The sequence below is a fragment of the Pseudoliparis swirei genome, chromosome 6, assembly GCF_029220125.1.
Source record: "Pseudoliparis swirei isolate HS2019 ecotype Mariana Trench chromosome 6, NWPU_hadal_v1, whole genome shotgun sequence".
In the NCBI taxonomy this organism is placed as follows: domain Eukaryota; kingdom Metazoa; phylum Chordata; class Actinopteri; order Perciformes; family Liparidae; genus Pseudoliparis; species Pseudoliparis swirei.
Window position 1 is genome coordinate 3,234,274 of NC_079393.1, and position 55,999 is coordinate 3,290,272.

Consider the following 55,999-nt stretch of genomic DNA (forward strand, 5'->3'; position numbering starts at 1 on the left):
CTTTGTCGTCATAGTGTGTGTCTGTGGTTGTGCGTCTCTGTGGTCGTTGTGTGTCTCTGTGGTCGTAGTGCATCTCTGTGGTCGTTGTGTGTCTTTGTCGTCGTAGTGTGTGTCTGTGGTTGTGCGTCTCTGTGGTCGTTGTGTGTCTCTGTGGTCGTAGTGCATCTCTGTGGTCGTTGTGTGTCTTTGTCGTCGTAGTGTGTGTCTGTGGTTGTGCGTCTCTGTGGTCGTTGTGTGTCTCTGTGGTCGTAGTGCGTCTCTGTGGTCGTAGTGCGTCTCTGTGGTCGTTGTGTGTCTTTGTCGTCGTAGTGTGTGTCTGTGGTTGTGTGTCTCTGTGGTCGTAGTGCGTCTCTGTGGTCGTAGTGCGTCTCTGTGGTCGTTGTGTGTCTTTGTCGTCGTAGTGTGTCTCTGTGGTCGTTGTGTGTCTCTGTGGTCGTTGTGTGTCTCTGTGGTCTTTGTCGTCGTAGTGTGTGTCTGTGGTTGTGTGTCTCTGTGGTCGTAGTGCGTCTCTGTGGTCGTAGTGCGTCTCTGTGGTCGTAGTGCGTCTCTGTGGTCGTAGTGCGTCTCTGTGGTCGTTGTGCGTCTCTGTGGTCGTTGTGTGTCTCTGTGGTCGTAGTGCGTCTCTGTGGTCGTTGTGTGTCTTTGTCGTCATAGTGTGTGTCTGTGGTTGTGCGTCTCTGTGATCGTAGTGCGTCTCTGTGGTCGTAGTGCGTCTCTGTGGTCGTTGTGTGTCTTTGTCGTCGTAGTGTGTGTCTGTGGTTGTGTGTCTCTGTGGTTCGTTTGTGTCTTTTCAGATCTTTTCTTTGAGGTTGTTTTGCATCTTTTAGTTGTTGTGCTTTTGTGTATTTGAAGTTGTATCTCATTCTCGTCACTTTGTGTCTACCTGAAGCTCTTTTGCATCACTTCATGCATCTTTGTTGCTTTGCATCTCTGGTGGTTTCACGTCTTGTAGTTGTTTTGTGTCTTTGAGTGTCGGCAGCAGCCAGAGGACCCGGGTCCCGTGGCTCATCATCCAAGAGGTCCGTCCCCTGGTTCCTAAACCGAGACTCTAATCGTTTCTTTTCTTTTCATGTGTGCGTCTGTCAGGCGTCCGGGTAGAACTCGGTGTTGACGTCCACGCTGTGCAGGACAGACTTCTGGTCACCCGACATCCGGTTCAGCACCTCGGCGGACCGCGAGTAACCGCTGCCAGACTTCTCCTCAAACCAGCTGTCCAGCGCTCGCTTACCGTCAAAGTTGGCCATGGGGGGTCCGTTCACCGCCACGGTCAGCAGGTCGTTCATCTGCTCCAGACTCAGCCGCGAGCGATTGTTCCGACACATCTTCTGCAGAGACCCCCGGCCCTTATCGCAGCAGGCCGTGGAGCTGGGCAGGACCCGGACCACCTGCATGATCCGGTTCAGCAAAGGGAAGCGCTGCTTGTACCTGCAGATGTGACCCATGACCTCTTTGAACCGGTTCATAGTGAAGTAGTCCGCCTTCAGATCCTTCCATTCCACCACCAGGCTGCCCCTGGCCTCCGTCCTGGCGTGGGAGCCCTCCTGACCCCCACAGAGTATGGAGTCCAGATGTTTGAATATCACCTGGATTTCCTCCTCCCCGTAGGCTTGTAGGTCCTCCCGGTTTTCGGGCCAGGTCGACAGGTCCAGGACCTTGCAGGCTTTGGCAAACGAGCGGCTCTGCAGGTCCAGCCTCTGAGACAGGATGCCCTGGCTCCGGTTGCAGATCTTTTCCCTGATGGACTGAAACTTAGACTCTGCAACTCGCAGGTTCTTCAGAGCAACGCCGTTAAAACTTTCACGGAAATTCTCCTCAAATTCCTGCAGGTACTCTCCGGGGCAGTCCACCAACTGACCGATCTCCAAAATGGCCTCCTCGATCTTGGCTTCCACCTGTGACACCAGCAGGTACTCTCCCTGGAAGGTGAAGGCTAATCGTGAGAGAACAGCGATGATGTCCAGTAGGAAGTAGATGAGCTTCACAGACTGATAGTCCATGAGGAACTGGAGGAGGGTGAGAGCGATGGCTGCCGCGTCAGCCCTCTGCGTCTGGCTGCTGATCTCCTTCAGATGGGCGACTACCTCCAGGTAATCTTTGATGAGCGCGTTGAGGACGTTTGGTTCTCCTATGATCCATCGAATGGCCCTAATGTCTCCGAGGAACTCCGTCTCCTCCGACAGGGTCGGAGCAGTGGATCGCAGCTCAGCCATCATGCGGGGGGAGTAGCGGTAGAAACTTAGGAGCTGCTTGAGGTTGTTTTCCAGATCCTCCAGGCAGGAGAGCTCCTTCCCACTGATGGCATCCAGCACCTCCAGATGGGGCCGATGGATCATGATAGGGAGGCAGAGGATCCAAGGAAAGGTATTTTGGACAGCTACGTACAGGCTGGCTCTCATTCCCGAGGAGATGTTGGTGCCATCTACCCCCAGACCGACCACCAGCAAGTCCTGGAACCTGAGGCCGAGGACACCAAAGGCTCGATCCATGGCCTGGAGATATCCGTCCACACTGGCCACGCTCAGTCTCTGCAAGGACAGGAACTCTGTGTTCGGGGAGCCCTCGTGGGTGGTGAACTGAACGTAGACGGCGACCATGTCTGAGAAAAGGTCGTCATTTTGGGCGTCCATTATGACACTCAGGAAGGGAGACAGGCGCATCTTCTCAGCCAGGTCGTCTTTCAAAGCCCGGGCGATGTGGTGGAGGAGGATCTGACAGTCCCCGTCATTCATGTACTGATCCACCACTTTGAGCTCGCACCGCTTCAGAAGCTCCGCCAGAGGCCGGAGGTCAGAGAAGGGCCGGCCCTCCAGGGCCAAGTGGTACGCCGCGTTGAACAGCAGCGTCATGTTCTTGCACATCTCTTCCGTCTTTTCCGGATGCATGCGCAGCTTATAGAGCTGCAGACACTTCTTGTGCAGGTTGCTCTGGCTGTGGAGCTTGATGGTGTGGATCTTAAACTGCTTGGAGCCGATGATAAAGGCGGAGGTTCGGGATGACTGGACGGTGTACTGGCGGCAGACATGGCACCACATCTCATTGAGAGTCGCCGAGTAGCGAAGGAACCAGAACTTTTTCAGCCACTCCTGCTTGAAGCGACGAATCCGTCGGCCTCCGCCGGTGGAAAGCTTCAACGATTCTTCTGGAGAAATCACAAGATCGGCAGCAATGGACTCATCGGCCGAATCCACGTCGGGGTCGTCTTCATCCAGAACCACCGGAGTGGGCGTCAAGGGCTCCATCACTGCAGGGAAAAACACATTCAGCGACCGGCTTTACGTACACACCATACGGCGCAAAGGACCCTCAAACCGCTCCGGATCGTCGTGTTGATCCTCGAGTAAAATACGACAGGAAACCACTTTGTGTTGACGAGGTTTACGGAATCAAATTAAAAGGTCCTGAACTTTGGGTCCAATCATCATTTTTAAGAACTTACCTTGAACATCCTCAACGGGGCCTTGCTCAGGATGGGGCGGGGCCTGATCTCTTTGGGTCAGGGTCCGTCCAGACATTGGTGGACCGGCAGCGCCCCCCTTTTCTCCTCTGAAACGGGACAGCTCCGCCTCCAGCTCCTGGATCCTCCTCTTCAGATTGATACAGTTGGGGCAGAAGGAGGTGGAGGGTTTCCCGCCGCTCTGGCCCTCCTCTTTCTCCTCCACCTTCAGGTTTGGTACGTTAAAGTCGGACGAGTTCAACCCGAGCGCCGCTGCTTTGCACTCGCCGTGGAGGGAAGACTGCGACCTGGACTTGCCGGAGTCCTCTAGCGAAGCCTCCAAGACGTCTTTGAAGATGAGGTCGATCTTCTTCCTCTTGGCAGCAGGTTGGCCGTCCGACTCTTCGCTGGATTGTTTGCCAGCGGTGGCTTTGCCCTTCAGATCAGACTGCAGGCAGGGAGATATAAAGTCCTCCTTGAAGAGCGTCAGCTTCCTGGTATCTGGAACAAAACAGGTTCTGAGCTGCAACTCAAGACAAGAGGCGACCGGACCGACCAACAAGAGCAACCAGACGGCCAACGCTGTCAGATACGTAGTTACACCTCTAACTAGTGACTAGAACATGTCTCCATCTCACCTGTACCCATCTCATCTGTCTCCATCTCCCCGCTTCACCCGTACCCGGCTCACCTGAGTCCAGGTTGCGGTCTATGCGGTCCTGAGAGACGTGGTGGAGGCGCTGGATGTAGTCGTCGCTGTACCAAACCCTGAGCTTCTCTCCGGCCTCCAGCGCCCGGCTCACTCTGAAGAAGATGTTTCTACCGCGTTGAAAAGCCGTCAGGTTCCTGTCACTCTCCTCCGATGAGGTCCGGACGAACCTGTTGGGGTCAGGGTTTGGGTCAAAAGGGTCCGGGGTAACCCAGGAACCAACAGGGTTAAACATTAAAAAGGAGCTTGATAATAAATCAAAAGTAGTACCTCATCCAGTTGGCTTTGGTCTCATCACTGCCGTCGATGGACTGATACGCGTTGTTAAAACCAACCACCTGGAACATCATGAAAAACTAGTTCAGAGCTGGACTTTAAATCTGGTTCTTAACTGTGACTGGACTAGACTGGTTCTTAACCGGTTTAAACAGGAATAGACTGGTTCTGAACTGATTTAAACAGGACTAGACTGGGTCTCAACAGTTTTAGGCTGGTTTAGATTAGTTTGAACCGGCCCAGGCTGGTATTTCAAAGGTCTAGACTGGTTCTTAACCGGTTTAAACAAGAATAGACTGGGACTAGACTGGTTCTGAACTGGTTTGAACAGGACTATACTGGGTCTCAACAGTTTTTGGCTGGTTTGAACTTACCCAGACTGGTATTTAAAAGGTCTAGACTGATTCTTAACCGGTTTAAACAGGACTAGACTGGTTTAAACAGGACTAGACTGGTTCTGAACTGGTTTGGACTGGTTTAAACAGGACTAGACTGGGTCTCAACAGTTTTTGGCTGGTTTAGACTGGTTTGAACTTACCCAGACTGGTATTTAAAAGGTCTAGACTGATTCTTAACCGGTTTAAACAGGACTAGGCTGGGACTGGACTGGTTTAAACAGGACTAGACTGGTTCTGAACCGGTTTAAACAGGACTAGACTGGGTCACAACAGTTTTAGGCTGGTTTAGATTGGTTTGAACCGGTCCAGATTGGTACTTACAATGTCTAGACCGGTTCTCAACTAGTCTAGACTGGTTCGGAGTGAAACAGGTCTAGACTGGTTGAACTTACTATCCAGGAAAAGAAGCCAGAGGATTTGTCCTTGGACACCAGCTCTCCCTCGTATGGACCGAAGACCGCCCCCTTGGGGATGTTTGGATCCAGGCAGCGAACATCGACGCGGTCCCCCTCGGTGAAGACCTCCAGGCCCGACGGGACGGTGAGCGCCGCCCTGTTGGCCGACCCCGGGGCCGCAGGCGTATCGGGGACGAACAGCGGGGGTCCGTGGGACGGACACTCCTTCTGGAAGTAGTCCTGGCACTCCTCACAGACTGCAGGACAAAGACCTCCTCAAGCGTCACGGGACGAAGGATATGGGGATGACAGCGTTACGATGGAGACGTTCTTTGAGAAGAAGAAACAGAGACACTTACACCAGAGGTCCAACGACGGCTCGCTCATGGTGGAACCATGTTGATAGAACCGTCACGTTGGTGGAACCGTCACACATTGGTGGAACCGTCACACGTTGGTGGAACCGTCACGTTGGTGGAACCATCACATGTTGGTGGAACCGTCACACGTTGGTGGAACCGTCACACGTTGGTGGAACCGTCACACGTTGGTGGAACCGTCACATGTTGGTGGAACCGTCACGTTGGTGGAACCATCACATGTTGGTGGAACCGTCACATGTTGATAGAACCGTCACGTTGGTGGAACCGTCACACGTTGGTGGAACCGTCACATGTTGATAGAACCGTCACGTTGGTGGAACCGTCACACGTTGGTGGAACCGTCACATGTTGATAGAACCGTCACGTTGGTGGAACCGTCACACGTTGGTGGAACCGTCACATGTTGATAGAACCGTCACGTTGGTGGAACCGTCACACGTTGGTGGAACCGTCACATGTTGGTGGAACCGTCACAACTGCAGAACAGAACAGCATGTTAGTGCTGCTGAGATGTTATATATATATATACACACAAGTATATACTTGTGTGTGTGTGTGTGTGTATATATATAAATTACACACAGTCTTCAACATTGACTTTAGCCTCATGAATTTGATATTTTATTATAAGAACTATTATTCAGTCTGAATAAGGTTTAACCTGCAGGCCGTTCATCCTGCTGATAGTGTCTTCATCATCATCATCATCATCATCATCATCCTCCTCTTCTTCTTCTTCTTCTACTTCTTCATCCTCCTCTCTCCCCCCCTTTTCTTCCTGCTCTCTGCAGACTGAACACTTTACCAGTCTTAAGTTGGGTCTGACCTCCTCCTCTCCGGTAGCGGACCCCCCTCCCCCTTCTCTCCGGTAGCGGACCCCCCCTCCCCCTTCTCTCCGGTAGAAGACCCTTCTCCTTCTCTCCGGTAGCGGACCCCCCCTCCCCCTTCTCTCCGGTAGAAGACCCTTCTCCTTCTCTCCCGTAGCGGACCCCTCCCCTTCTCTCCGGTAGCGGACCCCCCCTCCCCCTTCTCTCCCGTAGCGGACCCCCCTCCCCCTTCTCTCCGGTAGCGGACCCCCCTCCGGTCCTCCTCCAGACCACATGCTGGCTCTCTGCCTGCAGTTCTCGGGAGCCATTTTCGCTCCGTGGCTACCGAGCAGCTACCGACACGGAGACCCACCTTGGAGCGGGGACCAGGTCCCGGTGCGAGGCTGGACTCAGGTCCCGGGTCCCGAGCCCAGAACCCGGCCTCCGGCTCGGCTGTAAAGTTTCCACCGTAGACCCTCAGTCGGCTCCTCCTCGAGCTGAGGCCATTTTTCATCACAGGAAATGACATAAACACGGAGAGGCACGCGCGCGCTGCGCGGTGTGCGCGCGCTGCTTGAGAGCTTCACCTGTTCACCTGCTCACGCGCTGCACGATGACGTCTTGGTCACATATAACGACTGATAGCCAGTGTTGGGCAAGTTACTGAAAATTAGTAATTAGTTAAAGTTACTAGTGACTTCTTTTAAAAGTAATTTAATTACATTACTAGTTACTGTATATCAAAAGTAATTAGTTACTAGGGAAAGTTACTTTTATGTCTGCTTTTTTAATGTAATGAACAGTACTGAACAGTCAAACATAATAAACATATGTTGTAGACCTATTTATTGCAATCAACAGGGCAGCAGGCCTTCAAATCAAGCAGTAGTACAAAAGTCCCTTTTAATACTTAACTTAATACAAAATAACTGTCTCAGTCATTTAACAGTGGTTTTTTACCACATTAGGCCCAATGAAATAAAATTGATTGGCCTTCAGTATTAACACTAATTAAAAGAGAAAACAAAGGTGCCTTGAGGTGCTGCATATGTGTCGGCGTGTACGTGCTGATCTGGAGTCAGTTTGGTAGGATTTGGGTATAAATAAATTATTTCATTTAAAATATGGATTTATATTTAAAGATATTCATGTAATTTGCATGCAAAATAGGTCTACCCGAACCAGCGGACAAAAAATTCAACCAGCGGCAACACTTCAAAAGTAGCCCAATTCCGCAGGAAAACCGCGGACCTGGCAACACTGGAAGTGGCTGTCAATCACAGTGTGGCACCGTGATGCTGGTCGAGGGGGCGTGCCTGTGATTGGCGGAGTAGAGGGGAGGCGGGGTTAACCTGTCGGAAAACGGGAGTTAAGGTTGGTTGACGGGAACCGTTGTTGTTGACGTTCGAGCTGCTGAGCCGAGAGGAGCACGCTGTCTGTGTTGGTGGATGCCCAATAAAGGGAGGAATAATAACGTCGTCCCGTCTCCGTGTCATCAGTCCATAACGTCCGAGACGTTACAATATCATTGCGCCACCAAGGTCCTGCGATGTCAGATCAGAAGCAGCTAAAGTAGCCTAGCTTGTCTTCTTGTCTGCAAGTGTTCATTTTTCACAAAAGAGAGTAACGCGAGTAACGAACTCATTTAAATTTCAGTAATTGTTGATTAAAAAAAATACTTCGTTACATGCTCGTTACCGCTAAAAGTAGTGGAATTACAGTAATGCGTTACTTTGTAATGCGTTACTCCCAACACTGCTGATAGCACATTAATTATGGAAGTCATTGAGTTTAATGCTTTTATTCACATAGTTTGTATAAAATGTGGTCGAAAAGAAATAAGAAAATAAAACAAATACAATATAAGAATCACAGTTTGGCGAGAGAAACAAGTTTTTTCCATTTAAACTTCCGTCAACAACGAACTTGTTTAGACTGATTCCAAACTGGTTTAGGCCAGTTCCAAAGTGATTTAGACTGGTTCCAAACCGGTTTAGGCCGGTTCATAACAGTTAGTTTCATAACGGGTCGAAACTGGTTCATAGTCTAGACTAGTGTTAAACAGGTCTAGACTAAAAGGTCTAGCCCGGTTCTTTACAACATGTGGAGTCGCACCCTGGTGGACAGTAGAGATAATGCAGCTCTAACACATGAAGCATAGACTTCTATACAACATGTGGAGTCGCCCCCTGGTGGACAGTAGAGATAATGCAGCTCTAACACATGAAGCATAGACTTCTATATATCCAGAGGAGTCGCCCCCTGGTGGTCAGTAGAGATAATGTAGCTCTAACACATGAAGCATATACTCCTATACAACCAGAGGAGTCGCCCCCTGGTGGTCAAGAGACCAAATTCAGCTTTCGCCGGTCATCTGCAGGCGGGTGGTTTCTCGGTGCCGGTACTCGCTTTCTTGGCGGTAGATGCTGGTGCTGTGCTGCCAGATTTTCAGGGTCTTAAACTGACGGGAACCTTTGACCAGACCACATTTGTGGTGGGACTCGTCCGCGTAGAAGCGGCAGACGTGGCACCACATCAGGTTCAGAGTCGGCGAATAGCGGAGGAACCAGAACATTTTCAGCCAGGCCTTCATGAAGCGCGGTTTATACCGGGATCCGACTGGGTCCGCTTGTTGGCCGAGTCCAGGTCGCCGCGAGAGGCTCCGCCCCTGAGGAGACAGACGTTTAACCTCTGTGACAGAACCTGATCAATGACCGTCGATCAACAACGAGGGGAAGACACACGTGTAGGGTACTGATCCTCGTTAGTGGCCATCTCAGGACTCGACTGGTCCTGGTGGTGGAGAGACTTGGTGGAGGCCTCCATGTCCTCCCGGCCTCCTCGGACACGACACAGCGCCTCCTGCAGCTCCATGCACCTCCTCAGCAGCCGGTCACAGTTCCAACAGGAGGAAGAGGACTCCTCACAGGTCTGAGGAACCTCCTTCCTGGTGGGACCCTTTGAGTCCAGTCGGGCTGAAGGAGCCCTGGACCTGCTGGAGGCCTCCAGAGAAGCTTCCAGAGCGTCTCGGAAGAAATCCTGAAACATGAAAACAGAAATGGACTCAATCAATAAACCTGATAGACGTGTTCATTGTTTTGATGTTTCTCATCTTCGTCACGTTGCTTCTCACTGACGTTTGCGCAAAAGAGACTCCGCTGAAAGGGAAACTTTTACTCTGAAGTCGCGGTTCTTCTTCTTCTCCTTTACTGCCTGCTTACTGAAGACGGTTTCACGTTGCAGGACCAACAGCAGCAGAGGTCGAATTTCCCTCCAGGGACGAACCGCCGGGGTCTTTGGACCTGAACCGCCACCGAGCACAGAGCGAGCACGTTAAAATATATATAGACATAGATTTAGCGTTGGTTCTGGCGCCCCCTGTGGACTAAAGTGGTAGTGTTGGTTATGGCACCCCCCCTGTGGACTAAAGTGGTAGTGTTGGTTCTGGCGCCCCCTGTGGACTAAAGTGGTAGTGTTGGTTCTGCTGCCCCCTGTGGACTAAAGTGGTAGTGTTGGTTCTGGCGCCCCCTGTGGACTAAAGTGGTAGTGTTGGTTCTGGTGCCCCCTGTGGACTAAAGTGGTAGTGTTGGTTCTGGTAAGGATTCTGAATCATAACTCTCTAAATTAGAACATCTTCTCTCTGGTGGTCTGTTACTGTCTAGAGGACCAGGACGAACCTGAGACTTGTTCAGGACCAGTTAGAGGTCCCTTACTGATGGTCCGTTCATCAGGACAATGTGTCTCACCTCCTGCTGTCGGTGTCCCGCTTAAAGATCTGGTCTCTGGAGCGTCTCTGGTCCTGGTCCAGGGGGTGCTCTGTGCCTCGGGGGTTCCTCTCACTGGGACCCATGTGGAGTGAAGGAACTCCAGCATTTCATGAGAACACAAAAACAAACCTTAAATATCTGAATCACTATTGATTATAGTTACGTTTTCAAAGGTCTTTAATACACTTCAACAGTTATAACTAACTGGTTATAACTAACTTGTAACTACACTAGCTGTAACTAACATGTACTAGTTGTAAATGGCTTTAACTAGTTGTAACTGGGTTTAACCAGTTGTAACCATCTTGTACTGGATGTAACTAGTCGTAACTGGTTTTAACCAGTTGTAACTAGTTGTGACTGGTTGTAACCAGTTGGAACTTTCTTGTACTGGCTGAAACTAGTTGTAAACAGCTGTAATGAAGGTAACTCCGTGTGGGATCCTAATCCCGCGGTGGTCGTGAGACCTGCGGCCACATTTCAACACGCAGCATCTCCTCTTGCCCATGAACCCCTCTGAGGATCAATAAAGACACAGAAAGTTAACTTTAGTTAGGAAACACACGCTCAAGCTACTGCACGATAACAAACAACAGCACGGCTCCCGGAAGCGACTTCACCAAAGACCTGTCCTACTCGGCCTCTGATTGGCCAGTCATCGTTGGCTGGATTGGTATACGGAACGGGATTGGTCATTATATTAGAGTGAGCCAATTAGAGGCAGAGTAGGGCGGGTCTTGTCTGGTCCTCCACTTCCGTTTACGGATGCAGTTTCCAGGCGACCGAGCCGGAAACACAAGAAAAACAATACACGTTACAATCAGTATTGGGTTGTGTGGTGGGGGAAATTAGTTGAATTGACCGTTTACTGTAAAGATGAATTAAATGGGACTGTTTCATGGTGACTAGTCAGTCGTTCCGCTGAACGTAATATAAGGAGACTAGCAGAGGATGGTTTCGATCCATCGACCTCTGGGTTATGGGCCCAGCACGCTTCCGCTGCGCCACTCTGCTGCACGCTTCCTCCTCCCCTCAGTTAGATATATGAACCCACGTGGTGAAACCGTTCAGTGACGTCTTCACTGAAGCATGTTCTGCTCTCTTAACCCTACTATTACCTTTGGGGTCAATTTGACCCCATTCAATGTTTGACGTCTCTAAAAAAATTATTGACATCATTTTTTTGCTTCATATTTCATGACTTTTCCTAATTTATTGGGGACAACTGGGAAAACATAAAATTCACATATGTTTTCACTGTCCTGTACACAACTTGTACGCATCGGTGTTCTTTGGGGTCAATTTGACCCCAGACTGTTTTCCACTGTGTAAAACATATAAGAAATATCTATTTTTTTATTTATTTAAAGGGCTATTTAGGTAGTCAACAAACAAACATAAAGTACCTGACACTTAAACTTGGGAAACAATATTAATTCTAATAATTTTCTGGAGATTTTAACTGCTGTGGTCAAAAAGGGTAAAAGATGTGAGTAAATTTGAAGGTAACAGGATTAAATGAAAATACCGTCGGGGGCTCAGTCTTCACCGCCGCGAGGCGAGTTCGAATCCCACCGCGGCCACTTTATCTTCATCAAGGGAGAACCTCTTTGGGTAGTTTATGTCTAAAATGCTGCAAAGTTCCAGAAGTGAAGCTCAAACTGGAGGAAAGCTTCTCCTGGAAGTATTCACATCCTTCATGTTCACTGTTAAGATACTCAAGATCCCCACTTGGGATGTTATTGTATTTAAAATATGTTTCATGAGCTGTCAATGACTTTAATAATGTGTGTGAAAGGAGCAGGATATCGAGCATTCAGAACTATTGTTGTTTCCTTCAGGCTGAAATCCTGAGAAAAGTGAGAAAGACGCGCTGCTTTTCACAATTTATTAACAAAATGATAAAATAAATAAATACAAATTGATCAAATGCTCCTAATATCAACTCCTCCCCATGTTCCCTACAGTATTTCCTAAACACTGCATACAAAGAATTCATCACAGAAGAGGCTCAATACAGAGGTAAGAATCCCACCAGACCAGTCACAATGTCAGGCCAACAGAAGACACATCTGGAACAGAAGTCAAAAAAATAAACACATTCCTTTCCAAAATCATTATGAAAAAATACAAACAATTATACAAATATTCAGATTGTGTAATTACCAATTTACACATTATTCAGCACACCAGGTGAACTTTTTCTTTATTCATATCGCTACAATGTATCTCACCAAATGGAAGATTAAAAAAGACTTCTTGTATTATTTTTTACGTATCTTGTTTTGTTTGTTGCTCTCAACACACCCGGGGAACAAAGAAGTTGGGCTGAACAGTTGGATCCGGACAGGATGGCGTGATGATGTCATGTTTCGACAGAATACTAGAAGGCCACAACCATGACGTGATCGCTTTTCAAAAGCAAAAAAGGACTTTACAGGACGCTTCCAGAACGAACGGAGATCACCATCTATTTTTCTTTTTTTTTTATGCATACAAGACTTCCTTAAAAACACAGAGTGAACAGACGCTCCTCTTTAAATGATATGCAACCATCGACACAAGGCTTCCAAACACAAACGCACGTCCGCAGTGTTCTTTGGATAAATTCACTTCTGGGCCGGCTGGAGGCCCCTCCCCCAAAACATTCAGATCTAAAACGTCCATAAAACAGAAATGTTTACTTCCTACATTATCACGTGTGAATGTTTGAAGAACAAAAAGGTGACTTGAGTTTCACATAAAAAATGTAAAAAAAAGCATATACAAAAATAAAAATAATAAGTTTGACAACTGTTGTATCAAAATTTGCATAAGACGGCATGCGATCCACCAGACTGGACAGATAACAGGTTCCTTTGATCACATGACCGGATTTAGCAAAGTCATCCCTCCGAAAAACACACGAAAAGAAGAAGAAGAAGAACAGCACGGAGGGAACGATGAACGGCTCCAGACTAACAATCCCATGTTTACACTCTGATATCAAGAAGAAGAAGAACAAGAAGAATAATACTGGTCAAACCAAAAGTGCATCACGAAACAACCGTCTGTCACACCAAGCAACGATCTCCTCCTCCTCCTCCTCATCATCATCATCATCATCAATCCCTCTTTGGACCATCTCACTGACCTCCGACCTCTGCCAGCGTCTGCAGATTATTTTAAAAAAATTTTTATGTCAAAGTTAAATCACATAAAAAGTTAAATAAAAACACATTTAAGGCAACTCCTATAATAAACAACAACAAAAACACTATCTGGTCGATCTACACGGCATAATATGAAATGTGGTTTCCACTTGCATCGACTGCTGGCAGCCTGAGGTGAAAGGGGACCGGGTCTCTGGGTGGGGGACAGGGGGGGGGGACCGGGTCTCTGGGTGGGGGACAGGGGACCGGGTCTCTGGGTGGGGGACAGGGGGACCGGGTCTCTGGGTGGGGGACAGGGGACCGGGTCTCTGGGTGGGGGACAGGGGGGACCGGGTCTCTGGGTGGGGACAGGGGGACCGGGTCTCTGGGTGGGGACAGGGGACCGGGTCTCTGGGTGGGGACAGGGTCTCTGGGTGGGGACAGGGGACCGGGTCTCTGGGTGGGGGACAGGGGGGACCGGGTCTCTGGGTGGGGACTGGGTCTCTGGGTGGGGGACAGGGGGGACGGGTCTCTGGGTGGGGACAGGGGACTGGGTCTCTGGGTGGGGGACAGGGGGACCGGGTCTCTGGGTGGGGACTGGGTCTCTGGGTGGGGGACAGGGGGACCGGGTCTCTGGGTGGGGGACAGGGGTGGGGGACAGGGGGGGGGGACCGGGTCTCTGGGGGGGGGATCATCTGGAGGGTTCCTACGGTTTCTACAAGTCACAGTGCAAGTCAAGAGACACAATATTATCTGCAGTTTGAGGAAAGGCACTCAAGAGACCTCCTGCACAGGGGGGGCCGGTCCAGCTGGTCTGGACCACGGGGCTCCGTCCAACCAATGGGATCCATGAGGGGGACGTTTCATGTTTCAGAGGCTCTCTCTCGCTCTCTCTCTGTTTCTGGGTTCTTCGGAGTGAAGGCAGTTTGTACAGCTGATGTCAAGAGAACGAGGGCGTCGGGTGAGGAATGCTGATCCGTCACAGAGTCCTACCAGATGAACCCGCTTCACGGAGCTTTGCTCTTGGAGGACGAATCCCTTCAGGAGGTCTTCACCTCCTTAACAACGTCATCCTGCTGCGGGAGTCTACAGCCACGCCAACGAGATGCTAACGTTCCCCACTGTCGTTTGGTCTGTTAGCATGCTAACATTAGCACGTTGACCAGGCGCTCGAAGAGAAGTCAGAGGATCAACCGGGAGGAGTTGTGATATTTCACAGGATAGATGATGAAACAATGAAGGACATTAAAATCATCCAGCCGTTGATATATTTCAGTCTGGACGCCGCTAGCATGGCTACGAACGCACAAACGACAAACGACAGAAGTGTTTTGAGATCATCTTCAGAACTCCTTCTTTCAATCGGTTCTTGGACGACTGCAATTTAAGCCAACGCGCTCCAATATTGCAGAAAGAAAGCAGAACCAGAACCAGAGGCACCGTGACGGAACTGACCAGAGAACCCAACGAGAAGCCAGAAGTCACGATCTGTTCACCAGACAGCCGGACCCCAACTGACCAATAACAGCCTCACATTTCAGCCCAGACATGCTCCAGAAAGGGAAGAAAAGGATGCTCCAGAAAGAAAAGGATGCTCTAGAAAGAAAAGGATGCTCCAGAAAGAAAAGGATACTCCAGAAAGAAAAGGATTCTCAAGAAAGAAAAGGATGCTCAAGAAAGAAAAGGATGCTCAAGAAAGAAAAGGATGCTCTAGAAAGAAAAGGATGCTCCAGAAAGAAAAGGATACTCCAGAAAGAAAAGGATTCTCAAGAAAGAAAAGGATGCTCAAGAAAGAAAAGGATGCTCTAGAAAGAAAAGGATGCTCCAGAAAGAAAAGGATTCTCAAGAAAGAAAAGAATGCTCCAGAAAGGAAAGGATGCTACAGAAAGGAAAGGATGCTCCAGAAAGAAAATGATGCTCCAGAAAAGGAAGCTCCAGAAAGAAAAGGATGCTCCAGAAAGAAAAGGATGCTCAAGAAAGAAAAGGATGCTCCAGAAAGAAAAGGATACTCCAGAAAGAAAAGGATTCTCAAGAAAGAAAAGAATGCTCCAGAAAGGAAAGGATGCTCCAGAAAGAAAAGGATGCTCCAGAAAGAAAAGGATGCTCAAGAAAGAAAAGGATGCTCCAGAAAGAAAAGGATTCTCAAGAAAGGAAAGGATGCTCCAGAAAGAAAAGGATTCTCAAGAAAGGAAAGGGTGCTCCAGAAAGGAAAGGATGCTCCAGAAAGAAAAGGATACTCCAGAAAGAAAAGGATTCTCAAGAAAGAAAAGAATGCTCCAGAAAGGAAAGGATGCTCCAGAAAGAAAAGGATGCTCCAGAAAGAAAAGGATACTCCAGAAAGAAAAGGATTCTCAAGAAAGAAAAGAATGCTCCAGAAAGGAAAGGATGCTCCAGAAAGAAAAGGATTCTCAAGAAAGGATGCTCCAGAAAGAAAAGGATGCTCCAGAAAGAAAAGGATGCTCCGGAAAGGAAAGGATGCTCCAGAAAGAAAAGGATGCTCAAGAAAGAAAAGGATGCTCCAGAAAGAAAAGGATTCTCAAGAAAGGAAAGGATGCTCCAGAAAAAAAAGGATTCTCAAGAAAGGAAAGGGTGCTCCAGAAAGGAAACTCCAGAAAGGAAAGGATGCTCCAGAAAGAGGAAACGATCCAGAAAGAACTGTGAGGGTGTAACTCCCCGATAATATGAACCAGCCATTGTGTCAGAGGTTCGGGTCTCCTTCTAGAAAAATATCGTCAATGTGGGGATAAGTCACATCACAACAAAGAGATGCATACTCTGTTTAATTCCATATTAACATACAAAACGCTCCGCAGCACCTCCTTGTAATGCAGAAAGCTTGTGCTTTAATGTCAGGATTTGTCGTATCGTCCTTTGAGATCCATCTGAAGGTTCATACAACAAATCCCTCCAGTTCAAGGACTAAAAAGTTCCTTTTCGTGTTATTGTTTAATAAGCTCTCCTGTCTAGATCTGGGGACTTCCAATTTCTGAAATGGTAGCATCTCTATCTTACAACGCCAATGATTTGATTGGTCAATACAGTAAGTGGACTTGTTCCTGCTGAATGTGGATACAACATCATTTTGGCAGTTCAGGATTCAACAGAAATGTACATAATGCAAAGACTACCACTTCAAAAAGAGGGTTCCTTTCTGTGTGACCATGCCAGGACAGCAGGTTCAGGAACAGAAAGCACTTATTCTGAAGACTAGGAAGACCTGAATATCTATTCCTATAAAACAGAAACACAGCCCAGATATAGTGTGTGTGTGTTGACATTGCAATATTGCAATTTCACATTTAGTGCTCACAGTTGACACACTTGACTCACGAATGAAAAAACTCAATCACTACACTTAACCGACACCACTGAAAACATCTGCTAGGCTACCGCGCGCCTTGTTCCACCTCGTCCTACGGGTATCTTTTCTGCCTGAGCTCAGGGATAAAAGTGGGGAAGAGAGAGGGGGGGGGGGGGTAATTGGTCCACCGGGAGGCGGTCGAGTCTTATTGGGTGAGGGTCGGTTCCAACAGGCCGAATAAGATTGCCGACGAACCGGGGAAGGTACGTTTGGAGTTTGGGGCGAGAGAATAAGGTCATGGATGGGGAAGTTCAGGATAGACCCATCTGACATGGGCACTGTGGGGGGGGGGGGGGGGGGCGATACAACCTTCCCAAAGCCAACAAGGTGGTGAGACTGACAACCGCATGAAACCATGAATGTCTTAGATGAGAGATCGTCCGAAGGTCTTCTCCATCTCTTCGATGCAGGTTCATCCGTTTTATCGACCTCGTACCAAGTCGTTGGAAAGGGGGTCACGTTGGACCATCGGGGGACTGGATGTGAGTTCAGGATCAGTCGCTATGGATTAATGGGAAGGGTTGTGTTTCTTTCTGTCGAGTGTAGACGACTTGTAGGAGTCGACACACTTCAAACAAACAGCGTCAAACGAAGGATTTGAATTTCCACAGTTCAAATAGTACTTCATACAAACTGGGGAGGGGAGGTCCAATGAGCTGGGACTGTTGGTTGGTAAGGGGATATTACGACCATTGGTCCTTTGAGATAGGAATGTTGAGTTTAATTGGATAGGCAGTGGACTGGGGAAGGTAAGCCAGGACTCGTCACATCTCGTCATGTTTCGGACTCCTTTGAGGGTCTGCTATGTGGACAACAGGGTCCACTAGTTTGAGGGTTATTTTGGAATGGGTGAGATTTGGTTTTAGTGGAGGGGTGTGACTCGTATCGGTTGATAGGAGAGGGTTCAGTTTGTGCTTGATGGGGAAGTTAGTGGAGTTGATTTAAAAGGCTCGGGATGCTTTGTGCTTGAAGCATACCCTCGAGGTCGGACGTAGGACATCCCACCCACACCTTTACAACGGGGGATCGTTCTGATTCTGAAACCGACAATCCAAAATCAAGCTCTCGTTTTGTCTGGTGTGTCTCGGCGAGAGCAACACCGTGAAACCCTCGGAGGACCGAAGTGTGTGCCGTTCCCCCACTTTAATTCAATTGATCGTATTTCGGCTGCAGACGTGTTCGTGAGCCAGTCGGTTTGAAGTACTCTGAACCTTTCGGGGTGAATGAGTGAGTTCACGTTGGATCGTTGGGGTGAACTTGTTGGGGAAGGTTTCAGGTTTTTGTGGACTGAAAATGGTGAAAGATGTTGTGTATCGGAGAAGTCTGTTTAAAATGAGGAGGGGTCATGGATAAGACTTATTGGTTTAGGGCTATTTAAAGGAAGAGGGGTGGGGGGCAGCCGAAGATAAAGGGTGTTCACATTAAGTTGGTTGGGAGAGGGGACGAACAGGCTCTCTTTTCAGTACTCATACTCTATCACAACACTGCTTTAGACCAGTAACCCCCGACAGATGGTTGGGTCCATGTTCTCCGTACCCATGGGAACCCATCTCCCCATCACACAAGGGAACACAGGGGCCACTATAACAGGCACACACTGGTGTGATGATGAACTAAACTCCCTTTGAGCTGACGTCCATCACTAATTGGCATGATGACACTGGTGCGTAAGCCTTCCTGTACCCCAGCTCAGTGGGAGGGGGGGGGGGCAGCCTACGTCTTCCCAGTCATGTGACTTGGGCTGTATATCTACCATTGACACAGTCTGACAATACAATGCAAACAAACAACATTTATACAGATTGGCAACTTCAGGACACCGTACACGGTGGAAGCAAAAGTCTTTTTTTTCTCATATATATATGTTTGAATTCCCGTAACTGGAGAGAAGGAGCATTACTTCTTATTGTCCAAACTGATGACAAGAGCTGGCAAAGAATGCTGGGAGGGTTCTGAGGTTTTGCTGTTGTTGTTGTTGTTGTTGCTTTTGCCATCACTGTCAGTGATCTCCTCCTGCTTCTTTTCCACCGCTGTCTCTGGGGGGTTGGCGGCAGCCATCTTGTTCTCAGAGTGGGTGGTGGTGGCGCAGGCTCCTGCCGGGCTGACGACGTGGGCCGGCTCGGCCGTACCGTTGGTGGTGGCCACATTGGCAACCACTGAGGGGGCGGGAATGTCAACCACCGGGGCGGCCTCAGTCTCAGGTGTGGCCACAACCGCCACCGGGACACTAGTCCCTGTGTCTCCCCCCCCGCCTGCCCCGTCACCAGGCCCAGCCTTACCCTCTGCCTCTCCACCGGGGCTGTTTTCTGCCGCTAGAACCGCGCTGTCTCCTCTTAAAACCTGGCTGTCGCTGTCGCCGTCCGCTGCCCCCGTCGTCTGGTTGTTCTCCGCGGCTCCGAGCTCCTCCTGCTTGTCGTTTCCGTCGGCGCTGCTTGAAGAGTTTCCAGCCTTCAGGTCCTCTACAGAGTTGGCTTCCGCTGCGGCGTCAGCACTGTCCCGGCTTCTGGCGCTGACGTCCTTCCCCTCTGTCTCCGCCAGAGCTTGGTTGAAACTGAAGGCTTGGATGAGGCGAATCAGGTGTTTGACTTTCTCCAGGGACAGATGCATGTCCTTCTGACGGGCCAGGATGGTGTTTTTGGTCTCCATGCATTTCTGATGAAAGAAGAACAGGTTTAACACCGCGAACGACTAATTATGATGCAGCTCCGTAACTTCCTGGGCTTCTAATGGATCGATCTGGATTTCTACAACAGCATGTTCCGTCAGTCCGTAAATGGAAGGTTTCTTTTGGTTGCTCAACTGTTTCTTACCGTTATAGAGCTGCTCAGCTGTTTGACTCTCTGTTCCAGCTGCTCTCGCTCCAGTTTCAGTTCAGCGCTCCATTTCATCAGCTTCTGTTTCTCCTCTTCTTTCGCTGCAGCAAACAAAACAAGAAGTAAACCGTTAATCTCACTGCTCGCCTTTGGAGAGAAGACGTTGGGACACAATCTTCTCACGTCACCTTCTTTGTAGGCGATATAGGAATGAACAATAGCCAGAGTACCAGGCCAGGGAATGGCTTCTTCTTTCTTCAGGATCTGGAGAGAGAAGCTCAGAGTTGTCACAGAGGAACATACTTAAAAAAGACTTGAGGGAGTTGTTGAGGCGCCACCCTGTGGTGAGGCTGAGAAGGGACAAGCAATGGAGTGGATGGATGTGGGATGCCAATCTGTACTGACACAATGAATGAGACAGAAGCACAAAAAAACAATACTGCATCATGTAATGCTTACAAAGGATTGAACAGTCCTAAAGTTCAGGACCGTGTGGCAGAAGGCCGGGCAGCAGATTTTACAGTCAACCATCGACTGGCTCTGATTGGCCCTTCTCCCTTCCCCCTGACTCGGGATCAGTCACGACTGCTGTGGTTACCTGATCTTGACATTTTGGACAGATCCACATGCCTTTAGGAATGGTTTTCAGGGGTGGATCCAGGCAGTCCAGGTGATAAACACGAGAACACGTGTCGCACATGAGCAACTGGCCACTGCGTCTGCACACAGTGCAGAAATCCTCATGGATGTCTCCCTGTGAGGAAGAATTGGACCAATCAGTTTCCCAGCCCAGCTGAGCCCCACCAACCATCCGTGGAGAGGCAGGGGGAGGCACCGTGATCTGGTCTGGTTTAGTCTACTGTTGGCCTCGTTTTGATGCCAATCGGACATGGTGTCTTACGTTAGCCCACAACATCGGGGAGTTAGCATGTGTTGTCGTTCTGAAAGGACGCTCTGGGCTACAGGACACTGTTCACTTTGTAAGGCTGAAAGTAAAACTGATGATTGATGGTTACCACATGAGGACGACAGACTAATGAAGTGTTTGTGGAGGTCTTGGGGTGTAAATGAGTGACAGCACTACTGGGCCAATGAGGACTGTGTGTGACGGGGTTTCTGCCCGTCTCCCCCATCGTTACTTACATCCCCAGAGCTGGGGCTGGGCAGGGGGAGGGGACGGACGGGGCTGGAGGGGGAGGTCGGGGTGAGGCTGCCCAGCTCCGGGACGCTGCTGTATTTGGGTGGGCGACCTGGGTGAAATGAGACAGACAACAAAGACGGAAAAACAAAGAAAAAAAGAAAGATGGAGAGGGGGGAAGAAAACAAAAACAAACAAGTCTGTATGACATACCTTGGAAAGGGAGTCTTCGTTGGCTAGCATGAGACAGGGGAGCGGTAAGGGAGGAAGAGGGGGAAGAGGAGTCAGAAGCACAGACAGCAGTGTTAGTGCAGGAGACCGAAGCCGAGCACGAGTACAAACTACTGCAGTCTACGAAGCTTTGCGTGGGCCGTCAACGTGTCTCAGAGGTTGTTAAAGGTCGCACCAGGGCTGCAGCCAGGACCTCAGACACCAAGAACATGTTCAGCCCCCAAATGAACCCCCTGACTTCTGACACGAGGGGTCTCTGATCTTCACATTCTGGACAGATCCACATGACTCTGGCTGGCTAGCTAGTTAGCTAGTCCCTATCCAAAGCTAGTTAGTTTGTTTCTCTCCAGAAATAGTTAGCTTGTTTATCTCCAGAGCTAGTTAGCTAGTCCCTCTCCAGAGCTAGTTAGCTTGTTTATCTCCAAAGCTAGTTAGCTAGTCCTTGTCCAGAGCTAGTTAGCTTGTCCCTCTCAAGAGCTAGTCCCTCGTTAGAGCTAGTTAGCTTGTCCCTCTCTAGAGCTAGTTAGCTCGTACCTCTCTAGAGCTAGTTAGCTAGTCCCTCTCCAGAGCTAGTTAGCTTGTTCCTCTCCAGAGCTAGTTAGCTTGTCCCTCTCTAGAGCTAGTTAGCTCGTACCTCTCTAGAGCTAGTTAGCTCGTCCCTCTCCAGAGCCAGTTAGCTTGTTCCTCTCCAGAGCTAGTTAGCTAGTCCCTTTCCAGGGCTAGTTAGCTAGTCACTCTCCAGAACTAGTTAGCTTGTTCCTCTCCAGAGCTAGTTAGCTAGTCCCTCTTCAGAACTAGTTAGCTAGTCCCTTTCCAGAGCTAGTTAGCTAGTCCCTCTCCAGAACTAGTTAGCTAGTCCCTTTCCAGAACTAGTTAGCTAGTCCTTTTCCAGAGCTAGTTAGCTAGTCCCTCTCCAGAGCCAGTTAGATAGTCCCTCTCCAGAACTAGTTAGCTAGTCCCTCTCCAGAGCCAGTTAGCTTGTTCCTCTCCAGAGCTAGTTAGATAGTCCCTCTTCAGAGCTAGTTAGCTAGTCCCTCTCCAGAACTAGTTAGCTAGTCCCTCTCCAGAGCTAGTTAGATAGTCCCTCTTCAGAACTAGTTAGCTAGTCCCTTTCCAGAGCTAGTTAGCTAGTCCCTCACCAGAACTAGTTAGCTAGTCTCTCTCCAGAACTAGTTAGCTAGTCCCTTTCCAGAACTAGTTAGATAGTCCCTCTCCAGAGCTAGTTAGCTAGTCCCTCTCCAGAGCCAGTTAGCTTGTTCCTCTCCAGAGCTAGTTAGATAGTCCCTCTCCAGAACTAGTTAGCTAGTCCCTTTCCAGAGCTAGTTAGCTAGTCCCTCTCCAGAGCCAGTTAGCTTGTTCCTCTCCAGAGCTAGTTAGATAGTCCCTCTTCAGAGCTAGTTAGCTAGTCCCTCTCCAGAGCTAGTTAGATAGTCCCTCTTCAGAGCTAGTTAGCTAGTCCCTCTCCAGAGCCAGTTAGATAGTCCCTCTCCAGAGCCAGTTAGATAGTCCCTCTTCAGAGCTAGTTAGCTAGTCCCTTTCCAGAGCTAGTTAGCTAGTCCCTCTCCAGAGCTAGTTAGATAGTCCCTCTTCAGAGCTAGTTAGCTCGTACCTCTCTAGAGCTAGTTAGATAGTCCCTCTCCAGAGCCAGTTAGCTTGTTCCTCTCCAGAGCTAGTTAGATAGTCCCTCTTCAGAGCTAGTTAGATAGTCCCTCTTCAGAACTAGTTAGCTAGTCCCTCTCCAGAGCCAGTTAGCTTGTTCCTCTCCAGAGCTAGTTAGCTAGTCCCTCTCCAGAGCTAGTTAGCTTGTTCCTCTCCAGAGCTAGTTAGATAGTCCCTCTTCAGAGCTAGTTAGCTAGTCCCTCTCCAGAGCTAGTTAGATAGTCCCTCTTCAGAGCTAGTTAGCTAGTCCCTCTCCAGAGCCAGTTAGATAGTCCCTCTCCAGAGCCAGTTAGATAGTCCCTCTTCAGAGCTAGTTAGCTAGTCCCTTTCCAGAGCTAGTTAGCTAGTCCCTCTCCAGAGCTAGTTAGATAGTCCCTCTTCAGAGCTAGTTAGCTCGTACCTCTCTAGAGCTAGTTAGATAGTCCCTCTCCAGAGCCAGTTAGCTTGTTCCTCTCCAGCGCTAGTTAGATAGTCCCTCTTCAGAGCTAGTTAGATAGTCCCTCTTCAGAACTAGTTAGCTAGTCCCTCTCCAGAGCCAGTTAGCTTGTTCCTCTCCAGAGCTAGTTAGCTAGTCCCTCTCTAGAGCCAGTTAGCTTGTTCCTCTCCAGAGCTAGTTAGATAGTCCCTCTCCAGAACTAGTTAGCTAGTCCCTTTCCAGAGCTAGTTAGCTAGTCCCTCTCCAGAGCTAGTTAGCCAGTCCCTCTCCAGAGCCAGTTAGCTAGTCCTCAGTGTCTTCAGGAGCCGCAGCGCGTTGATGACGACCGTCGACCCTCAAAGACGAGATGATGGGACACGGTGAGCGACACATGAATTCATTCAAATGAGGTGAGGAGAGTTCAGTGTGAAACAGAAACCTGAGATCACAGTTTAGTATTCTGAGTGTGAAGTCATACAAGACAGCTCCTGTGAGTCAGACACACAAGATCACTCAGATCCTTTCACAGGGCTCTCAAGTCTCACGCATTGAGCGTGAGACTCACGCATTTCGGTCTTATCTCACGCACTCCCGCCACACATCGAATTCCTCACGCTGAAAAAACCTCTCGGCTATTTAATGCTTGAATGCAGGGGTGCTCAATACGCCGATCGATTGTTCCGCTGCCGAGCTCCGACGCCGGTCTGCGCGCATTGGGATGGAGCAAAGATAGTCAATAGCACCCCCCCCGTTAACAACTCTTTTCGGCGCGCGCAACGGTCAGCTGTATCGGGTGCTGATGGAAATCTCACGCTTGCCTGTCTTCAAAACTTGAGAGCCCTGCTTTCATTCATATTAGTAACGTATCCTAACTTGTTTTTAAACTCTAACTCCTGCTCTGGTGAGTAAATGTACGACACTTCGCAGAATGCCTTTCGACAAATAAAGATGAGAACGGGTTCAACTGTATTTAGACTCGTTCTTCAAGGTCAGAAACGATGAGCTGCAGGCGACGACTTTAAATAATAAAGAAATAGTGAACAAACTTGTTGTTTTTGGATGACATCATCACCAATCAATCAATCAATCAATCCTTTCAGCCAAAACCTCAAGATTCATTAAGCTCAGCTGTAAGATTTAGGGCTGAAACCTGTATTTTACATTTCCCAGACGTAAAACAATATGAAGTAATATTTAGCATTCTTGAGATAGTTTTCATGTGAGGAATGTGCTGCTGCAGCTTTAAGAAACATCTATTTATATCTATATGTTGATATCTCCGAGTAGAACTCCGGCTTTGAGACGTTAGACCAGCGTGAGGAAGCGACAGGAAGCAGGAAGCAGGAAGCAGGAAACAGGAAGCAGGAAGCAGGAAGGAGACTAGTTCCCCAGCGGGTTATAGGCAGGTTTAGTCTCCAGTGAACTCTACAGGACTTATACGGACCTCTCTTCCTGGTCCCCAGGTGCAGAGGGCTGTTCAGGTAACTCACGGCACTCTTTTTCCTCTAAAAACAAGAGAATATTGAAGATGAATAAACAGATGCAATACTGTAGATTAAACTCCTATAATACCATCAATAAAATAAAGGGTGACAATAGAAATAGTGTCTACATATTAGAGCGCCTCACCTCGGGCTCGAACACGGCTCCGCTGTACACCGGGTTGGCCGTGGTCCTCCTCTTCCTCTCCTGCCTCTTGCTCTGAATCTCTGCAAAGCACAAGGTCACGTTAGGAGACGCCTCCCCTGCAGGACGAGCAGCTGGAGGAATTAAGCTCACCTTCCAGGTGGTCGTGAGTCACCAGGCCGAGAGACACCATGAAGGCCAGTTTCTATGGGGAGAGAGAAGGTCAGACACGAGAACGTCTCCTTCACTCGATGACACGTCTCCTTCACTCGATGACACGTCTCCTTCACTCGATGTCACGTCTCCTTCACTCGATGACACGTCTCCTTCACTCGATGTCACGTCTCCTTCACTCGATGTCACGTCTCCTTCACTCGATGACACGTCTCCTTCACTCGATGACACGTCTCCTTCACTCGATGACACGTCTCCTTCACTCGATGTCACGTCTCCTTCACTCGATGACACGTCTCCTACACTCGATGCCTTGTCTCCTACACTCGATGCCACGTCTCCTACACTCGATGCCTTGTCTCCTGCGGTACCTTTTTAGTATCGATACCTCGTACAACATTACCTCCGGGTTCTCCTCTCTCTTGGGTCGGGGGGGAGGAGGAGACAGAGGAGGAGTGGAGGAGGAGAGGAGGCTGATCACGACCTTCTGCTCGGCTCCTCCTCCAGATTTAAGAGTCTGCTGAGAGGAGGAGGAGGAAGAGGAAGAGGAGGAGGAAGAGGAGAACACAGATTCAAACTCAAAGCAGCTTCAGGAAAACAACCTCATCTTTATAGCCAACATGTTTCAAAGACGGATCCCGGTGTGGGCCAGGTGGGCTACCGGGACAGGTGGGCTACTGACAGGTGGGCTACTGACAGGTGGGCTACTGATAGGTGGGCTACTGACAGGTGGACTACTGATAGGTGGGCTACTGACAGGTGGACTACTGATAGGTGGGCTACTGACAGGTGGACTACTGACAGGTGGGCTACTGACAGGTGGACTACTGACAGGTGGGCTACTGACAGGTGGGCTACTGACAGGTGGACTACTGACAGGTGGGCTACTGACAGGTGGGCTACCGGGACAGGTGGGCTACTGACAGGTGGGCTACTGACAGGTGGGCTACCGGGACAGGTGGACTACTGACAGGTGGGCTACTGACAGGTGGGCTACTGACAGGTGGGCTACTGACAGGTGGGCTACCGGGACAGGTGGACTACTGACAGGTGGGCTACTGACAGGTGGGCTACTGACAGGTGGACTACTGACAGGTGGGCTACTGACAGGTGGGCTACTGACAGGTGGGCTACCGGGACAGGTGGACTACTGACAGGTGGGCTACTGACAGGTGGGCTACTGACAGGTGGGCTACTGACAGGTGGGCTACCAGGACAGGTGGACTACTGACAGGTGGGCTACTGGGACTATACTGGGAGCAAGCTATGCTCACTGGGTGCTGGTGGGGAGCTGCTGGTACACGGTGAACATTGTGGTTGTTTACTTGTTCTTTGGCTATTTTGTTTGTTTGTTCATCTCACAAAATCAACCTGCTGTGTCAAGTATTAATAAAAATGTTCCAGGAACCTCCTCCTCCTCCACCTCCTCCTTTTCCTCCTCCACCTCCTCCTCCTCCTCCTCCTGCTCCTCCTCCTCCTCCTCCTGCTCTCCTACCTTGGGCTCAGCTGTCAGGCTGCTGATCTGGATGGGCTTGGCGGGGGTCGGGGTGAAGCCGGGCGCCTGGGCGGGGCTGGCGAGTCGGGCGGGGCTAGCGGAGACTGGCGTGGTGATGACGATGCCCGTCAGGGGGGTGGAGCCTGTCCGGCCGCAGGGCTGGCCGTTCACGATGCGGACCTGGTGGATGGGCGCCGCCGAGGGCAGCGAGGACGACAGCTTGGTGGCCAGCATGACGGGCCTCTGGAGCAGCTGGGGAGCCGCCATCATGGGCGGGGGAGGGGCCGGGGCGATGTGGACGTTGGTGGGCGGGGCCGGTTTGGGCCGGACCTAGAGACGACAGACAGCCAATCAGAGAGCGGCACCAGAATGAGCCGACACTGCTGGGTAATGTCACTGTTGAGCTACTGGTACTACTGATACTAGTCTTGCTGATACTAGTACTGCTGGTTAGGGATGCACCGATCTGATCGGCACCGATCCATATCGGCCGATATTCCCATTATCGGTTTTGATCGGCGTTCTCAAAACGGCCGATCAGATGACGTAACATCTGCGAGAACTATCAGAGACGTTTCAATCGCAGCGCACCGCAACGGAGACGATGCGCCCGGCGAGGGCCGCAGAATGAGAGGTCAGAGGGGATCCTCACCACCGAGCGGCGTCCCCGTCCCCCGAGTTGAATCTCTGGGTCGACTCAGCCGACTCTCACATGTCTGCCCCTAGAGACTGACGCTCACGGTAAACGCATTCCATCGGGAGCGTGCGAGAGTTTTGATAAAGTTAGCGGAAGGATTTATGTGACAACATCCGGTTTTGCAAAGTTAGCGGAAAGAACCACGTGAAACAACATCCGTTTTTCAAAATAAGATGTCGACAAATCAAACACATAAAAGTAAACAATGAACTGATTTAGTATCTTTATAGATCGTTTCTGAGATTTAGCTTAAATTATGCTAACATTAAAACAGTTTTACTGTACCAAGGAAGAGTTTATAAAAATAAGTCAGACTTTTGTATGTTAAGAAAAGTCCTGTATATAGATTTCCCCAAGAGTTCCAGGAAATGAATGATGCAGATGTGTTCCATACATATCTGAAATCCACTACAATAGCAATCAAACAATTTTAATGTATCAATTAGGACATTTTTCAAAGTAAAAGTCCTAAATGTTTAAAGAAATCGGTAATTTCTTTAATGTTTGAGGTGCTTTATATATGTATTTCCTCATAGTCCTAGGCAATAATGCTACACAATAAATAGAATGCTTCAATCGACACCGTGATCGGTGATCGGTATTATCGGATCGGCAGATACTGATTTCAGTGATCGGTGATCGGCACCAAAAACCTGATCGGTGCATCTCTACTGCTGGTACTACTGATACTAGTACTACTTCCACTAATTCTACTACTGATACTAGTACTACTGATACTAGTACTACTGATACTAGTACTACTACCACTGGTTCTACTACTGATACTAGTACACATGACTCGTCAGCTGCTCCGTGGAGGTGGAGCTGACATGTTTTTAAAGTCTCTGATGATCCTTTCAGGATGTTTAGAGTTTGTTGCCATGATGTCATCGTTCACCTTGAGGTTGTGAAATGTCCAGCCAGCTGTTCTACACTACGTTGGGTTCTGGTTATAATTCTCAGTGCTGTTAGATCATAACATGTATCTTCTTTTCATGAATGTTGATTTGTAGACTCTCGTAATGATGCCATAGAGCTCACTGCCGTCACATTGTGGTCACTCATGGTACTGCAACACATTCTATTGGCGTATAAACGTCTATGTGCGTCTCTCTCGACAGCTGTTGGACATTTAGTGTAAATGCTCCTTTTCTTCAGGCGTTATCGAACAGTGTTACGGCTGCAGGTGCTCCCAGTGACATTACTCAGCACAGGTAAACAACATGTTTACAGGTAAAGGGTTAAAACACACAGCCAGGAACACAAAATACCAAGAAGCTGTGGGAAAAACAAGCTGTGACCACACAAGGTAAAAACACACTCGCACACTCACATCCCGTTCACAGGTCATTGGAAAAATAAAGAAGCACAACGAGAGGAGGAGAGATGAGTATAGAGGCAGCACAGAGCAAACAATGTTTCAGCGCCACGGAGCAAGGCATGAGTGTTTGCTTTGCTGCCCTCTGCTGGAGGGGAGGAGTCACCTCAGGTGGGCCACACACGCTGGTCTGAGGGGGTTAGGGTGGGAGGCGGGTCTTATAGGGACGCACCTGTGGCTGAAAGGTGGGTCGAGGCGTCAGTCTAGGAGGAGGGACAAACTGAGGAACTTTGATTGGCTGGGTGGTGGTGGTGGCCTGCACCTGAGACAAAACCACAGCACATGTGGATCTGTGCTGCTGTACGGCGACACGTCTGCTCTCGCCACGTCTGCTCTCGCCACGTCACGTCTGCTCTCGCCACGTCTGCTCTCGACACGTCACGTCTGCTCTCGCCACGTCTGCTCTCGCCACGTCAGGTCTGCTCTCGCCACGTCTGCTCTCGCCACGTCAGGTCTGCTCTCGCCACGTCTGCTCTCGCCATGTCACGTCTGCTCTCGCCACGTCACGTCTGCTCTCGCCACGTCACGTCTGCTCTCGCCACGTCACGTCTGCTCTCGCCACGTCACGTCTGCTCTCGCCACGTCACGTCTGCTCTCGACACGTCACGTCTGCTCTCGCCACGTCACGTCTGCTCTCGCCACGTCACGTCTGCTCTCGCCACGTCACGTCTGCTCTCGACACGTCTGCTCTCGCCACGTCTGCTCTCGTCACGTCACGTCTGCTCTCGCCACGTCACGTCTGCTCTCGCCACGTCACGTCTGCTCTCGCCACGTCACGTCTGCTCTCGCCACGTCTGCTCTCGCCACGTCACGTCTGCTCGTCACGTCTGCTCTCGCCACGCCACGTCTGCTCTCGTCACGTCTGCTCTCGCCACGTCTGCTCTCGCCACGTCACGTCTGCTCTCGCCACGTCACGTCTGCTCTCGCCACGTCTGCTCTCGCCACGTCACGTCTGCTCTCCTTACGTCTGCTCTCGTTACGTCTGCTCTCCTTACGTCTGCTCTCGACACGTCTGCTCTCGCCATGTCTGCTCTCCTTACGTCTGCTCTCCTTACGTCTGCTCTCGACACGTCTGCTCTCCTTACGTCTGCTCTCGTTCCGGACAGGTTTTGTTAAACAACTTGCTGATGTGACTTAATTCTCGGGACGTTGTGGTATCACGACGCTTATCTTCGACCTCTACTGGTCCTCCATAACATTGTGACGTGTCAGGTAAACTGGACCCGCATGACTCCACCGCCTTAAATGTGCGATACGTGATCCAGATGACAACACGTATGTTCGAATAAACCGGAGAAGACGACGCGCAACCGCCCAGTGGGACAAAGGGGAGGGTCTTACCACGATGGCGTTCTTGGATACCAGGCGCACCGGCTCCGAGCTCTGACCGGTCAGCTTGCCGGCCACCTGTAGGTTGATGGGGGCGTTCTGCAGGTCGGATTTGGTGATGGCCGTGGTTACCATAGCAACGGTGGGCAGGAGCTGCTGCAGGACGGAGCCGGGCAGAGCGGCGGCAGCTTTCAGCACCAGAGGTAGAGTCTTCGTGGTGAGGACCGGCGTCACCATCAGGGTCTGAGGTCGGAGAATTTACAGTTTAACCTCTTTCCCAGCATGCAATCTGATAAACGAACGGTTGGAACTCAACGCTCCGTGTGATTTCGGATACCGGAAACTGTAAAACAGTTGACAACTTTTTTTACTTTCACTGGACGCAACATTGTCAGCTTTTGGAAACTTTTACTCTCATCGCCCCAATTTTATCGTTTAAACGTACACCAGAGTCACGTAAACAGGAAGTCACACGCCGGAACATAACTTCTACAAACTAATAAATATATATATTCAGTGTATATATACACATGTGTCTACCTGTTGCAGTCCTCCAGGTGTCTGCTGGCTCTGCTTCATGTGGACTCCTGGAGGAGTCTGAACCAGCAGCTGCAGCTTCGCCTCCGGCTCCTGTTTCAACAACAACTCCTTCCTCAGCTGCTCCACCACCTTCTTCTGCAGGAGGAGAGGAGACATGAGAGGAGACATGAGAGGAGACCGGAGAGGAGACATGAGAGGAGACAGGAGGTGAGGAGACAGGAGAGGAGACATGAGAGGAGACATGAGGAGACAGGAGGTGAGGAGACATGGGAGGAGACATGAGAGGAGATCAGAGAGGAGACCTGAGAGGAGACCTGAGAGGAGACATGAGAGGAGACAGGGCTTATATATTAGAGGAGACAGGAGAGGAGACAGGAGAGGAGATCGGAGAGGAGACCTGAGAGGAGACAGGAGAGGAGACATGGAAGGAGACATGAGAGGAGACAGGAGGTGAGGAGACAGGAGAGGAGACATGAGGAGACATGGGAGGAGACCTGAGAGGAGACCTGAGAGGAGACATGAGAGGAGACAGGACGTGAGGAGACATTATATATTAGAGGAGACAGGAGAGGAGACATAGGAGGAGACATGAGAGGAGATCGGAGAGGAGACCTGAGAGGAGACAGGAGAGGAGACATGGAAGGAGACATGAGAGGAGACAGGAGGTGAGGAGACATTAGATATTAGAGGAGACAGGAGAGGAGACAGGAGAGGAGACATGAGAGGAGACAGGAGAGGAGACATGAGAGGAGACAGGAGGTGAGGAGACATTAGATATTAGAGGAGACAGGAGAGGAGACATGAGAGGAGACAGGAGGTGAGGAGACAGGAGAGGAGACATGAGGGGAGACAGGAGAGGAGACATGAGAGGAGACAGGAGGTGAGGAGACAGGAGAGGAGACATGAGAGGAGACAGGAGGTGAGGAGACATGAGAGGAGACAGGAGAGGAGACATGAGAGGAGACAGGAGGTGAGGAGACAGGAGAGGAGACATGAGAGGAGACAGGAGAGGAGACATGAGAGGAGACAGGAGGTGAGGAGACAGGAGGAGACATGAGAGGAGACAGGAGAGGAGACATGAGAGGAGACAGGAGGTGAGGAGACAGGAGAGGAGACAGGAGGTGAGGAGACAGGAGAGGAGACATGAGAGGAGACAGGAGAGGAGACATGAGAGGAGACAGGAGGTGAGGAGACATTAGATATTAGAGGAGACAGGAGAGGAGACATAGGAGGAGACATGAGAGGAGACCTGAGAGGAGACATGAGAGGAGACAGGAGGTGAGGAGACATTAGATATTAGAGGAGACAGGAGAGAATACATGAGACAAGAAATGAGAGGAGACATGAGGAGACATGATGTGAGGAGACAGGAGACAGGAGAGGAGACATGAGACAAGAAATGAGAGGAGACATGAGGAGACATGAGGTGAGGAGAGGAGACAGGAGGTGAGGAGAGGAGACAGGAGACAGGAGAGGAGACATGAGACAAGAAATGAGGAGACATGAGGTGATGAGAGGAGACAGGAGGTGAGGAAACAGTGGAGACGTTATGAGCCCCTGAAGCATCGATATGATGAAGAGAAGCAGACCAACATGAAGAGGACCAGAGAGGTGATGTCATCAATATATTCTGATCTGATCGTTACGGATCATTGAAGTGATCGGTTGACCTGGTGCTAGATACACAACCCAGACTCAAAACAACAACAACACAGACTCAAACAAAACAAAAACAACAACCCAGACTCAAAACAACAACCCAGAATCAAAACAACAACAACACAGACTCAAAGCAACAACACAGACTCAAAACAACAACAACAGACTCAAAACAACAACACAGACTCAAACCAAACAAAAACAACAACCCAGACTCAAAACAACAACAACACAGACTCAAACAAAACAAAAACAACAACACAGACTCAAAACAACAACCCAGAATCAAAACAACAACAACACAGACTCAAAGCAACAACACAGACTCAAAACAACAACAACACAGACTCAAAACAACAACACAGATTCAAACAAAACAAAAACAACAACCCAGACTCAAAACAACAACAACACAGACTCAAAGCAACAACACAGACTCAAAACAACAACCCAGACTCAAAGCAACAACACAGACTGAAAGCAACAACACAGACTCAAAGCAACAACAACACACTCAAACAAAACAACACAGACTCAAAACAACAACACAGACTCAAAACAACAACAACACGGACTCAAACAAAACAACAACACAGACTTAAAACAACAACACACTCAAAACAACAACAATACGGACTCAAAACAACAATACGGACTCAAAACAACAACACAGATTCAAAACAACACAGACTCAAAGACACAACAACACAGACTCAAAACAACAACAATACGGACTCAAAACAACAATACAGATTCAAAACAACAACACAGACTCAAAGACACAACAACACAGACTCAAAACAACAACCACAACACAAACTCAAAGACACAACAACACAGACTCAAAACAACAACAACACAGACTCAAACAAAACAACAACAAAGACTCAAAACAACAACACAGACTCAAAACAGCAACAACACAGACTCAAACAAAACAACAACACAGACTCAAAACAGCAACAACACAGACTCAAACAAAACAACAACACAGACTCAAAGCAACGACACAGTCAAAACAACAACAACAACACACTCAAAACACTGAAATGTCCTCTTCAATACACCTTCCCTATGGTTATATATGACTCTCACACACACATATACACACACACACACACACATGTGTATAATATATATATATATATATATATATACACACGTGTATGAATACATTATATATATATACGCACGTATGTATATATATATATACCTCCCCCTCGACCCATGTGGAGCCGCCCCCCCCGGCCCCCAGCAGGACCCTCACCGGAGGATCCTCTGCAGGAGGTGAGTGACACACACACACACACACACACACACACGTCCTACTCCAGTATATAGGAACAAGGACCTGATTCTCGCTGAGCGCTGTGATCTTGGCTTGAAGTTCGTGGAGCTGCTTCTTCAGATCTGCGTTCTGGAAACAGGAAACAGGAAGTCAGGGGTTAAAGATCTGCATCGTCTTCATGTGTGAAACGTTGCGGGGACAAACAGGTGTTCAGGAGTCACTTTTTACCTGAGGGTCCTGCTTCATCTGGGAGACCAGTTTCTGTAGAAGAAGACCAGAGTCAGAGGACAAACACACCTGCTGGCCACACAGGGAACTACACCACTGTCTAGAGACGTATCAGACAAGTATGACGGCATAGAAATATGAGGACACGTATGACGTCATAGAAATATGAGGACACGTATGACGTCATAGTAATATTAAGACAAGTATGACATCATAGAAATATGAGGACAAGTATGACGTCATAGAAATATGAGGACACGTATGACGTCATAGTAATATTAAGACAAGTATGATGTCATAGAAATATGAGGACTATGACTTCATAGAAATATTAAGACAAGTATGACGTCATAGAAATATGAGGACTATGACATCATGGAAATAGGTGGTTTTAGAGGTCACTGGAGTCTGGGTGAGACTCACAGGCCCCGACTCTCTCAAACAGCCGAGGGTTTGAGTCCTGAGGACTTTGATTCATTCATGAAAACTTTCTGTCAGTCAGCACTTCTGCAGACTTTGCCTGAGGGTATTACCCACAATGCATAGTGGCGTGACCACAGGTATTACATCACAGTGTCACCTGACTCATTACCTGATGGATCTGGATCTCCACCTTCAGGGCCTCCTGCAACGTCTGGAGCTCCATCATGGACCCAGTCAGTCTGCCAGCTGATCGATCAGCCTGCAAAGGTCACCAGAGGTCAAAGGTCACCAATGGCCAAGGTCACCAGACAGCATCACCACAGGACGTTCAATATTATTACTGTAATATCTGTTATTAATGATGTACATTAATACTTTGTGTGTACTTTTATTAGAGTAATAACTGTTATTAATGATGTACATTAATACTTTGTGTGTGTACTTTTATTAGAGTAATAACTGTTATTAATGATCATACCTGCAAACTCATGAGGGGTGAAAAAGGTGACAACGGGGGGGGGGGGGGGGTGACTTTCTTTTTTTTGTCACACCACATCCACGTTGTTTGAAGCCTCAAAGCTTTTAGAACCACAACTACAGTCATTTTAATGTTCGGACCACAAATCTAAATAATGATAATAAACAGTTTAAGAACAAAAGGTCCTCCGCTCTGACTCAGCCCTATAATGATAGTAATAACAAATATACATTGTCATTATATATAATATGGTTAAAGTCATTCATGAACCAACTTCCTTTTTTGTTGCCTGAACAGTCCTCATGGACTTCTCCCTGAATCTGTTCTGTCTCTACCTGTTTGTCACGATACTCATATTATAACTTCTATACATATTACATACCTGCCATAAATATCATGATACCCGATACCAGAATTCAATACACCATACAAACAATATGGTACCATAAATACGAGACTGGTATATTTATCTATAATAGTAATAAATAAAACATCTGTATGGTTCAATTTTTACCAACTTGTTCAACACTTAACAAATGACAGTAATATGAGTATTAATACAGCCAGATATGAATGAAACTACATGGTTCCATCATAGCATTGATTATCACTATGAGGCCGTTAGTCTCTGACCAGATGATACACAGTTCATCAGGATGAGCAGCTGGAGAGTTACAGAACTTTACAGACTGAAACATTTCACTTCTGGCATCTTTTTATTTGTTAAGCCGAAGTCGGTCTCTAAGCTCCGCCTCTTCTCTCGCTGTGAGCTGCGCAGCGCAGTGTGCGCAGACAGCTCGACACGGAGCAGCGCGTGCGCTCTGATCGCTCTCTTAATGAAGGATCGATACTAAACATATGCTAAATCACATGGTGTTTAACGTACGGGTACTTTGTTAGCATCACTACACCGTGCAGCGTGACAGCAGCAGATGTAGCGGACTAACATTCAAGCTAACCTGAACCCCCAAACGCTGTGGACATCTGAACGCTGATTGGCCGAGACGCGACACGCCCATCAAAGATGTTTTATTGCGAAGAGCACCACTTCACACTTTTCTCCGCGTCTCACTGCAATCTCAACGGCAGCGGGCCAGGTGACCCCCCCCCAAAAAACAAAAACTCTTCGGATCTCCACGATTCACGTGGATGACCTATTTTGAGTTTAAAACGGTTAATTTCACCAAAAGGTGACAAGTTTGCAGGTATGAATGATGTACATTAATACTTTGTGTGTGTACTTTTATTACAGTAATATCTGTTATTAATGATGTACATGAATACTTTGTGTGTACTTTTATTACAGTAATATCTGTTATTAATGATGTACATTAATACTTTGTGTGTGTACTTTTATTACAGTAATATCTGTTATTAATGATGTACATGAATACTTTGTGTGTACTTTTATTACAGTAATATCTGTTATTAATGATGTACATTAATACTTTGTGTGTACTTTTATTACAGTAATATCTGTTATTAATGATGTACATTAATACTTTGTGTGTGTACTTTTACCTGAACACCAACTCCAGGAGGAAAACCATCCAACTGAAGCATTAAAGTGCCGCTGAAGAAAAACACAAAGAAACTTCTACCGTCAATTAAAACACAGGAACATTTGTTATATTATATATATATTATATATATATATATATATACACACACATGTATATGAGTTACATGTAATAATGTGAATCAGTGTACAAAAACATGAATACTATGATATTGCTTCACCTTATTATAATAAGGAAGCTTATTTATTAAAGAGGATGTATTTATTATGTAGTTAAACTTAATTATAGTAACTTCACGGAAGTAATAAAACACATTAGATATACCTTATTCTGATAGAAACAAGGGACATCAAATATTGTAATACACATTTCTAATTATTATTAGATATACTTAATATATGAAATATAATTATCCTTGTCGACTTAATAAAGTTTATATTTCTGAAAACTTTCAGTAAAATGACTAAATGTTATTTTAGAATAAGAATATTGAACACTTTAATCCTCTTTACTTATTTTAATAATTACAATAAAACAATAGAAGTAAAGTAACTTAATTTTCATATATTTACTTTCTGTTAAAATTCTATTATATGAAACAAATGATATGATATAAAACATGTTCACTTCATTTGTATTATGAAATGGAGAAGGAAGAAAAGTGCAGATACTAATACATTGGAAGTGATACTTATATATATATACACTTATATCTATATATATGTACATAGAAGTACATAGAAGTGCAGATACTAATACACTGGAAGTGATACTTATATATATATGCACTTATATATATATATATTTGTACATAGAAGTACATAGAAGTGCAGATACTAATACACTGGAAGTGATACTTATATATATATATATATATACATAGAAGTACAGATACTAATGCATTCAACGTGATATATATATATAGAAGTGTAGATACTAATACACTGGAAGTGATACTTATATAGAAGTATATGTACTTATCCACTGAAAGTGATACTTATATATATATAGAGACGTACAGATACTAATACATATATTTCTAATACTAGTACACTATTACATGTACTTCTAATACTAGTACACTCCTACATGTACTTATACTACTAGTACACTAGTACATGCACTTTTAAGACTAGTACATGTACTACCAATACGAGTACACTAGTACATGTACTTCTACTACTAGTACACTAGTACATGCACTTATAATACTAGTACATGTACTTATAATACTAGTACACTACTACATGTACTTATAATACTAGTACACTAGTACATGCACTTATAATACTAGTACATGTACTTCTACTACTAGTACACTAGTACATGCACTTATAATACTAGTACATGTACTTATACTAGTACACTACTACATGTACTTATAATACTAGTACACTAGTACATGCACTTATAAGACTAGTACATGTACTTCTAATACGAGTACACTAGTACATGCACTTCTAATACTAGTACACTAGTACATGCACTTATAATACCAGTACATGTACTTCTAATACTAGTACACTAGTACATGCACTTATAATTAGAGATGGGTATCGTTTGGGGTTTTTCCGATACCGGTGCTAAACCGGTACTTTTAAAACGATACCGGTGCCTAAACGGTGCCTGAACCGATAATTTTTTTTTTTTACGCACAATGAGGACATTAAAAACCTCTTTGGCCATATTCCCTGTAGAAGCCGTTATCATGGAGCACCGACACACAACGGATATCAGACTGTTAACATCCACAATATATGTTCTCCATTATATGAGGTGATATGTATCGTCATGTGCAGACCTTATAGGGTTAACCTGTCACTGTGTTGATGGGCAAAGAGAACAACCAATCAGAGGTACTGAAGATGACACGTGACAAATAAAGTTTTGCTTCTGACAGCGAGAGTTACACTGAAACAAAGTGACGCCCCACGGTCTTTATTCCTCCGTCATTATATTCCCGGTAACACCGGGTATACAGCCGGGATCGCTGGACACCAACACATCTGCTAGCAGACTGTCACGCTCGTAGCTCGTAGCTAGCGCTAGCTACGAGCTAGCTTAAACATGGTTATAATGGCTAATTTATAATTTCTTGGGCTACTTTTATGAATGCAAGACTTGCAGTCAACGTTCCGGTACTAATCTGAGTTCAGGCTGCTCTTTTATTCATCTGTCTCCACGTGTTCAGGGGACCGGTGACGGCCTCCCCGTCGCGCCCAGCCTGACGCTGGTGTGCTCCACACGGCCACGCCTCCGCTCTCAAAGTTAAATATGAGAGGCTCGTAACCTGCTGACAGGGCGGAGTCACCAGAGAAGTTCATAACAATAGTTTTTTTTCAATTTCAATCGGCTCAGGTACCGGAAAGAAGCACCGAAATGTGCGTTGCGCTTCGGTCCGGGTAATACCGGTTGTACCGGAAACCGGTGCCAATGGCCAATGGCACCGGTTTCCGGTACCCAACCCTACTTATAATACTAGTACATGTACTTCCAATACTAGTACATTAGTACATGCACTTATAAGACTAGTACATGTACTTATAATACGAGTACACTAGTCCATGTACTTAATATTTAAACATTTCAAAGTGTTCAAAGGGAAACGTGAGGAAACATTTTGATGTTTCTTTGAAAACAAAGATGATGAATCACTTCATTCTGAGGTGAAACTTAAAGTACCGATGAGGAGACTCACCACCTGGCTGATGGACTGCACTCCACCCCTCTGAGCTGCCCTGGGACACACAACAGACGCACCTCGTTACAAACAGCCTGCAATCAATACTATTAATGATTAATCACTAATATTAAACTTTATGCACTACACATTGATAACGTCTTCAACAACTGCAAAAGACTTTGTTTAAAATATCATGTTTTCATGAGAATGAATGAAATAAATATCTCTATAGTCAAAATATTCACAACAGAATCAACCAATGAAACCAGAGGATGTGAGCGCTGTGGTGAACGTGTTGCTCCTGAACGCATCGCTGTGCTGCTGTTCGGACTCCATGCACCACTTTCCTCTTGAAAGTTATTATACAGTAAAAGTACACAAGTAGTATCCTCTGTGTGTAATTAAAGTACACAAGTAGTATCCTCTGTGTGTAATTAAAGTACACAAGTAGTATCCTCTGTGTGTAATTAAAGTACACAAGTAGTATCGTCTTAGTGTAGTGAAAGTACACAAGTATTATCTGTGTGTAGTGAAAGTACACAAGTATGATCATTTTAGTGTAGTGAAAGTACACAAGTAGTATCATCTGTGTAGTGAAAGTATACAAGTATCATTATCTGTGTGTAGTGAAAGTACACACGTATCATTATCTGTGTGTAGTGAAAGTACACAAGTATCATCATCTGTGTGTAGTGAAAGTATACAAGTATCATCATCTGTGTGTAGTGAAAGTACACAAGTATCATCATCTGTGTGTAGTGAAAGTATACAAGTATCATCATCTGTGTGTAGTGAAAGTATACAAGTATCATTATCTGTGTGTAGTGAAAGTACACAAGTATCATCATCTGTGTGGAGTATCATCATCTGTGTAGTGAAAGTACACAAGTATCATCATCTGTGTGGAGTGAAAGTACACAAGTAGTATCATCTGTGTAGTGAAAGTACACAAGTATCATCATCTGTGTGGAGTGAAAGTACACAAGTATCATTATCTGTGTGTAGTGAAAGTACACACGTATCATCATCTGTGTGTAGAGAAAGTATACAAGTATCATTATCTGTGTGTAGTGAAAGTACACACGTATCATTCTCTGTGTGTAGTGAAAGTACACAAGTATCATCATCTGTGTGGAGTGAAAGTACACAAGTATTATCATCTTAGTGTAGTGAAAGTACACAAGTATCATCATCTGTGTGGAGTGAAAGTATACAAGTATCATTATCTGTGTGTAGTGAAAGTACACAAGTATCATTATCTGTGTGGAGTGAAAGTACACAAGTATCATCATCTGTGTGTAGTGAAAGTACACACGTATCATCATCTGTGTGTAGAGAAAGTACACAAGTATCATCATCTGTGTGTAGTTATAGTATCAGTAGTAAAAGTACACAAGTATTATCATCTTAGTGTAGTGAAAGTACACAAGTATCATCATCTGTGTGTAGTTAAAGTACACAAGTATTATCATCTTAGTGTAGTTAAAGTACACAAGTATTATCATCTTAGTGTAGTTAAAGTACTTGTGTACAAGTGGGACATGAAGTTTTCTGGATCCACTTACATAATCAGATCATGAAGTACAAGTACATCAAATTATACTTGTATACATAACTTGTGTACAAGTACTTCCTGATAAAGAGTACTGTGTTTAAGTACTATATATACTGTGTATAAGTAATGTGTATAAGTACTATAATACTGTGTATAGTAATGCACATAAGTACTGTGTATAATACATCTACATACTGTGTATAAGTAATGTGTATAAGTACTATAATACTGTGTATACGTTATGTGTATAAGTACAATAATACTGTGTATAAGTACTGTGTATAAGTACTATAGTACTGTGTATGAGGACTATAATACTGTTTATAAGTAGTATAGTACTGTGTATAATTACTATAGTACCGTGTATAAGTACTATAATACCATGTATATGAACTATAGTAGCCTACTGTGTATAAGTATTATAATACCGTGTATAAGTACGATAGTACCGTATATAAGTACTATATTAGCGTGTATATGTACTATAGTACTATGTATAAGTACTATAGTGCTGTGTATAAGTACTATAATACCGTGTATAATTACTATAATACCGTGTATAGGTACTATAGTACCGTGTATAAGTACTATAGTACCGTGTATAAGTACTATAATACCGTGTATAATTACTATAATACCGTGTATAAGTGCTATAGTACCGTGTATAAGTACTATATTAGCGTGTATAAGTACTATAGTACTATGTATAAGTGCTATAGTACCGTGTATAAGTACTATAATACCGTGTATAATTACTATAATACCGTGTATAGGTACTATAGTACCGTGTATAAGTACTATAGTACCGTGTATAAGTACTATAATACCGTGTATAATTACTATAGTACAGTGTATAAGTACTATAATACCGTGTATAATTACTATAGTAGTGTATAAGTACTATAATACCGTGTATAAGTACTATAGTACAGTGTATAAGTACTATAGTACCGTGTATAAGTACTATAGTACCGTGCATAAGTACTATAGTACTGTGTATCTCGCCAGACTCCAGTCACTAAACAGCCGTTTTAAGCTCCGCGCGGGCGCTGTCCGTTAATTGGAGTAATTGTTCCCCGAGTGGAGCACCAAGTTGTCCGGGTAGAACTTCATCCCTCCCCGCCGCAGAGGGCCCAGCGACCCGGGCAATAGAAGCTAAAATGGAAGGTTTTCAAGATGAGAGCCGCTCAGTGCGAGTTCACCATGAAAAGTGTGTTTCTTTTTGTTTGTGCTGCGTAATAAACGTGTTATAACCTCGTTATTACACCTCGGTCTGCAGCTTTATAACAACACACACCCAACCCCCCTCCTCCACCCTTCCAACCCACCAAGGTGAGCCCTCCCTGGATGCACCGGGGTCCGGGGCGCTGCTCCGCGGGGGCACACGCACCCAAACACCGGGGAGATGTTCCGGGGAGCAAGTGGTGCCGTTAGCACGCTAAGCTAACGCAGCTAGCCGCACCGAGCTAACGGACCCACCGGAGAACTTCACCGAAGAGCCGCCGCAAGGAGAGCAAACATCCGCTGCAGCCGGAGCGGACCCCCCCCCCCCCCCGGTACCACCGCAGCGGGGACCCGGTACCAGGACGCCATCTTCCCTCCCCCCCATCCTCCCTCCTCCCTCCTGCCTCCTCTCGGTGAGCAGCGGAGGAGGTGCAAGTTGTCTCGGCCCCTCGTCCTCCAGAACTCCCAGAATAAGAAGCAGCTAAACAGGAACCAGGACCCGAAGCCCCGGGACCCGGAGCCCACCGGGTCGGGCTCGCTCACCTGGCCGCCGCCGCACCGCACACGCCCGGATGCAGAAGCACCGCGGCGCACAGGTGGAGTTTGACAACACGGACGATTAAAGTTATGGAATAAAAAAAAGCCCCAATGTGCACTTACTGAGCAGCAGTCCTCCTCTGGAGTAATTAAATATATAAATGTAAAGCAGCCGATCCGCGGCGGAACCGCAGCGCACGCACGCGCACGCTCTCCAGTGCGCGCACAGCTTTGTGTTGTTGCCGTATTTTATGTTGAGTTTCAGCGGATTTGAGTAAAAAAACAGAGAAAACTGACAAAAAAACAAGAAAGACTCTTCTTTCTCTCTCATTCAGCCGGCCGCAGCCGCAGCATGCGCCGCGGAAGCTGGCTGGGGGAAGGGGGGGGAAGGGCACGAAAAAAACTCCCTCGTCGCGCACGGCACCGCGCGCGCGCGAGCGACGCGAGCGACGCGCGTGCGTTAAAGTTAAAAAAATCGTTTCGTCGACGAGATCGGTGGCGCGCGGCGCGAAAAAAGAAAATGTGGCGCGGCTACTTTTGTGTGTGCGGCGGATTTGAGTAAAAAAACAGAGAAAACTGAAGCTACAAAACAAGAAGAACTCTTCTTCTCATTTCACTTTGCTAAGGCCTGGCGGAAAAGCTGCGGCCTAGGAAAAAACGGATGTAAACAAAAAACCACCTCGAGCGAAAACTCGGGCACGCGACGCGAGCGAGCGAGCGACGCGCGTGCGAGCCAACGTTAAACTCAGTGAAACTCTATGGAGAGAAAGTCTGCACACACACACACACGCGTACACTTTGTTGGGGTTCTGTTCTGGTTCTCCTTGGTGAGGAGGAGGAGGAGGAGGAGGAGGAGGAGGAGGGACGAGTCAATCAATCAGTGTAATACATAAATACATGGATGGTAATAAATGAAGTCAAATGTATGAATATGTTATATTAATAAAGATCATAATATTCTAATATTTCAGAATAAAGACATTTTGTAAAGTCCTAAAACTCACAATACCAACATGTTGTACAAGTACTCACTTTGAGGTACTTCTGCTACTTTATACTGTTTACTCCATTGTATAATACACTCTTTACAAATCCCTAATTATATTATTATATCACATTAAAAAGAATGAACCTTTTCAAGTGCATAAAAAAAAAAGATAAATATTGATAAACATAATAAATAAATATCATGATAAATAAATAAACAACATAATAAACATGATATATAAATAACATAATAAACTTGATATATAAATATGTAACATGATAAACATGTTATATGAATAAATAACAAAAAACATCATATATCAAATATAACATGATAAGCATGATATATAAATAAATAACATGATAAACATGATGAACAAAAACTATAAATAAACATCATATATAAATACTCTAAATAAACATGATATATAAATACTATAAATAAACATGATATATAAATAAACAACTTGATAAACTTGATATATAAATACATAACTTGATAAACATGATGAATAAATACTATAAATAAACATGATATATGAATAAAATAATATTATAATTTATTCCTGTGTTAGCTGCTCTGCACTGACTCCCTGTAACATCAAATTCTTCTTCTCACCTACAAAGCCTTGATTGGTGATGCTTCATCATATCTTAAGGAGCTTGTAGTACCACATTACCCCACTAGAGAGCTTGTAGTACCATATTACCCCACTAGAGAGCTTGTAGTACCATATTACCCCACTAGAGAGCTTGTAGTACCATATTACATCACTAGAAAGTTTGTAGTGCCATATTACCCCACTAGAAAGTTTGTAGTACCATATTACCCCACTAGAGAGCTTGTAGTACCATATTACATCACTAGAAAGTTTGTAGTGCCATATTACCCCACTAGAAAGTTTGTAGTACCATATTACCCCACTAGAGAGCTTGTAGTACCATATTACCCCACTAGAAAGTTTGTAGTACCATATTACCCCACTAGAAAGTTTGTAGTGCCATATTACCCCACTAGAGAGCTTGTAGTACCATATTACCCCACTCGAAAGTTTGTAGTGCCATATTACCCCACTAGAGAGCTTGTAGTACCATATTACCCCACTAGAGAGCTTGTAGTACCATATTACCCCACGAGAAAGTTTGTAGTGCCATATTACCCCACTAGAGAGCTTGTAGTGCATATTACCCCACTAGAGAGCTTGTAGTACCATATTACACCACTAGAGAGCTTGTAGTACCATATTGCCCCACTAGAGAGCTTGTAGTACCATATTACCCCACTAGAGAGCTTGTAGTACCATATTACCCCACTAGAGAGCTTGTAGTACCATATTACCCCACTAGAGAGCTTGTAGTACCATATTACTCCACTAGAGAGCTTGTATTACCATATTACCCCACTAGAGAGCATGTAGTACCATATTACCCCACTAGAGAGCTTGTAGTACCATATTACCCCACTAGAGAGCTTGTAGTGCCATATTACCCCACTAGAGAGCTTGTAGTACCATATTACCCCACTAGAGAGCTTGTAGTGCCATATTACCCCACTAGAGAGCTTGTAGTACCATATTGCGCCACTAGAGAGCTTGTAGTACCATATTGCCCCACTAGAGAGCTTGTAGTACCATATTACCCCACTAGAGAGCTTGTAGTACCATATTGCCACTAGAGAGCTTGTAGTACCATATTGCCCCACTAGAGAGCTTGTAGTTCCATATTACCCCACTAGAGAGCTTGTAGTACCATATTGCCCCACTAGAGAGCTTGTAGTGCCATATTACCCCACTAGAGAGCTTGTAGTACCATATTACCCCACTAGAGAGCGTGTAGTACCATATTGCCCCACTAGAGAGCTTGTAGTACCATATTACCCCACTAGAGAGTTTGTAGTATCATATTACAATCTGTCAAACTCATTGAATGTGTTGTAACTCTGTAATGATTCCTTCTGGTCACATGACGTCTATTCTTCTTTCCATCCTGGAGAGGGATCCTCATCTGTTGCTCTCCTAAAGGTTTCTTACCTTTTTTTTTTACCATAAAAGTTTTTTCTGTTTTTTGGGAGTTTTTCCTGATCCGATATGAGGTCAAAGGTCAAAGGTCAGGGTCCAAGTGTACAGATTGTAAATTTGTTTGTAATTTGTGATTTGGCTTGTACAAAATAAACTGAATTGAATTGAAATTGAATAAATAAACACGATGAATAAATAACATAATAAACATGATATCTACCACTCTGTCTCTTCTGTGTCTCTACTGTGTCTCAACTTAATCTCTATTTAGTCTCTTCTGTGTCTCTACTGTGTCTCTGCTGGAGACGCAGTGACTGAGAGGAACCACTTGAGGGAAGTAGAGATTAACCTTCATTATTACATGACATTTCATTTAGCTGACACTTAAATCCAAAGTGATTTACAGTCATTCACCGTTGAACAGATACAGGAGCAAAGCAAGTGTCTTGCTCAAGGACACAGTGGCAGTGAGCGGGGATCAAAACCGCCGATCCTCTGATTGAAAGACGTCCCAATATGTTTCACATAGAAGCTTTGAATGCGACCAGCCTGATTTCTGGATGACTACTTCCCAAATCAGAAGTCCTGGTTCACGGGAAGAGAGTCAAAGCTCCAGCGGGGAGATTCTGATGAGGACAGGAAATCCAGGTCTTCACTCCGGCGAAGCAACTCCAGCTAGGGTTGGTACCCCTCAAGGCTCCCCTGCTTGCAAAGTCGGCTTCCTCAGGTAGTGGTTCTGGTGGCCATCACTGGAGGAGGACACAGGCGACTTGGTGACGACAAATGGGGGTTCATCGGCCCGTTCCCATTCTCCAAAGTAATGAACCCTGCGGCAGACCGGTTAGAATTCCCAGGGACCATGCGGGTCCACCCTACCTTCCACCTCTCCAAGATGAAGCCTGTAAAGACCAGCCCACTGTTTCATGCCTCCAAGCCCCCTCCACTCCCCCAGATCGTAGACGGAGGTCCGGTCTATACCGTGAAGCGGCTGTTAGCAGTCGGGGGCCGACGTCACCAGTTCCTGGGCAACTGGGAGGGATACGGACTGTTTCCTCTGCATCTGAGCGTCTGCCCCACCACACCCTGTGATAAGTCCAGCATTTCACCATCATCTTGTTTTTCTGCAGCCAGTAAACACGCCCCATATATGGATTAAGGAGGAGTCACGTAGAGATGCCGTATATGTGACTTTGTAGCCCCGCCCTAAAACATCCCCTGCTTTATGGTCTGGTTGTATAGAAGTCTATGCTTCATGTGTTAAAGCTGCATTCTCCCTACTGACCACCAGGAGGCGACTCCTCTGGTTGTATAGAAGTATATGCTTCATGTGTTAAAGCTGCATTCTCTCTCCTGACCACCAGGGGGAGACTCCTCTGGTTGTATAGAAGTCTATATAGTGACTCTACTTCTCTCTTGATGTTTTCCCTCAGAAAACATTGTAAACATGAGTTTATGTCTCAATCTCTAGTTTCAAGTCTTCTTCAATACAGCATGATGTCATCATTTAGTAAATGATGTCCCTTTCACCCAATCAGAGAGCAGGGCATCCATCATCTGATGGGTAATGGCTTCCTGTCCTCATCAGAGATCCTATAACCACGTTAACGTCCATCAGGTTCCAGACATCTTTCCTTTGAGGAGCAGCTCTGGCTCTGGAGTTCAAACACCTTGAACCAATCAGGAGGCTTTCATGCTGCCGGAGACGGACACGCAGTTAAAGCTTCAAAGCGGAGCGGATGAAGTCTGGAGCCACTGAAGGCTTCATTCATGAAGCTCTTCCTGCGCTCATCATTAATATCTGACCTCCTCCATTGAGATACATATTGATAACTAATCCTGACTATCTGTGTGAGGACGTCTGTTCTCCTTTAAGTGCCTTTATCTCAATGACATGTTTTAAAACTATAATCCAACACACATGATTCATTCATGTCCATTGCATATTGAAAATATATCAAGTCAGAGAGAAATAAAAAGATAACAACAGGTTAATAACAGGATAACAATAGGTTCATAACAATAAACATGTTAATAATGGGTTAATAACAATAAGAAGGTTAATAACAGGGTAATAACGGGTTAGGTTGGGGACATGGAAAGTGGACCATGTTCAAAGCCTCTATTGTGGTCGGAAGGTCATCGGTGCCGTGGCGGCAACCCGAGAACCCCGGTGTCCACCACCGGGGGTGAGGGAAGCCGTCAAGCTGAAGAAGAAGGCCTTCCGGGCCTCGTTGGCCCGGGGGTCTCCTGAAGCAGCTGCACTGGTCAAGGACGCTAAAACTCAGGCATGGGAGGAGTTCGGGGAGACCATGGAGAAGGACCTTCGGTTGGCCTCAGGGAGGTTCTGGCAAACCATCCAAAGGAGGATGGTTTGCGGAACTCCTAAATCCGGCCAACATGACCCCTCTAGAGGGGGCAGGGCCTCTAGACTTGGGGGGTGTGACCCATATCCCCGGTAGAGGCCGCTAAGGTTGTCGAAAAGCTCCTTGGTGGCGCCGGGGGGATGAGATCCGCTGTGAGAGGCAGAAAGCGCTGACACGCCTCTTCAATGTCACATGTAGGTCAGGAACATGGGGGTCAGGAACATGGGGGTCAGGAACATGGAGGTCAGGAACATGGGGTCAGGAACATGGTGGTCAGGAACATGTAGGTCAGGAACATGGTGTCAGGAACATGAGGGTCAGGAACATGTAGGTCAGGAACATGGGGGTCAGGAACATGGAGGTCAGGAACATGGGGGTCAGGAACATGGGGGTCAGGAACATGGGGATCAGGAACATGGGGGTCAGGAACATGGAGGTCAGGAACATGGAGGTCAGGAACATGGGGGTCAGGAACATGGTGTCAGGAACATGGGGGTCAGGAACATGGAGGTCAGGAACATGGTGTCAGGAACATGAGGGTCAGGAACATGGGGGTCAGGAACATGGGGATCAGGAACATGGGGATCAGGAACATGGTGTCAGGAACATGGAGGTCAGGAACATGGGGGTCAGGAACATGGGGGTCAGGAACATGGGGTCAGGAACATGGGGGTCAGGAACATGGAGGTCAGGAACATGGAGGTCAGGAACATGGGGGTCAGGAACATGGTGTCAGGAACATGGGGTCAGGAACATGGGGTCAGGAACATGGGGTCAGGAACATGGGGTCAGGAACATGGAGGTCAGGAACATGGGGTCAGGAACATGGGGTCAGGAACATGGGGTCAGGAACATGGGGTCAGGAACATGGGGTCAGGAACATGGGGTCAGGGACACGGGGTCAGGACCACGGGGTCAGGAACACGGGGTCAGGGACATGGGGTCAGGACCACGGGGTCAGGACCACAGGGTCAGGGACATGGGGTCAGGACCACGGGGTCAGGAACACGGGGTCAGGACCACAGGGTCAGGACCACGGGGTCAGGACCACGGGGTCAGGAACATGGGGGTCAGGATCATGGGGTCAGGACCACGGGGTCAGGAACATGGGCGTCAGGATCATGGGGTCAGGATCACGGGGTCAGGACCACGGGGTCAGGAACATGGGGGTCAGGATCATGGGGTCAGGACCACGGGGTCAGGAACACGGGGTCAGGACCACGGGGTCAGGGACATGGGGTCAGGAACATGGGGTCAGGTACATGGGGTCAGGAACATGGGGGTCAGGAACACGGGGTCAGGACCACGGGGTCAGGGCCACGGGGTCAGGACCACGGGGTCAGGAACATGGAGGTCAGGAACATGGGGATCAGGCACATGAGGGTCAGGAACATGGGGTCAGGAACATGGAGGTCAGGAACATGGGGATCAGGAACATGGGGGTCAGGAACATGGAGGTCAGGAACATGGGGGTCAGGAACATGGGGTCAGGAACATGGGGGTCAGGAACATGGGGTCAGGAACATGGGGTCAGGAACATGGGGTCAGGAACATGGGGTCAGGAACATGGGGTCAGGAACATGGGGGTCAGAACATGGGTCAGGAACATGGGGTCAGGAACATGGGGTCAGGAACAGGGGGTCAGGAACATGGGGACAGGAACAGGGGGGTCTGGAACATGGGGTCAGGAACATGGGGTCAGGAACATGGGTCAGGAACATGGAGGTCAGGAACATGGGGTCAGGAACATGGGGTCAGAAACATGGAGGTCAGGAACATGTAGGTCAGGACCACGGGGTCAGGGACACGGGGTCAGGACCACGTGGTCAGGACCACGGGGTCAGGACCACGGGGTCAGGAACATGTAGGTCAGGAACATGGGGGTCAGGGACATGGGGTCAGGACCACGGGGTCAGGAACACGGGGTCAGGACCACAGGGTCAGGACCACGGGGTCAGGAACATGGGGGTCAGGATCATGGGGTCAGGACCACAGGGTCAGGAACACGGGGTCAGGACCACGGGGTCAGGGCCACGGGGTCAGGACCACGGGGTCAGGACCACGGGGTCAGGGCCACGGGGTCAGGACCACGGGGTCAGGGACACGGGGTCAGGACCATGTGGTCAGGAACATGAGTCAGGAACATGGGGTCAGGAACATGGGGTCAGGAACATGAGTCAGGAACATGTAGGTCAGGAACATGGGGGTCAGGAACATGGAGGTCAGGAACATGAGGGTCAGGAACATGGAGGTCAGGAACATGAGGGTCAGGAACATGGAGGTCAGGAACATGGGGGTCAGGAACATGGGTCAGGAACATGGGGGTCAGGAACATGTAGGTCAGGAACATGGGGGTCAGGAACATGGGGTCAGGAACATGGGGGTCAGGAACATGGGGTCAGGAACATGGGGGTCAGGAACATGTAGGTCAGGAACATGGGGGTCAGGAACATGTAGGTCAGGAACATGTAGGTCAGGAACATGGGGGTCAGGAACATGAGGGTCAGGAACATGGGGTCAGGACCATGTGGTCAGGAACATGAGTCAGGAACATGGGGTCAGGAACATGGGGACAGGAACATGGGGTCAGGACCATGTGGTCAGGAACATGAGTCAGGAACATGGGGTCAGGAACATGGGTAGTCAGGAACATGGGGGTCAGGAACATGGGGGTCAGGAACATGGTGTCAGGAACATGAGGGTCAGGAACATGGGGGTCAGAAACATGGAGGTCAGGAACATGGGGATCAGGAACATGGGGATCAGGAACACGGGGTCAGGGACACGGGGTCAGGACCACGGGGTCAGGAACACGGGGTCAGGAACATGGGGGTCAGGGACATGGGGGTCAGGACCACGGGGTCAGGACCACAGGGTCAGGGACATGGGGTCAGGACCACGGGGTCAGGGACATGGGGTCAGGACCACGGGGTCAGGAACACGGGGTCAGGACCACAGGGTCAGGACCACGGGGTCAGGAACATGGGGGTCAGGATCATGGGGTCAGGACCACGGGGTCAGGAACATGGGGGTCAGGATCATGGGGTCAGGACCACGGGGTCAGGAACACGGGGTCAGGACCATGGGGGTCAAGATCATGGGGTCAGGAACATGGAGGTCAGGAACATGGGGTCAGGTACATGGGGGTCAGGACCATGTGGTCAGGAACATGAGTCAGGAACATGGGGTCAGGAACATGAGGGACAGGAACATGGGGGAACATGGGTCAGGGCCACGGGGTCAGGGACAGGGGGTCAGGGACACGGGGTCAGGACCACGGGGTCAGGGACACGAGGTCAGGACCACGGGGTCAGGACCACGGGGTCAGGACCATGTGGTCAGGAACATGAGTCAGGAACATGGGGTCAGGAACATGGGGTCAGGAACATGAGTCAGGAACATGAGTCAGGAACATGAGTCAGGAACATGAGTCAGGAACATGGGGTCAGGAACATGGGGTCAGGAACATGTAGGTCAGGAACATGGAGGTCAGGAACATGGGGTCAGGAACATGGGTCAGGAACATGGGGTCAGGAACATGTAGGTCAGGAACATGGGGTCAGGAACATGAGGTCAGGAACATGGGGTCAGGACCATGAGGGTCAGGAACATGGGGTCAGGAACATGGGGATCAGGAACATGAGTCAGGAACATGGGGTCAGGAACATGGGGTCAGGAACATGAGTCAGGAACATGAGTCAGGAACATGGGGGTCAGGACCATGAGGGTCAGGAACATGAGTGTCAGGAACATGGGGGTCAGGAACATGGGGGTCAGGACCATGTGGTCAGGATCATGAGTCAGGAACATGGGGTCAGGACCATGTGGTCAGGATCATGGGGTCAGGAACATGGGGTCTGGATCATGGGGTCAGGAGCATGGGGTCAGGAACATGGAGGTCAGGAACATGGGGTCAGGAACATGGGGGTCAGGAACATGGGGTCAGGAACATGTAGGTCAGGAACATGGAGGTCAGGAACATGGGGGTCAGGAACATGGAGGTCAGGAACATGGGGTCAGGAACATGGGGGTCAGGAACATGGGGGTCAGGACCATGGGGTCAGGATCATGAGGGTCAGGAACATGAGTCAGGAACATGGGGTCAGGACCATGGAGTCAGGAACATGGGGGTCAGGACCATGGGGTCAGGAACATGGGAGTCAGGACCATGTGGTCAGGAACATGGAGGTCAGGAACATGGGATCAGGAACATGGAGGTCAGGAACATGGGGGTCAGGAACATGGGGTCAGGAACATGTAGGTCAGGAACATGGGGGTCAGGAACATGGAGGTCAGGAACATGGGGGTCAGGAACATGGAGGTCAGGAACATGGGGGTCAGGAACATGTAGGTCAGGAACATGGGGGTCAGGAACATGGGTCAGGAACATGGGGTCAGGAACATGGGGTCAGGAACATGGGGTCAGGAACATGGGGTCAGGAACATGGTGCCAGGAACATGGGGTCAGGTACATGGGGTCAGGAACATGGGGTCAGGAACATGGGGTCTGGAACATGGGGTCAGGAACATGGGGTCAGGTACATGGGGTCAGGTACATGGGGTCAGGAACATGGGGTCAGGAACATGGGGTCAGGAACATGGGGGTCAGGAACATGGGGGTCAGGAACATGTAGATCAGGAACATGGGGGTCAGGAACATGTAGGTCAGGAACATGGGGGTCAGGAACATGGGGTCAGGAACATGGGGGTCAGGAACATGTAGGTCAGGAACATGTAGGTCAGGAACATGGGGGTCAGGAACATGTAGGTCAGGAACATGGGGGTCAGGAACATGGGGGTCAGGAACATGGAGGTCAGGAACATGTAGGTCAGGAACATGGGGGTCAGGAACATGGGGTCAGGAACATGTAGGTCAGGAACATGGGGGTCAGGAACATGGGGTCAGGAACATGTAGGTCAGGAACATGGGGTCAGGAACATATAGGTCAGGAACATGGGGTCAGGAACATGGGGTCAGGAACATGAGGTCAGGAACATGGGGTCAGGTACATGGGGTCAGGAACATGGAGGTCAGGAACATGGGGTCAGGAACATGGGGTCAGGAACATGGGGGTCAGGAACATGGGGGTCAGGAACATGGGGTCAGGAACATGGGGTCAGGAACATGGGGGTCAGGAACATGGGGTCAGGAACATGGGGGTCAGGAACATGGGGTCAGGAACATGGGGTCAGGAACATGGGGTCAGGACCACGGGGTCAGGACCACGGGGTCAGGAACATGGGGTCAGGAACATGGTGTCAGGAACATGGTGGTCAGGAACATGGGGTCAGGAACATGGGGTCAGGAACATGGGGGTCAGGAACATGGAGGTCAGGAACATGGGGGTCAGGAACATGGAGGTCAGGAACATGGGGGTCAGGAACATGGGGTCAGGAACATGGGGGTCAGGACCACAGGGTCAGGACCACGGGGTCAGGAACATGGGGGTCAGGATCATGGGGTCAGGACCACGGGGTCAGGAACACGGGGTCAGGAACATGGAGGTCAGGAACATGGGGGTCAGGAACATGGAGGTCAGGAACATGTAGGTCAGGAACATGGAGGTCAGGAACATGGGGGTCAGGAACATGTAGGTCAGGAACATGTAGGTCAGGAACATGGGGGTCAGGAACATGGGGTCAGGAACATGGGGGTCAGGAACATGAGGGTCAGGAACATGGGGGTCAGGAACATGTAGGTCAGGAACATGGAGGTCAGGAACATGGGGGTCAGGAACATGTAGGTCAGGAACATGGGGGTCAGGAACATGGGGTCAGGAACATGGGGGTCAGGAACATGGGGGTCAGGAACATGGGGTCAGGAACATGGGGATCAGGAACATGGGGGTCAGGAACATGTAGGTCAGGAACATCGGGATCAGGAACATGTAGGTCAGGAACATGGGGGTCAGGAACATGGGGTCAGGAACATGGAGGTCAGGAACATGGGGGTCAGGAACATGTAGATCAGGAACTTGGGGGTCAGGAACATGGGGGTCAGGAACAGTGCCCATGGACTGGCAGACCGGGCTGGTGGTTCTCCTTTTCAAAAAGGGGGACCGGAGAGTGCGCTCCGACTGGTCGAGCCTCAGATTCAAGACCAGCGGTGTGGATTCCGTCCCGGTCGTGGGACTGTGAACCAGCTCTTTACCTTCCAAGACCACTGGAGGGGTCCTGGGAGTTTTCCCAACCAGTCTACATGTGCTTTGTGGACTTGGAGAAGGCTCTAAACCGGGTCCCTCAGGGGTTGCTGTGGGTGGTGCTGAGTACGGGGTTCTGGACTCGTTGCAATGGGCTATCCCGTCTCTGTACGCCTGCAGTAAGAGCTGTGGGTGTTGGCCTTGTTAGGTTGTAATGGATTTTATGTACACTTGCAAAAGGTATCAAGGAAGTCATATGTCTTAAATTAATGCATATAGAAAGATAATTTACATAGGTGATGAGGAATATTTTGAAGGATGTATTATAAAAGCATAGAAAAGTATGATCACTGTAATGTTGATTGTATAATGTCTTATTGTTATCATAACGAGGATGATGATCGTCTGAATGAGATTTTCTTCTTATGGGAGAGGTACGTTAACCAGATGGCTGGTTAAGCTCTTATTCTGAAGGGTCTGAAATCGGTAGTCTCAGGCAGGAAACAGCTGCTATCTCAGGAGGGGGCGGGCGTTGCTCTCTCTGTTTGGATGCTGGAAGCAGGAGGAGAGCTACACACGACAACAAGACTAATGGAAGCTTTAAGCTCAACGGATGGTGAATGTAGGTACTAACAGCTACTTGTGAGACGTAACCCTCCTTTACGAGCTCGCGGCAGATAGAAAACTTTCTGGGGACGTTCAGGAGGACTATGCCCTTGAGATCCGGGAAGACGTCAGCAGTGGTGACCGTGGCTCGGCCTTAAGGCAACCAGAAACTGTACGCTTGTTAATGTTAAAATAAATACTCAAAAGAAGCACCCCTGGCTTTGAGACTTCTTCAGCAAAACACCGTCAGACTCTTTATGAACCTGTTCAGCCTCCACCAGGGCTGCCCTTCATCAGCGGTCCCTTTTGTGATCTCCATGGACAGGATATCTAGGAGAAGGAGAAGCTGTCCGTTTACTGGTCGGTCTACGTTCCAACTCTCAACCCTAGGGCTCAGCCTTAGAGATAGAGCAAGGAGATGAGTTTCCTCTGTATGGCTCAGCCTTAGAGATAAGGTAAGGAGATGAGCTTCCTCCTTAGGGCTCAGCCTTAAAGATAGGGTAAGGAGATGAGTTCCCTCTATAGGGCTCAGCCTTAGAGATAGAGCAAGGAGATGAGTTTCCTCTGTAGGGCTCAGCCTTAGAGATAGGGTAAGGAGATGAGTTCCCTCTATAGGGCTCAGCCTTAGAGATAGGGTAAGGAGATGAGTTTCCTCTGTAGAGCTCAGCCTTAAAGATAGGATAAGGAGATTAGGTTATTCTGTAGGGCTCAGCCTTAGAGATAGGGTAAGGAGACGAGTTTCCTCCTTAGGGCTCAGCCTTAGAGATAGGGTAAGGAGATGAGTTTCCTCTGTAGAGCTCAGCCTTAAAGATAGGATAAGGAGATTAGGTTATTCTGTAGGGCTCAGCCTTAGAGATAGGGTAAGGAGACGAGTTTCCTCCTTAGGGCTCAGCCTTAGAGATAGGGTAACAGGTTAATAACCTTAATAACTGAGTCCTATAGGTTAATAATATTGTATTATTATGTGTATTAGTAGTATGATTATTATAATAATTAATAGTATGATTATTAGTAGTATTACTATTATTATAATTTGTACTTTATATCAGTACCTGATGACATCATCACAGTCACAGAACTCATGAGTACTTTGTATCAGTACCTGATGACACACAACATGTATTATGTACAATATATAATATACTGACTGAAGCTAGGAGTGCTATATTACTGCACAACGTACTGAGGACATCTTCAGGTACTCTGTGTACCTCCTCTTCATGTACTCTGTGTACTACCTCTTCATGTACTCTGTGTACTACCTCTTCATGTATTCTGTGTACTACCTCTTCATGTACTCTGTGTACTACCTCTTCATGTACTCTGTGTCCTACCTCTTCATGTACTCTGTGTACTACCTCTTCATGTATTCTGTGTACTACCTCTTCGGGTACTCTGTGTACTACCTCTTCATGTACTCTGTGTACTACCTCTTCATGTACTCTGTGTACTACCTCTTCGGGTACTCTGTGTACTACCTCTTCGGGTACTCTGTGTACTACCTCTTCATGTACTCTGTGTACTACCTCTTCATGTACTCTGTGTACTACCTCTTCATGTACTCTGTGTACTACCTCTTCATGTATTCTGTGTACTACCTCTTCATGTACTCTGTGTACTACCTCTTCATGTACTCTGTGTACTACCTCTTCATGTACTCTGTGTACCACCTCTTCATGTACTCTGTGTACCACCTCTTCATGTACTCTGTGTACCACCTCTTCATGTACTCTGTACCTCTTCATGTACTCTGTGTACTACCTCTTCGGGTACTCTGTGTACTACCTCTTCATGTACTCTGTGTCCTACCTCTTCGGGTACTTTGTGTACTACCTCTTCGGGTACTCTGTGTACTACCTCTTCATGTACTATATGTACTACCTCTTCATGTACTCTGTGTACTACCTCTTCGGGTACTCTGTGTACTACCTCTTCATGTACTCTGTGTACTACCTCTTCATGTACTCTGTGTCCTACCTCTTCATGTACTATATGTACTACCTCTTCAGGTACTCTGTGTACTTCCTTTTCTTAATACCTTAAAATAAAATGAAGACTCCTTCTGGTCCTGATGAAGCTTTTTAATTGGCTTTCAAAAATACCCCAAGTTCCAGGAGGAGGAGGAGCCCCGGGGAG

At 47.7% G+C, this 55,999-nt stretch overlaps 2 protein-coding genes, 1 long non-coding RNA gene and 1 other non-coding gene across 10 annotated transcripts; all 4 read right to left on the minus strand.

Annotated features, from left to right (window-relative positions):
• Positions 1-475: 475 nt before the first annotated feature.
• On the minus strand, positions 476-6,880 carry prdm11 (PR domain containing 11). Of its 2 annotated transcripts, XM_056416251.1 has the most exons (7): positions 6,774-6,880; positions 5,571-6,070; positions 5,209-5,468; positions 4,413-4,480; positions 4,125-4,312; positions 3,437-3,934; positions 476-3,241 (listed from the first exon to the last, which is right to left on the minus strand). In XM_056416251.1, the coding sequence occupies exons 2-7, from the start codon at positions 5,596-5,598 to the stop codon at positions 1,083-1,085; spliced, it is 3,201 nt and encodes a 1,066-aa protein (XP_056272226.1). In that variant the 5' UTR covers positions 5,599-6,070; positions 6,774-6,880; the 3' UTR covers positions 476-1,082. The 2 variants fall into 2 exon arrangements, with proteins under 2 accessions (XP_056272226.1, XP_056272227.1); XM_056416252.1 differs by lacking the exons at positions 5,571-6,070; positions 6,774-6,880 and having other exon boundaries at positions 5,138-5,222.
• A 1,305-nt stretch (positions 6,881-8,185) lies between these two features.
• LOC130195032 (uncharacterized) lies at positions 8,186-10,743 on the minus strand. Its single transcript, XR_008831997.1, has 4 exons — positions 10,147-10,743; positions 9,538-9,702; positions 9,145-9,439; positions 8,186-9,068 (listed from the first exon to the last, which is right to left on the minus strand). It is a non-coding gene; the product is annotated as an uncharacterized LOC130195032 (long non-coding RNA).
• Positions 10,744-11,109: 366 nt separating this feature from the next.
• trnam-cau (transfer RNA methionine (anticodon CAU)) lies at positions 11,110-11,181 on the minus strand. Its single transcript has one exon. It is a non-coding gene; the product is annotated as a tRNA-Met (tRNA).
• Positions 11,182-16,058: 4,877 nt separating this feature from the next.
• On the minus strand, positions 16,059-42,039 carry phf21ab (PHD finger protein 21Ab). 6 transcript variants are annotated; one of them, XM_056416256.1, is made up of 19 exons: positions 41,873-42,039; positions 38,449-38,488; positions 35,752-35,803; positions 33,922-34,011; positions 33,330-33,362; positions 33,165-33,230; positions 30,155-30,289; positions 29,627-29,857; positions 28,458-28,547; positions 26,211-26,540; positions 25,119-25,232; positions 24,695-24,746; positions 24,545-24,624; positions 24,360-24,420; positions 20,616-20,722; positions 20,071-20,226; positions 19,661-19,736; positions 19,470-19,573; positions 16,059-19,311 (listed from the first exon to the last, which is right to left on the minus strand). In XM_056416256.1, exons 3-19 carry the CDS (start codon positions 35,791-35,793, stop codon positions 18,556-18,558), a joined length of 2,523 nt encoding a protein of 840 aa, XP_056272231.1. In that variant the 5' UTR covers positions 35,794-35,803; positions 38,449-38,488; positions 41,873-42,039; the 3' UTR covers positions 16,059-18,555. The 6 variants fall into 6 exon arrangements, with proteins under 6 accessions (XP_056272231.1, XP_056272228.1, XP_056272230.1 ...); XM_056416253.1 differs by having other exon boundaries at positions 25,119-25,235; XM_056416255.1 differs by lacking the exon at positions 38,449-38,488 and having other exon boundaries at positions 25,119-25,235.
• Positions 42,040-55,999: the final 13,960 nt, after the last annotated feature.

Bases quoted from the DNA above. Each gene is read 5' to 3' on its own strand.
- prdm11 (XM_056416251.1), bottom strand. From the start codon at position 5,598: ATGAGCGAGCCGTCGTTGGACCTCTGGT. The intron at 4,313-4,412 runs GTACTACTTTTG...TGACCCCAACAG, and splicing joins ACCAAAGCCAACTGGATGAG to GTTCGTCCGGACCTCATCGG. The intron at 3,935-4,124 runs GTGAGCCGGGTA...GTTTTGTTCCAG, and splicing joins AGACCGCAACCTGGACTCAG to ATACCAGGAAGCTGACGCTC.
- phf21ab (XM_056416255.1), bottom strand. From the start codon at position 35,793: ATGCTTCAGTTGGATGGTTTTCCTCCTGGAGTTGGTGTTCAG. The intron at 33,231-33,329 runs GTAAAAAGTGAC...TCCTGTTTCCAG, and splicing joins AGATGAAGCAGGACCCTCAG to AACGCAGATCTGAAGAAGCA. The intron at 20,227-20,615 runs GTAAGTAACGAT...TCTTCCTCACAG, and splicing joins CCAGCCCCAGCTCTGGGGAT to GGAGACATCCATGAGGATTT.